General features: G+C 42.1%; 1 protein-coding gene and 1 non-coding gene across 3 annotated transcripts; one reads left to right on the plus strand and one right to left on the minus strand.

Annotated features, from left to right (window-relative positions):
- Positions 1 to 3,261: 3,261 nt before the first annotated feature.
- Positions 3,262 to 60,199, plus strand: SLC17A5 (solute carrier family 17 member 5). 2 transcript variants are annotated; one of them, XM_065888751.1, is made up of 11 exons: positions 3,262 to 3,459; positions 15,627 to 15,823; positions 18,010 to 18,243; positions 21,101 to 21,188; positions 22,611 to 22,697; positions 24,125 to 24,243; positions 34,595 to 34,753; positions 39,182 to 39,314; positions 41,172 to 41,319; positions 55,379 to 55,469; positions 58,825 to 60,199. In XM_065888751.1, the coding sequence occupies exons 1-11, from the start codon at positions 3,366 to 3,368 to the stop codon at positions 58,969 to 58,971; spliced, it is 1,497 nt and encodes a 498-aa protein (XP_065744823.1). In that variant the 5' UTR covers positions 3,262 to 3,365; the 3' UTR covers positions 58,972 to 60,199. The 2 variants fall into 2 exon arrangements, with proteins under 2 accessions (XP_065744823.1, XP_065744824.1); XM_065888752.1 differs by lacking the exon at positions 55,379 to 55,469 and having other exon boundaries at positions 3,366 to 3,459; positions 58,825 to 58,942.
- LOC136132374 (U6 spliceosomal RNA) lies at positions 26,933 to 27,039 on the minus strand. The gene has a single exon (XR_010656454.1). It is a non-coding gene; the product is annotated as a U6 spliceosomal RNA (small nuclear RNA).
- Positions 60,200 to 72,089: the final 11,890 nt, after the last annotated feature.

Genomic DNA, 72,089 nt, shown 5'->3' on the forward strand with positions numbered 1-72,089 from the left:
GATGAAGCTTAACAGCACCAGTGATAACAATCGGTGATAAGTTATGTTGACAGCATATTCCCTTGAAATTATGTGATGAGGATGGCACTTTACCTCTGTGGTCTTTAACCCCATAACCCCAGTCTAATTATAATAAAAACATCGAACAAAGTCAAATTGGGAGCCTTTCTACAAAACCTACCAGTACTCTACAAAACTTTCAAGATCAGTAAAAACAAGGAAGGTCTGAGAAACTGTCAGTCTACAGGAGCCCAATGAGACACAATGCCTAAATACAATATAATATGGCATCCTGGATGGAATCCTGGGACAGAAAAAGAACATTAGGTAAAAACTAAATAAATCGGAATATAAAGTATGAACTTCCATTAACAATCTACCAGGGCTTCCCTGGCCGCGCAGTGGTTAAGAATCCGCCTGCTAATGCAGGGGTCACAGGTTTGAGCCCTGGTCCAGGAAGATCCCGCATGCCGTGGAGCAACTAAGCCCGTGCACCACAACTACTGGGCCCACGAGCCACAACTACTGAAGCCTGCGCGCCTAGAGCCCGTGCTCCGCAACAAGAGAAGCCACCACAACGAGGAGGCTGCGCACCGCAACGAAGAGTAGCCCCCGCTCAGGGCAACTAGAGAAAGCCCACGTGCAGCAACAAAGACCCAATGCAGCCAAAAATAAATAAATTTATAAAGAAAAAAAAACAATAATCTATCAAGGACTTCCCTGGTGGCACAGTGGTTAGCAATCCGCCTGCCAGTGCAAGGGACATGGGTTCGAGCCCTGGACTGGGAAGATCCCACACGCCACAGAGCAACTGGGCCCATGCACCGCAACTACTGAGCCCGCATGCCACAACTACTGAAGCCCACGCCTAGAGCTCGTGCTCTGCAACAAGAGAAGCCACCACAATGAGAAGCCCACGCACCACAAAAAAGAGTAGCCCCAGCTCGCAGCAATTAGAGAAAGCCCGCGTGCAGCAATGAAGACCCAATGCAGTCAAAAATAAATGAATGTATTTTTAAAAAATCTATCAATATTGGCTAATTAGTTGTGATCAATGTATCATACTAATGTAAGACCTCAGCAACAGGTCAAACAAGGCAAAGGGTATGAAAAACTCTCTGGACGATCTCTACAACTTTTCTGTAAACTTAAAACTTCTAAAATTAAAAGTGTGGGTTGTTTGTTTTTTTTAAAGGACCTCCTGTGGTTTGAAATATTTCAAGTCTGTTGGAATCTTTATTCCCTGGTTCAAGTCTTTTATAACCTTGCTATTCAAACTGTGGTCACCTGTGAGCTTCCTAACAATACAGAATCTCAGGCCCATCCCAGATATACTAGCCAGGGTCCACCAGAGAAACACAACCAATAGTGTGTGTGTGTGCGTGCAGGACATAATAAGAATTATAAGGAAATGGCTAGAAAGAATTATAAGGAAATGGCTTGTGCAATTATGAAGGCTGGCCAGCCTAAATCTGCGTGTAGCCTGGCAGCCTAGAGACCCATGGTGCAAATGAAGTCTGAAAGCAGTCTGCTAGAGAATCCCGCCCCCCACCCCCCCCACCCCCGTGCTCAGAGGGTAGGTCTTCTATTCAGGCCTTAGATTAATGGAATAAGGACTACTCACATTACAGAGGGCAATCTGCTTTACCCAGAGTTCACCAATTTAAAGGTTAACCTCATCCAAAAGCACCCTCCAAGTAGATACATAAAATTAACTGTCACCAAATACTGTTATCACTTATATGTGGAATCTAAAGAATAAAACAAATGAATATAACAAAACAGAAGTAGACTCACAGATATAGAGAACAAACTAGTGGTTCCCAGTGGGAAGAGGGAAGGGCAGAGGGACAAGATAGAGGTAGGGGGTTAAGAGATACAAACTACTCTGTATAATAAAAATAAGCTACAAGGATACATTGTACAGCACAGGGAATATAAGCAATATTTTATAATAACTTTAAATGGAGTATAATCTATAAAAATTTTGAATCACTATGTTGTATACGTGAAACTAATATATTGTAAATCAATTAAACCTCAATTTTTTAGAAATCAATGTAATTTATAATATATTAACAAATTAAAAACCAAACGATTTTTAAAAAATTTTTAATTAATTGTCATACCACACCTGATAAACCTGAACGTGAATTTTAAAAGGAACTTCCTGGTGATTTCCTACATTCAAGTTTAAGGGGCATTGCTCTACAAGATTCCTGAAGGGCCAGAATCCTCCTCGGACAGTTTAAATCTCATACAGGATAATTTCAGTAACTCAGAAACAAGGCTTGATTTGTCCTCCTTGTAACGTGATGACCTTACTAGCATTTACCGATCTGGAGGTTAGGGATGCCTCCAGCAGTCGCTGCCACCCTCCCCTCCGGATAAGGCTGACCCTCTCATTTGTTCCCACCTGGACCTCACCAAGCCTCTGACCTGGCTGATTTAACTGTTGACTTGTGGGTTTCTTCCCTGCTGCAATGAACTCCCCAAGGGCACCTGCCGTATCTCATTTTCCCTTTCATCTCCAGTTCTTTATGACCCACAGAGAACTGCCTGTGGTCAGAAGAGGTATGTCCCACTCCCACCCCCTCCCCGCAAGGCAAGCTAGTGCATTTTCCTAGCGCTTCTACCTTAGAGTCAGCAAATGCCAGGAGAACCTGTTCGATTTAGACCTGTGGAGACATACGTCACATGATTCTACAGGGTGAACCATATGAAACTGCTGATACTGGGTCATTTTGACCTACGAAATAGGCAATTACATAGGACTCAACAATATGTTTCTATTGCCTCGTTTCCGCCTCAAAGGGTATCCTAGAGACAATATGCTGTCACGGGCAGATAGTACCAGGGTTGCTAATATTCACGGCAATTTACTACTATAACTGAACGTCAAATACAAAACATCCACTCCAAGTTCGGTCCAAGCCCTCCCCTCAATTATGCACGATTTAAGCCCCTGCCGCCCGCCTCAAGGTTCCCAGTCACCCCTGCTCCCTGAGCTCCTTGTAAAAGGAGCGCCAGGGAGGGGAACGCTGTTCCTTAGAACACCAGCGACCCGGCGGGCCAGCTACCTAGGCGCCAACCGCGCCGCAGCAAGCCCAGACGCCCGAAAACCGCCGTTCCCCCACTACCAGTTGCCGAGCTGCCGGAACCCAAGATGGCGACAGAGGCGGAGTCTGCGTAACTGTCCCTGGGCGGGGCCCGAGGCAAGACGTGGCCGAGGGGCGGTGCCAGGCCGGGGGCGGTGCCAGCGGCCCAGCTCGGCCTGGCCACCGCGGCCCGGGGGGGTCTTCGGCTGTTCAGTCTGAGTTTTCTTTTCCGCTGGGTGGTCGGCGCCGCCGCTCCTTGGAGACGTCATGAAGTCCCCGGTTCCGGATCTTGCCCCGAGCGACGGCGAGGAGGGCGAGGACCGCACGCCGCTCTTGCAGCGCGCCCCGCGGGCGGAAACCGGTGAGCAGCTGAGAGAACCAGGGTCTTCGGGCGGGAGGCGGTCCCAAGGTAAAGGGTGTCCAGAGCTGCTTAAGCGCGGGGGGACTAAGAACGCGGAGCCCATTCAGGACCCCACTCAGCCCCTGCCTTCTCGGGTGCCCAGAAGCAGCTCTGGGGCCCAGGAGGCGGGCTGGACCGTGAGGCCGGGCCGGGTCGGGCGGAGGCTCGGGCGGGACTTCTGCAGGCGCAGCCCCGGGGACCTCGGCAGGTGCAGCCCCGGGGGCCTCGGCAGATGCAGCAGGCGGGCCCGGGCGGGGAGCTGCTGGGCGCTGGCGGCGCTGGGCTCCCGGCGATTTTCGGTAGTTTTGAGCCGGGGTCCCTGTGGAAGAACGAACTTGGGGAGAATCTTGAAATCAATGGGCAGAGGGCGGAGGGGAGGACCCCGTAGAAGAGCGAACTGGGGAGAAATCTGCAATTGAAGGATAGAGGACGGGACGGAGCCGCGGGCTCTTCCTCCGTGTCACTGCCGGGTTACCACAGCTCTTCGCCCTCCAGCACGTGATCTGGTAGCTAGCTCCCTGGGCATGAAGAGGAGACACAAAAAAGGACTGAGGTTAACATTTTTGAGTATGCGGAGGAAAATTATTGGATAACCCAGCGAATATCTTGAAATTGTGCGGTAAGAGGTTAAAAGTACTGCATACATTTTTCCCCCCGTATAGCTGTCTACGATTAAGTCTCAGCAGTCTACGACTTAAGTTAGGAAACAGGTTATCCTCAAGATAGGTTATTGGTAGAGCACTAAGGTAATGTGCACAAAGTCTTGTAACAAATGGGAAAGGAGTTACTTCACAATGCATCTTCCCTGAATTTGGGGAAATTAAAATATTTTGCTATACTTCTTTAAAAGAAATTAAAACTAAAGAATAAATCAGTTTGCATTCATTCTATAGTTTCAAAGATGTGTGCATGCGAAACAGAGTTGAATTCGAAATTTGACTTTTCCTGACCAAGAACAGTACAATCCTGTGGTATCTTCTAAATTTGTTTTTATCATTACCAGATGGTGGCAGTGGAGGTGGTAACATTATAGCTCTATCTGGCAACTGGGAGCTTATTTTTGTGGGCGCTCAATGTAAACACTGTACCATAATGCCGTTTTACCTGGAAGTCAGACTTAGTTCCATAAACTGATCTTTTTCTATAGCATACGAGTTAGATTTCTATAATCCTCTTCTGCAAAATAATCTAGTTTGGAAATACAGAAATAATAAAGATATTCCCTAGAGACTACTATATTCTGTTGCAATTGGGAGACATATATATAAATATAATCAAATTTTAGCTCAAATGTTAAATGTCAGTAGTTGTCAGGAAAATGCAGAGTAAAACCACAGTGAGCTGTTACACACTTACTAGAATGGCTAAAGTTAAAATGGCTGAAGATACCAAATATTGGCCAACATACAGAATAACTAGAACTCTCATATTTTGCTTGTAAGAGTGTAAAATGGTACAACTACTTTGGAAAACTGGCAATCTATTGTAAAGTTAAACATACATTACCATAATACCAAACAATGTTTATAACAGCTTTAATTCATAAAAGTAAAAAACTGGAAACAACGTATCCATCAGTTCATCAGCAGGTGAATGGATAAACAAATTGTGGTATATTCATGCATACTTGGTGGTATTATAAAAAGAAATTCCTGATACACATAACAACGTGGGTAAATCTCAGACACAAAAGAAACCACCATATTAATGTATGACTCCATCAGTATGATGTTCTAAACAAGCAGAACTAATCTGTAATAACAGGAAGCAGATCAGTGGTTGCCTGGAAGCTACAGGCAGGAAGGAATTGCCTGCAGAGGCACTAGGGTACTTTTTAGGGTACAAGATGCAGATGGGAAAGTTCTGCAGCTTGACTGGGATTCACAGATGTATACATTTGTCAAAATTCACCAAACTGTACACTTGAAATGGGAGCATTTTATTGTATGTAAAATACACCTCAATAAAGTAGATTGAAAAAGAAAAAAATTAATTCATTCCTTTTAAGAACAATCCCTGCTTGATTCATGGGTTGAGTGTATAGATCTTAGCCCTGTTCCTCATGCCTTGAGGCGGCTGTCTTCATTATAACCATTTTCCTTCTTATTTTTACTCTTTACATACCGCTGGAGAGCAAAAGTGAAGTAAGAATAGCAGCAACACATTTTGTTTTGCTATTTAAAATATGATAAGGGTTTTAGAGAAGAGGCGCCTACTGTTATAGGGTATTGCATTAATCAACAATATTTTAATTTCTTTTTTTTTTTTTTTTTTTTTTTTTTTTTTTTGCGATACGCGGGCCTCTCACTGTTGTGGCCTCTCCCATCGCAGAGCACAGGCTCCGGACACGCAGGCTCAGGGGCCATGGTTCTCGGGCCCCGCCACTCCGCGGCATGTGGGATCTTCCTGGACCGGGGCCCGGACCCGCGTCCCCTGCATCGGCAGGCGGACTCTCAATCACTGCGCCACCAGGGAAGCCCGTCAACAATATTTTAAATTAAGCTCTGTGTCTGGGGTGCTGCGAGCAGGACAGGAGAGGGGCACCAGGAGAAGGGATGGAAAAGACAAAGATGGATGTAACCGCTTTATAAGAGGCACCAGGTATTACCTCATTTTCTCGCAGTAGTGCCCTTTGTCCTAGCTTTAGTCATACTATCTACCATGTACAGCTAATAGGAGAAACACGATGCCCGTTAGTTATATTTTTTAAGTTATGTTCTGTATGTTTACTTTGCACATTCCAGAAAGTGTAGGTGTTTAAAAAAAAACAAAAAAAAACTTTCCATCCAGAATTGGTTTTTTTTCACTTTTGGTGCCTGAAGACCTTCAGCAGACCTTAAAACCTCTCTTTTTGTATGTTTGCATATGTTTTACTTATCTTTTATGTTTGTTTCTGGAACAAACCTCTATGAAATTAGCTGTACCTTATCTATGCCTATGTGTATAGTTTTATTTTTCAGAAGAGAAAAGCTGATAAAATGTTCGTCGTAAAATTTTACAGCGGTTAAAAGACCTTAGAGACTAACTCCTATCAAGTGGGCATCATTTTATATGTAAACAGCTGAGGGCCAGAGAGGTTAAGTTCCCACTATTGCTGTAGCCATATTAAGGACTAACCACAGTTCTTCCAGTTTTTAGTCCCATCCTTCTTCCTCGTCACAACACTGCCACATTTGTGTTACGTTGGAGAAATTCCTGTTTGCAAAATGCTTAATCGTTTTTGTTGAATCCTTCACAAATTTGAAAGTTCCCTGCTCCGTCATGAATAAGAGGACATGGTTTTGTGTTATGCGTAGTGCTGCTTTATTGAGAGAGCTAAAATTAAAGTATGTTTCTGTAGTGTTAAGACCAATGCAGGGGACAGGGGTTCAAGCCCTGGTCCGGGAAGATCTTACATGCCGTGGAGCAGCTAAGGCCGTGTGCCACAACTACTGAGCCTGCGCTCTAGAGCCTGCGAGCCACAGCTGCTGAGCCCGTGTGCTACAACTACTGCAGCCCACGTGCCTAGAGCCCATGCTCCACAACAAAGACAAGCCACCACAATGAGAAGCCTGTGCACTGCAATGAAGAGTAGCCCCCGGTTGCCGCAACTCGAGAAAGCCTGTGCACAGCAACAAAGACCCAATGCAGCCAAAAATAAATAAATAAATTTATTTAAAAAAAAAAAAAGAATATGTCTCAGGTTGACAGAACACAACAGAATTCTCAGTAACCTGTCAGTAACCTGACTGGTTTGCTTTTCAAGCATTTGCTTTTACGTAGTCAGGTAGATTTCAGAGATGCACACCAAAGTGATGGGGGACATCCATGTTGCTGCAAATGACATTATTTCATTCTTTTTTATGGCTGAGTAATATTCCATTGTATATATGTACCACATCTTCTTTATCAATTCATCTATCGATGGACATTTAGGTTGCTTCCATGTCCTGCCTATTGTAATTAGTGCTACAATGAACACTGAGTGCATATGTCTTTTCTAATTATGGTTTTCCCCAAATATATGCCCAGGAGTGGGATTGCTGGATCATATGATAGCTCTATTTTTAGTTTTTTAAGGAACCTCCATACGGTTCTCCATAGTGGCTGTACCAGTTTACATTCCTACCTACCAACAGTGTAGGAGGGTTCCCTTTTCTCCACACCCTCTCCAGCATTCATTGTTTGTAGACTTTTTGATGATGGCTATTCTGACTGGTGTGAGGTGATACCTCATTGTAGTTTTGATTTGCACTTCTCTAATAATTAGTGATGTTGAGCATGTTTTCATGTGCTTCTTGGCCATCTGTATGTCTTCTTTGGAGAAATATCTATTTAGATCTTCTGCCCATTTTTTGATTGGGTTGTTTATTTTTTTGATATTGAGCTGCATAAGCTATTTGTATATTTTGGAGATTAATCCCTTGTTGGTTGCTTCGTTTGCAAACATTTTCTCCCATTTTGAGGGTTGTCTTTTCATTTTGTTTATGGTTTCCTTTGCTGTGCAAAATCTTTTAAGTTTAATTAGGTCCCCTTTGTTTTCTTTGTTTTTATTTTCATTACTCTAGGAGGTGGATCAAAAAAGATATTGCTGTGATTTATGTCAAAGAGTGTTCTGCCTATGTTTTCCTCTAAGAGTTTTATTGTGTCCAGCCTTACATCTAGGTCTTTAATCCTTTTTTTTTTCTTTTTCGGTATGCGGGCCTCTCACTGTTGTGGCCTCTCCCGTTGCGGAGCACAGGCTCTGGACGCACAGGCTCAGCAGCCATGGCTCACGGGCCCAGCTGCTCCGCGTCATGTGGGATCTTCCCGGACCGGGGCACAAACCCGTGTCCCCTGCATCGGCAGGCGGACCCTCAACCACTGTACCACCAGGGAAGCCCTTTAATCCATTTTGAGTTTATTTTTGTGTATGGTGTGAAGGAGTGTTCTAATTTCATTCTTTTACCTGTAGCTGTTCAGTTTTCCCAGCACCATTTATTGAAGAGACTGTCTTTTCTCCATTATATATTCTTGCTTCCTTTGTCATAGATTAGGTGACCATAGGTGTGTGGGTTTATCTCTGGACTTTCTATCCTATTCCATTGATCTATATTTCTGTTTTTGTGCCAGTACCATACTGTCTTGATTACTGTAGCTTTGTAGTATAGTCTGAAGTCAGGGAGCCTGATTCCTTCAGCCTACAGATTGTCATACTGAGTGAAGTAAATCAGAGAAAGACAAATATGATATGATATTGCTCATATGTGGAATCTTAAAAAAAGGGGGGTACAAATGCACTTATCTACAAAACAGTAATAGAGTCACAGATGTAGAAAACAAATTTATGGTTACAAGGGGTAAGGGGGAGAGGGATAAATTGGAAGATTGAGATTGACATATACACACTACTATATATAAAATAGATAACTAATAAGGACCTACTGTATAGCACAGGGAACTCTGCTTAGTGCTCTGTAATGGCCTATATGAGAAAAGAATCATAAAAAGAATGGATATATGTATATAACAGATTCACATTGCTGTACACCTGAAAATAACACAACATTATTAATCAACTATACTCCAATAAAAATTAAAAACAAAACAACAAAGTGATGGGGGAAGGGCGGCTCAATACTGGCAAACCACAGGAAGTGTATAGATTCTTCTGCCTAATTTAGGTAGGAGGGAGGAGGGAATTAGGCACACACATAAAAATTCCATTCCTCACACTTTCCACCAGTTGAAGGTTTACTTTTGTATGAATGAGATGTGTCTTGTATTTGATTAAATGGATTTTCAACATACTGTTGCACCAAAATGTGCTCATTCACGTTATGAAAAATCAGTTTTAGGTCTCCTAAGACATTTCTTTGTGTTTAAAGGCAGAACATGGGTCTGGAGGCAGGGTGCCTAATGGCCGATCGTAGTTCTGCGGCCTAACCTAACCTCTCTGTGCCTGTAAATCAGGGAAAATGATACACCTAATTTATAGGGTTATTGTGAGGATTAAATAAGCTAATAGAAAGTGCTTGGAATAGAGTTTGGCATATTGTCAGTGTTAATTATTATCATTATTATCACCATCAGTGAAGACTGGATTTTGCATTCCTCAGAGAACAGCACAGAATAAGGGCCCCATTCTTCATGTCACACTGTGTTGGAACTTGTGATTTTCTAGCTATAATGGCACATCCTCTGCTTTATTTCATTTTTTGTTTTGTTTTTTACCTCTACTATTTTGGTGTGGGAGGCAGATGGTTACATTCAAGGTTCAGTTACATAAGCGTTGTGTTTCACAAACGTAATTTGTGTGTAAATATAGCCTTAAATATAAGGTATGGAGCGCTGGTAGACAGCAACCATGTTACAGAAGGAAGGGAAATGGCCTTGGGTCATGTGATAATCAATGTTAATATTAAAGTAACTGAGTCCATTTTAATGGAATTTGGTGTTTTCTTGTAAATGGGTATTAATTTGGGAGCTAAGAATACATAAGGATTTATCAGGAATGAACTACCCATAAGGCAGGCTAAGACCAGTTAAATGTTACCCTGTTTAAAAGCCAAACTTGTTTTATCCATTTAGATAGGAAATCTTTTTTTTTTTTTTTTTTTTTGCGGAACGCGGGCCTCTCACTGCCGTGGCCTCCTCCGTTGCGGAGCACCGGCTCCAGACGCGCAGGCTCAGTGGCCATGGCTCACGGGCCCAGCCGCCCTGCGGCACGTGGGATCCTCCCGGACCGGGGCACAAACCCGCGTCCCCTGCACCGGCAGGCGGACCCCCAACCACTGCGCCACCAGGGAAGCCCCAGGAAATCTTTTTTAATGCAGTCCCCTGGTCAGGGGGCTCACCAGTCCAGGCCCCCTCCTCTAGAGAAAGTCATCGTCTTTGCATAGGTCAGTGCCCCTGACCGTGGATTTCTGCCTCAGTCTCAGCCCCTCACTGCTCAATACTTCCTTGCCCCTCAGCCAGGCCTGCTTCTCCCCACTGCCAGACCCTCCCACAATGAAGAAAGGCTGGACATCCTCAGCTTTTCAGCAGCCTTCCCTCACCTCAGGCACCTCCTTGCTGCAGCAGAAACCTGGCCTTCTGGACACACCACTCCTGCTGTCTCACGGGGTGATTTTCTGTTATCCTGTAGTAGTTGGTGGGATCAACTCTCCCTTACTCCACATTGATGCTTCCAGACAATCACCCCTCCACTCGCAACGCCATTAGGCTAGGCTCCTTTCCCCTACGTGGTTTTCTCCTCTGCCCACTTCCCAGCACTTTGCTTCAGTCGTCATAGGCTTTACCACCTCACACACCTCCATCTTCTACACTCTAATTCCCACCGTGATCTTGAGTGGCACCTCATCCAGCACCACGTCCCCTCAACTTCTCAGACTCCTATGTGTCTGATGACTTCCTTCCCTCCTCAGTCACCCCTTGGGCCTTGTCATCTCCCATGACTGCTTTAACGACAACCAGAATTCCTTCCTACCTGCCTGTGTAACTGCTCCACTTTGAGCACTCTCATTTCATCTGGACCTTCCACTCACTGACCACTCATCTTTTTATGGAACAGTTCACACATATACAAAAGTAGAGAGAAGATCTGTCTGTTTCATCTATCGTCAAGAGAACTTCATAGGTAGAATTGTGAAGTTCCATCAGGAAATTTCCATCAGGAAACACCTCTCTGCTTTTAAGCCCCCTAAATATTCGTATGCCAACTCTCCCAGGCACTGCTCTAGGCGTTGAAGGTGTACAGCAGTGAACAAAACAGAACAGAAGCTCCTGCCCTCCCTGAGATTTTATATTCCAGTGTGCTTTTTCCTAAACCATTATCCCTCTCCATTTCACTTGCTTCTTGGGTCAGAATCACAGTCCAACCCTTTATTTTCTTGTCAGCACTCTAAATTCCCTGCTTTGTCACCACACCATCTCAGTGCCAGCTGTCTGCTTACCTGGCGCTTGCCTCTGCGTACAGGCAAGTCGTGCTTCAAGGTCACACGCGAGGGCAGGTTGCGCCCACCAGTTCTGGGTGGGTGTCCACTCACTCAGCAATTCTGCGTGTTTCCCTGGGAACTTAACACCCGCTTCAACAGCTTCTTAACTTCTTTTTTCAACTTCTGATTTCTCACAAATGAGAAATAACCTTGATCCGTAACAAATTACCTCAATTCCTAATGTCCAGGAAGAGCAATAATAATAACAATTCACAGTTATTTGAAGGCATATTATGTGCTAAGCGGTGTTCTAAGTATTTTACATGTACCCCACCTCAACTAATCTTTATGACCCTAATATAGGCAAAGCACTTAGGCTGATATCGAGCCCATCGGGCTCAATAACTACTACCTATTGGGGGTTTTTTTAACATCTTTATTGGAGTATAACTGCTTTACAATGGTGTGTTAGTTTCTGCTTTATAACACAGTGAATCAGTTATACATATACATGTGTCCCCATATCTCTTCCCTCTTGTGTCTCCCTCCCTCCCACCCTCCCGATCCCACCCCTCTAGGGGGTCACAAAGCACCGAGCTGATCTCCCTGTGCTATGTGGCTGCTTCCCACCAGCTATCTATTTTACATGTGGTAGTGACTATATGTCCATGCCACTCTCTCACTTCGTCCCAGCTTCCCCTTCCCCCTCCCCGTGTCCTCAAGTCCATTCCCTACGTCTTTATTCCTGTCCCGCCCCCATTACCTGTTGTTCTTGTTATTAAATTCAGTGCCCAGTGTCCCACTCTGAGTTATGCAGCACCATAGTTCAGCCCCATAAGATCGTCTGCTGTTTCCTGCTCCTTTTGGCTTGCTTTCCATACTTCTGTACCTGCCACTGCCTCTGCTTGCATCGCTCTCCTTCCTCGAACCTGGTTATTGATGAAGGTCCAGTGCAAGTGTTCTTTCTCCCAGAGGCCTTCCTTGACCATCCCCTACCCCACACACAGCACATTTATGTCAGTCTTCTGTCCCGTGTTACACACAAATGTGTATCGTAGCCGTTTATCTCGTTGGTATAACTTTTTCCAGGATAAACGGGAAAGGAGCTCACTTTTACTGACTGCCCTTCAGTATTCCATCTAATGCACACACAGCCCAGTGAGGTGGGTGGCGGTCACCTCATTTGGGAGCTGAGAAACCTGATAATGAAAACTATTAACTAACTTCTCCAAAGACATACAGCCAGTGAAAATCGGAGCTGAGCTCCGTCACCAGGTCGGCTTCAATCTAAATCAGCCTCTGTTCCTTCAGCTCCGTCCACTCCACATTCCTAAGTTTAAACCATGTTTTAGAAGCTGATGTTTGTTTTGATGGGTGCTCCGTTGGTTACGCAAGCATGGTTTTGTTCTGAACTTGATTTCAGTGTGGCGGGCGCCGGATGAATGTTCTCTCCCCTCGTCACGCAAGCACGCTTTTCTTGGACCAATTTCAAACACTGGCCAAGTTCACAGGCACATTTTGTGCTGTCACCATACTTTCTTGAAACAAAATCTTTCTGACTGATTTGTAATCGACAATCATTTTTGAAAACTAGTAACCCCTTATTTGTAATGTTCTTAAAATCTCATAGTCATATACTTCGTGACTCCTGTGTTGGCTTTTTCTTTTCTGATTATTGATTCGGTGCCCCCAAAAGTTAACGTTGCCGGGTCCATAACTTCTAGGTCAGATTTCCAAGTAGTATCACTAGGGATTTGAAATCATTTTGCTCACCTTTCCTCCACTTCCCAAGCTTCTACCCCTACATGATATTCACACGGTAAGGTATATCATACTTCTAATCAGTTATCGTGTGGGGAGAAACTGATAACATACGGTTAAAATAAGGCAACTCAAGGATAGAATGGAGTGATAACATTACAAGTCAGAGTAGCAAAAAGTAAAGCTGTTCAGAGTAAGAGCATCGCTGGTAACTGTGTCCCTCCCTTTCACTAACCCCCGTGTCCAGTGTGTTGACAAGGCCTGTCAGTTCTGCCTTTAAAGTTATCTCAAATCCACGCATTTCTCTCCATTGCCTGGGCTTTTACTCTACTTTAAGCCGCCATCACCTCTTTCCTGGAAACTTCCAATAATCCCTTGAGTGATCTCCCTGTGTCTACATCCCTCACCACTTCTGCCCCTTTGTCATCTCCACACAGCAACCAGAGAAGCTCTTTAAACCGTAAGTCACATCTTCTCACTCCTCTGCTGAAGCGGATAATGAACTCTGTATATGGTACCTTGGCAAAGCAGACAGTACATTAATCTGGGTATTTCCTGCTCCAAATTACCCAGAGTAACACATTTTAATTGCCCAAATTTGGAAAGATTATGAGCCCCGCCCCCATCCAGACTTCTCTGTATATTCTCGTCCAACACAGAGCAATGATAAAGAAAATGTGCTCTCCTATAAAACATGCCTTGCATTCTGCAACTGTCCTTAACTAGACAGCTGCCTTTTTGCTTGGGGCAGAGAGCCAGTGTGTCTAGATTCAGGTAACAGAGGCAGCATGAATGAAGCTTTAGAAATATAGTTTTCACAGGTCTGGATCGAACTGTGGCAGTGGTGCCATCGTTCTAATGCCAGCTGTACTCCTGAAAAGGGAGGCAAGAATGCCAAATGAAAAGTTGTCTGTTAAAAGATGTCAGTCTTGCACAGAGGAAAAAGTGATAGCAGTTGTTAAGTGTATGAGTGCTTGTAGAAAAGTGAGTTGGATCACAGTATATTAACATACACGTAAATACAGTTATGCTGTATTCATTCAAGCTTCGATCTGAATCTGTACCAAGACCGTTGTACTCTGAAAAATGTATCCTTGTGTGAGGTGAGGTCAATGAAAACACCAGGATTCCTGAGTAGGGAAAAACAGACACGTGTGTGTGTGTGTGTGTGTGTGTGTGTGTAATGCTAATAAGTCATTGCCAAATAAAAGCACACATATATTCATATATACGTACTTAACTTTAACTTGTCATTAGCAGATGAAACAGATGTTCGTATCTTTCAACACATATTTATCAAACACTCAGTGTTGCCCAAACTTAAGTTGTAAAAACCTGGATTAGCCACTTCCTCGTTGTCGCTCGGGGTCAGTCACCCTTAAGTCAGCTTCCTGCATTCTCATCCCCCCTCCAGTTCTGCAACTCAGTAAAAGAAGAAAAAAGAGAAAATATGTGCATACGCCTATAGAGTGAAAAACTAGGTCAGACTCCTCCTGTCACATGATCGTCCTTTCATTGGTTCCTTCAACCCACTCTGCCTTCCTTTTTTTTTAAAAAAATCATTGTGGTACATTCACTAACTGTGCTTTTTACTGTGGGCCCTTTAAGCAAGACCAACTGAGCAACCGTCACAGGGGCTGCAACTGTCATAGATTCTGCAAGTTTGCTTCTGGGCTCTTAAATGCATTTAGTTTAGGAGAACCTTAAGTATTAATCATGGCTTCTGATTCAAACCCAGCCTCTGAGGATACTTTTCAAGGTAAGAAATTATCTGGAGGGGTTTCCTGCCCTGGCCTTGGCAGTAAATTTTTTTGTTCTGAGATAACGTTTATGATGAGAGGGCTACTGACCCGTGGTCAGTAATGTACGTGCCACGCTGAACGCTCGAGGACTTATTGGCCCTGTTTGAGACATGTTTTTCAGAAATAGTGATGCCGTTAAACCCGCTTACCTGCTTTTCTCTTCTCTTGCCAGCTGACAGGGATTGGGGGTTTGGTTTTGACTCTGGAATGCAGATTTTTCTGAGCAAAGTTGTTGCCTCCATGTTTTAAGAAACTGTCTTACAGTTCAGGCTCTCATGTGTTAAATCTTTATCAAAACTACAGGTACTGGGAACAAATTCTCTTTGGTACATGTTTTTTTTTTTTTTTTTTCGCGGTACGCGGGCCTCTCACTGTTGCGGAGCACAGGCTCCGGACGCGCAGGCTCAGCCGCTCCGCGGTATGTGGGATCTTCCCAGACCGGGGCACGAACCCGTGTCCCCAGCATCGGCAGGCAGACTCTCAACCACTGTGCCACCAGGGAAGCCCCTTGGTACATGTTTTTAGATATGCTTCATCTGAGAATATTCTCAGAAAAACATTCATGATTTATTCATTTGTGTACATCTAAGAAGTGACCTCTTTAGTGATTTAGACAGTATCATCTAAGTTATTCTTTAAATGAAAGTTTTTCCACCAATCTTTATTTCAGCTCCAGTGTGCCGCTCTGCTCGTTACAACCTTGCATTTTTGGCCTTTTTTGGTTTCTTCGTTCTCTATTCATTACGGGTGAATCTGAGTGTGGCGTTAGTGGATATGGTGGATTCCAACACGACTGCAGCAGATAATAGAACTGCCAACGAATGTGCAGAGCATTCCACTCCCATAAAAGTTCTTCACAACCAAACGGTCAGTGCTGGTTTTCAAGCAAATGATCTTAATCCTAAAATACTTCCGAGTAAAAATATTAAATTTATTCGTCCTACAGAAACACAGACACTTTCTTCATGTAAACTCTGAATCATTTTCTTTTGCGTTTTCCCAGTAACTGGTTAGACAGTTAACTTATAACTGTAGCTGCTGCTGCTGTACCCTGATCTGTTTGAAAAGCAGTTTTTCAGTTTCCTCCGTAAACATACTGTCCTTGAAGAGAATTTGGAAAAACCCGTCTGGCGTATTAGAAAATTAGGTTGTTTTAGATGTTGCTAAATAGTTTTTGTGGGACCATTATTTAATAGCTGTACTACTTAAAGGGTCCTGTTGCAGGAGGATTAAGCTAATCTCAACTACAGGATGAAAAATAAGAATGGGTCCGTTTCAAAAAAAAAAATCTATACATGCCTCACCTAAGCTGCTGATGTCATCTCGCCTCCCTCATATTATACTGGAATTGATAAGTGCATGTTCATCATTTGTTCAGAATTGAGTTTTACACACTTTCAACATTTTCTTTGGTCTCACATGGGGAGACAATACAGGCGGGAAAGGCTGGTGTCCTTTTTTGTGTGGGTAGCCACACTGTGCGACATGTGGGATTTTAGTCCCCCGACCAGGGATTGAACCTGCACCACCGGCAGTGGAAGCTCACAGTCTTAACCACTGGACCGCCAGGGAAGTCCCAGGTGTCCTTTTTCTTTTGCGGCACGCGGGCCTCTCACTCTTGTGGCCTCTCCCGTTGCGGAGCACAGGCTCCGGACACGCAGGCTCAGCGGCCATGGCTCACGGGCCCAGCCGCTCCGCGGCACGTGGGATCCTCCCAGACCGGGGCACGAACCCGCGTCCCCCGCATCGGCAGGCGGACTCCCAACTACTGCGCCACCAGGGAAGCCCCTGTCCTTTTTTATAAGTGTATTTTCATGCATCTTCAGTGCTCACAAAGGAGCCAAATCCCATGTAGGTGAGTCTCTCCTGCCATTTACAGACAAGATCACTCCAACAGGGAAGAGGGTTTCTGCCCAAACAAGCACATGTACAAAATAATGACTTATCAAAAATCTTTACATTGGACTTCAATAATGTTGCCGAATATGTATTTGGGTACACATCACCCACTTTCCCCACCTCAACCTGTAATTGCTGGACGCTTCATGAAGCCCTGGAATTCTACAGAGAAGCTGTAGATTGGTACTCGAAACAAGGATAATTAGGGCTTTGCTTTGTGTCTTTACTTTTGATAAGCACTTTTCATGATCCACCTACTTATTTGCCCTACATCGACAGTAAAAAGAAATCCTGAATGGTTCTTAGCACGTGGGTAAGTGCTATGTGTGCTGAAGATGTCAGATACTCAGTAACCAGATCTTCATTTTCACCCTACTGTGTACTGCTACTGATTAAAAGACATTTCCTCCTCACGTGAAGTTTCTGGCTTGGTTTAAATTCCTGCTCTTTTGTATCGCTCTATGTTCTTGTTGAAGTGCTTGGTCTGAAATGGTCTATTAATTAATGGCCTCTTAATTATCTATATTTTTGCATACTAGTAGCCAACATTAAGTGAATATTTAGTGTGTGTCAGGCCTTATTTTATGGGCCTTTTTCATTTACTCTTCCCAGATCACAAATCCAGTAAGTAACAGAGCTGGGCTTGAACCCAGGACGGGCTCCAAAGCCTAGCCTGGCCACTGCAGTATCCTGTTCGTAGCTTTCTGGATTAAACCTGTACCTTTTTTGAGCCTTCTTTGTCATGGTCATTACAAAATACCTACAGTTCATCCCATAGTCTAGTTTCATAAGACAGCAAGCCTTCCTGAACATTATGACTTTCAATGATTTTCGATTCACTTCTAGAATCTGCATGTCTGTATCACGGTGACTCACCTACCCAGTAGAAAGTCTGCATGTTCTTCAGTCTAAAACAATGGTTCTGGGGAGTTTCCTGGCAGTCCAGTGGGTAGGACTCGGCGCTTTCACTGCTGTGGCCAAGGTTCAACCCCTGGTCGGGGAACTAAGATCCCACAAGCCTCACGGCCAAAAAAACAAACAAACAAAAACAGTGGTTCAAAATTACATTTATACGTACTCACATGCCAGTAAGAGAAAGGAGCCGTTTCATCAAGGTCTTAAAAGGCTGTTTTTTTTCCTCCTACTCTTTACAGGGTAAAAAGTACCGATGGGATGCAGAAACTCAAGGATGGATTCTCGGGTCTTTTTTTTATGGCTACATCATCACGCAGATTCCTGCAGGATATGTTGCCAGCAGAAGTGGGGGGAAACTGCTGCTGGGATTTGGGGTCCTTGGCACCTCTGTCTTCACCCTGTTCACACCCCTCGCTGCAGATTTCGGAGTTGGAGCCATCATTGCACTCAGGGCCCTAGAAGGACTAGGAGAGGTAATTTTTTTTCTCTTTTGTTATTCTTCTTACCCTATATCACTTTCTTGTCTCCTTAAAGATATCATTCTTGGGCTTCCCTGGTGGCGCAGTGGTTGAGAGTCCGCCTGCCGATCCAGGGGACACGGGTTCTTGCCCCAGTCCGGGAAGATCCCACATGCTGTGGAGCGGCTGGGCCCGTGAGCCATGGCCACTGAGCCTGCGCGTCCAGAGCCTGTGCTCTGCAATGGGAGAGGCCACAACAGTGAGAGGCCCGCGTACCGCAAAAAAAAATAAAAATAAAAGATATCATTCTTTGATATGAATATGAACCAGAAAAAATGACACTGGAAGATAATAGGGGTTTATTTTTTAGTTAGAAACTGATTGACTATGAAATAACATGAGTAGATTTCACTTGTGGTCAGTGAGGTCTTGAGTGGTGGCACTCCAAAATTAGAAGCTTTACTCAAAGACTAGAGAAAACATTTTCTAGGGGAATACTTCATAGCTTCCCCTACTCCCTCCTACTGAGGAGATAAGAAACCACTATTAAAACCATGAGGACAGACCACCCTACTTCTTGAACTTTTGCCACTGTTTACCTCTGCTCCATCATTGATTGCCCAGGTCTAAAACATATTTTACCCAATAGACTATCAAATTGCCTTGTTTTCCTTTAAATTTGTTGTTTTTCATAGAACTTCTTCTCTATCATTTGTTCTTTCTTCTGGTCCTCTAACTTAGAGACAAATAATTATCGTTTTATGTAGCTACCTTTTTTTTAGTCCTGTGATTCTTCTGGCCTCTCTGCTGCTTTTAAAATTGTTATTATTAATTTTTATCTTTCTTTTCCTCTCCTCCTAAGATTTCGATCATTTTTAATTATTTTAAAATTTTAATTTCTTATTTTTTTTCCTTTCCACTTCTCTTTTGCATTTCGTCATGTGTACCTCCACCTTTAAATAATGATCTTGTTTCATTTCTAACTTTGAACTTCTCAAGGCATAGGTTTATTTCGCTCTCTCTTAACATTTCTTTAACCAAGCAAGATAGTGGCCTCTGGGTTTAGCATACAGCTTAAAGGTTATTTTGTATCATGCTGTGTAGGAAAAACACTGACTGGAGTAGTAAAATCAGAGTTTGAATAATAACTCCACTGTATCTAACGGTGGAACCATAGGTTTTAATATAAATATCATACAAATACAATATATAATATAAATCAAATATATTAAATACCTGCCCCATCCTCAGTCACAGCTCAGATGTGATAATAACTGCTAGAAAACTTTGGAAATTGCCAAGTGCTTTCTAAATTTAAGCTTTGGTCACTCATCTGGACATTCTTATTTTGTCCTTATCGAATAGGGGTGTACCAAATAAACCCTTCTTGACTACAAAATAAAATTACCCCCCCCCCACTAACAGGTTCCTTTTCTCCTTATCTAAGTAAAAAACTAAACCCTCCTTGACTACAAAATAAAATTACCCCCCTACTAACAGGTTCCTTTTCTCCTCATCTAAGTAAAATATATGTTTTACAGATAAACTGAAGTTCTAAGAGGTTAACTGATCTTTCTGAGGCTACAGAGCTAGTGAATGGCCAAGGAGAGCTGTGAATTGACTGCTGCAAATCTACCAGAATCTATTCCTTCCTGTTCCCTTGTAGCATCTCCTCCTCTCCCAAGCCTCTGTGAGCCTCCCTGCCTTCACTGTCTTGTTGCTTCTCCATTACCAGTAATTAGTATTTTTTAAAATTGAGGTATAGTAGATGTCCAATATTATATAAATTTCAGGTGTATAACAATTCAAAATTTTTATGTATTATACTCCATTTATAGTTATTATAAAACATTGGTTATATTCCCTGTGCTGTATAATATATCATTATAGCTTATTTATTTTATACATAGTAGTTTGCAGCTCTTAATCCCCCACTCCTATCTTGCCCCTCCCCTAATTGGCATTTACTAGGCTAATTATCACCAGAAAAGAAAAAAATACCGGTAAACACTCTAATTGAGTGTTTTTTGGTAGGACCATTTTTTGGTAGGACCATTTTTCCTGTTGAGTAAGGTGAATCTGAATTTTCTTCTAGTATCCCACAGTATTAGCTCAGTATTTTTAAAAGTTACATATTGATAACATTCCCATTGCATTCAGGCCATAAATAAAGTAAATGAGGGTTTCCCTGGTGGCACAGTGGTTAAGAATCCACCTGTCAATGCAGGGGACACGGGTTCAAGCCCCCATCTGGGAAGATCCCACATGCTGCGGAGCAGCTAAGCCCGTGTGCCACAACTAATGAGCCTGCGCTCTACAGCCTGTGCTCTAGAGCCCACAAGCCACAACTACTGGGCCTGCATGCCACAACTACTGAAGCCCGCGCGCCTAGAGTCCGAGCTCCGCAACAAGAGAAGCCACGCAATAAGAAGCCTGTGCACCACAACGAAAGAGTAGCCCCGGCTGGTCACAACTAGAGAAAGCCCTCGCACAGCAATGAAGATCCAACACAGCCAAAAATAAATAAATAAATAAATTTATAAAAAATAATAATAATAAAGTAAATGAGTGAAATTCACCGTGGGAGGGTACCTTTATATCCTCATTCAGTACATTCTTTTACAGTTTTTGTAACCCTTGCCTTGCAGTCCTCAAATCAGTTGACAGAGTCCACAAGTCTTTGTTCAGATTTTGAAAGTACTTCATTATGAGGTATTTGCACTCAGCACTGTAAAGACATCTCACTCCATGAAACCTGATTCTAGCGTGAGTCTTATCCAGAAACTTCTCTTGCAACAAAATACTCAACTGAATTTAAAACATGAACAAAACTACCTTGTATTTCGTCAGAAATATCTTTTTCCCTTCCCAGGGTGTCACATTTCCCGCCATGCATGCCATGTGGTCTTCGTGGGCTCCTCCTCTTGAAAGAAGCAAGCTTCTCAGCATTTCATATGCAGGTGAGATAACTGTTCTTGTGAAGGTTTTCGCTACAATGTGTTATCTGTATATCAACCTGGGGGGAAGGGCGCAAAGCAGAATCATGCAATGTCAGGTGCTTTCTTTGGGGAAAACTTAAATTGCAGGGGTATAACTTTATTCTTAATGTTCTTCTTTGGCTCACCAGCATATAGCAAAGTGGCTTCATTGACTACTGTCATTTTCTCCGTCTGCCATCATTTATTTCAAAACATGTTGCCTTTTCAGATGTTGATATAGAGAACGCTTCAACAAAACAAAGCCAAAAAAAAAAAAAGCTGGAAAATTGAACACTTTTGTCCTTAAATTGTGATTTGATTTGATCATCTGATAAGCTGGTCATGACTTTCAACCCCTCCTTTCAGACACCTTGTTTTCTATGCATTTATTTGCTATCGTTTGGTCTGTAGGTAAGATAGCATGAGCTTTATATGTGAATTATAATTTTTCCAGCTCACACACTGAATGAAAACTTTTCATTTATTTTTTTGACACATAGTGCCTGGCATGGAGCAGATATTCAGTAACTATTCAACCCGGTTTTCTAGCCTTCCTATTCCTTGCCTTCACCCAATTGAAGTTCCCAAACCCACTTTCTGCTTTCCTACTTCCATTCATTTGCTCACCCTGTTACACCTGCCTCTATATCTTCTTTCTTATGGGACCAGATCTTGCCCATCTTTTCAAAGTCCCACTGCTGCTTCTTACATCTTTTCCTGATCTCTAGAGGTCAGAGGTAATCTGTCCTACATTTGAACTTCCATATTGCTCTGTGACACTCAACACTGTCTAACATGTAATAATTACTTGTTTATATTTACTTCCTATATAAGACTAAAATTTGAGACCAGAAACAATGTCTGATTATTTTAGCTCCCACTGTACCTTCTAAGATGTCTTCTGTTTGGTGGTTAAAATGAATTTTATCACTTATTTATCCGAAACAATTGTGTGTAATATATTTGGGGCAAATTAGATTACCAAAAGCTTTGTTCTTTTTTCTCCAGGTGTGCTGCAGTAGGCTATGTTTAGAGACCATCTTTGAGCCTTTCCCCAAACACTTGGCTTTCTAACACATTTACTAGTAATGTGGCATTTACTAGCTCATATTATAATAGGTCTTCTATTGACTGATGCCTTCTAATTCATCAGTAGCTACATAATTGTAACTAATATAACTACATATTAATGTATACATTTTACATATTGTGGGTTTTCTAGTAAATGATCCCTTAAGAGAATGGGTTGTTTATATTTACATGTGACTAACTCAACTCCTATAGGATTTGAATCACTCTTTCTTTTCTCTATTGTCTGTTATCCGTCTTCTTTAGGCTGTAGACTTGTGTCCCCTCTTTGTTCATTTTTCTCCAAAGTTTACAAAGTCTTTGTTGTTATTGTAGGAGCACAGCTTGGGACAGTAGTTTCTCTTCCTCTTTCTGGTATAGTTTGCTTCTATATGAATTGGACTTACGTCTTCTACCTCTTTGGTAAGTTTATTCAAAAATGTAACCTAAATTATAATGTGATAGGTCCAAAACGTAATAGTGATCTAATAATTGGTTAAAATATGTATATTCCAATTCACTGAAGTACCCATCTCCTAGGCCACAAAGCTCTGAAACATTTACTGACAACCTGTTTTTCAAGTTTATGTGGTTAAAATGATCCAGCTGAGTTGTGACCTGATGTTAATTCTGGAATATTTGTTCAATAGAAACTGCTGTTGAATCCAGGACTTAAATGCTATACTTACTATAAAAACTGCTGTGTTGTTTATTATAAAAGATGTATATTTTGAAAATATTTCTTCTCAAACAAAGTAGGATGCTCTCACTTGGCAGTTTTAATCTTTTTTGTTTCTTTGTTTAGTCCCAGGGCCTTTCATTTCTCAATCTCAATAGCAGGACGATACACATATTTAATAAATTAGATTGCCGTGTAAACATTTATGCAGGAAATGTATCTGCAATCAAAACAAAAATCAATAAACAAAAGCAGATACCTGTGGAAATAATAGATTGTAAACTTTTATTTTTTAAAAGGTTTGTCTGGTAGGCCCTGATAGGCAGAGTCATGTGGTTAAAAGTTGTTCTCTTCAGGTGCAAACTTCCCATTACAAAATAAATAAGTCATGGGGATGTAATGTACAGCAGTGATATTGTGGTACATACTTTTTTCTTTTTTTTTTTTTTGGCTGCATTGGGTCTTCGTTGCTGTAGTGGGCTTTCTCTTGTTGCGGCGAATGAGGGCTACTCTTCGTTGCGGTGCACGGGCTTCTCCTTGCGGTGGCTTCTCTTGTTGTGGAGCACGGGTTCTAGGCGCACAGGTTTCAGTAGTTGTGGCATGCGGGCTCAGTAGTTGTGGCTTGTGGGCTCTAGAGTGCAGGCTCAGTAGTTGTGGCACACGGGCTTAGTTGCTCCGCGGCATGTGGGATCTTCCCAGACCAGGGATCAAACCCATGTCCCCTGTATTGGCAGGCGGATTCTTAACCATGGCACCGCCAGGGAAGTCCCTGTGGTACATACTTGAAGTTGCCAAGAGAATAAATCCTAAAAGTTCTCATCACAAGAAAAAAAAATGTTTGTAATTTTGTATGGTGATAGATGGTAGCCAGATATATTGTGGTAATTATTTCGCAGTGTATATAAATATCAAATCATTGTGTTGTATGCTTGAAACTAATGTAATGTTATACGTCAGTTATACTGAAATTTTTTTTTTAAGTTTTTCCTCTTAAAAATTTATAGGAGATAATACAAATAGCAGTTATCCCATTAAAGAATTATGAGAAGAACTTGAAAACAAAGCTGAAACCAATTTTTCATTAAGTTTATAATTACATAATTTTTTCAAGACAGAAAAATTGCTGTTGGTGCATACTAGTTTCATTTACCTCTTATTTTTCTATTTTAAGGTATAGTTGGAATCATTTGGTTTATTTTATGGATCTGGTTAGTTAGTGATACACCGGAAACTCACAAGACAATCTCCCCCTATGAAAAGGAATACATTCTTTCATCATTAAGAAATCAGGTAAGGACTTTGGCACATTTTAAAAATAATTTCAGAACCTTTTTTTTTCTTCAGAATTAAGGTACCAGTTTTTTTAATAGACATTTCTGTTGTGCACACTCTAGGCAAAATAGAGCAGGCAAATTAAATAAAGGTACAAAGTACTGTTTTGTCCAAGAAATGTCAATTCTTTCTAGTTTAAATCTATGAAATTTAAAATCTAGAAATTTATTTAAATCTAGTTTAAATCTATGAAAAATTACTTTTCTAAGTCATTTTAAACCTTCTAGAGTAATGATTGTCAAGTGAGTCTCCTCTGTCTTCTTAATTAGTAGAAAATAAGATGTGTTATTTACAAAAGGAATCTTATAGCTATACCCTAAATGTTAGTTGTTAGAAAACTAGTGTGTTTTTATCTGTATTTTAAACGAGTGTGATTTAACAAGGACAGCACATTTATTGTGATATATAATAATATAATATGATATACACCTGTCTGCTCCTCTAGGGTAGCCCTTCAGGAAAAATTTATACTTAACTAAAGTAAGATTTGTTTCACGTAATTGAGCACAATAGCAAGTCAGATAAAAGTCTGATAGACAAATAAAAGTCTATCATAATTTAATAGTCTGTCATAATTTAATTTATGATAAATTATGTATCATAATTTAATACATAATTTATCATAAATTCTCAAGCCATGGAGACAAAATATTTGCCTTTTGGTGGGAATAAAAGAAGAACATGAAAACGTTAGGAAAATTAAAATATATACAGTCTTTTTTTTTTTTTTTTTTTTTTTTTTTTTTTTTTTATACAGTCTTTTCTTTAGCATTGTTAATGGCTTCATAGTCACTTTATTGGTTTAAGAACATAAAATATTTCGTGTAAGACTTTTCTTGCCCACTAAGTTATTATTACTGATATTTTCAATGTTTATATGTAGTAAACCAGGCAGTAATTAAACATTTACTCACTCACGTTTCTTTTTTTTTTTTTTTTGGCTGCTCTGGGTCTTTGTTGCTGCTCACAGGCTATCTCTAGTTGCGGCGAGCAGGGGCTGCTCTTTGTTGTGGTGCGCAGGCTTCTCATTATGGTGGCTTCTCTTGCTGCGGAGCACGGGCTCTAGGCACACAGGCTCTGTAGTTGTGGCTCACGGGCTTAGTTGCTCCACGGCATGTGGGATCTTCCCGGACCAGGGCTCAAACCCATGTCCCCTGCATTGGCAGGCAGATTCTTAACCACTGTGCCACGAGGGAAGTCCTGCATTTCTTTTTAAGTTTTACAATTTGCTACAAAGGTCTCTATAAACTGCTGAATTTTAAGAAATACGGCATCGCTTGGTCTTTGCCAAAGGTTGACAAAAATCTGGAAGAAATCACCAATGTAATAAAGGAAGTTACTTTGAGATCTCAGTGTTCTCTAAGATGTTAATCAAATGAATCACCCACTTTTTCTCACTAAGGAACAGATTAAAAGACTTAAATGCATTGTAAATGGGTCTTGCCACGTAAAACTTGATATATCTTATATATACAATGGAATATTACTTGGCCATAAAAAAGAATAAAATTTTGCCATTTGCAGCAACATGGATGGACCTGGAGGGTATTATGCTTAGTGAAATAAGTCAGACAGAGAAAGACAAATACTATGTCTTTTCATTTATATGTGGAATCTAAAAAATAAAACAAATGAACAAATATTAAACAGAAACAGGCTCATAGATACAGAGAACAAACTAGTGGTTACCAGAGGGAGAGGGGTCAGGGCAGAGGCAAGATAGGTGAAGGGGATTAAGTGGCACAAACTATCAGGTAAAATAAGTAAGTTGCAAGGATGTGATGTACAGCACAGGAATGTAGTCAACATTTTATAATAACTTTGTATAGAGCATAAGCTATAAAAATACTGAATTACTCTTTTGTACACCTGAAACTAATATAATATTGTAAGTCAACTTTACTTCAATTTTTTTAGAAACTTGATATGTTTTCTCACATTTTCTCAGCATTGATGATTAACAATTTGCTTCTTCTAAAGCTTCATTTTTATTATTCTTTTTATGGACTTATGAAACCTTTTAGTTTATTTAGATTTTTTTTAAAGCTAGTTTAATATGTGCCTAAATCTGTCCATTATCCAAACCTAAGGTTAATCTGTTTTTCCATATGCTTCAGAAATTGGAATATTCAGAAGCAAGAGGAATTAGGGGAATTAGGTTTCATAGAACTCCAAACTGCATTCTTAAACCAGATGACATTGTCGTTGAAAATGTCATAAAATACTGTGTTACATGAAGCTCCACTTTTAAATCTTGGATCCAAGAAATGTTCGGCATCTGCTGTACTTCATTCATTCCTTAAACATTTTTTGAAAGCTTACTGTGTCCTAGGTTCTTTGTCAGGTACTGAGGACTAAAAAATTAATCAAAGAGAGGGAATGAACAAGACATGGTTCCTGTGGGACCTGTGATCTCCAGAGGGAGACAGACATGGATGAACAGAATTTCAATATAATACAGGCTGAACAGTGCTGTGTTACAGGTTACACAGTACATCTTTGATACAGAGAAGGCAGGGGTCTTCAGCCAGCCTAGGAACAGATCGGAAAAGCTCTGGTGTTGATGGTCTCTGGCCAAAGACTGTCGGCAACATACCTGTAGTTGAACAAAGGGGTTTCTTTCTTTCTTCCTTTTTTTTTTTTCTTTTTAAGTGTGGAATGCTTCATGAATTTGCGTGTCATCCCTGTGCAGGGGCCATGCTAATCTTCTCTGTATTGTTCCAGTTTTAGTACATGTGCTGCCAGTGTGAACACGGCGTTTCTTGTTTTGCTTCAGTGAAGAAAGCACACCATGAGGAACCACAGGGCATCCCAGCGAGAGAGTAGAGGGCAGCTTGTTATAGCTTAGACTTGTGTTAGGAAGCAGTAGTCACTCACATTAGCCGGGAGAGGAAGGTTTTGCGCCTTTGTGTGGTTCATACCTTCTTGTTTTGTTGTTGTTGTTGTTTTGTTTTGGGGGGGTGTTTTTTTTTTTTTTGACCACACTGAGCGGCATGCGGGATCTTAGTTACCTGACTAGGGATCGAAACTATGCCACCTGCATTGGGAGCCCAGAGTCTTAACCACTGGAACGCCAGGGAAGTCCCCATAGATTTTGTTTTTGTCTGTGCTCAGAGGTGATTAAGGAGTGGCCTATTTGTCCCATTCCATCATTCTTTTTTTTTTTTTTTTTTGCGGTACGCGGGCCTCTCACTGCTGTGGCCTCTCCCGTGGCGGAGCACAGGCTCCGGACGCGCAGGCTCAGCGGCCATGGCTCACGGGCCCAGCCGCTCCGCGGCACGTGGGATCCTCCCAGACCGGGGCACGAACCCGTGTGCCCTGCATCGGCAGGTGGACTCCCAACCACTGCGCCACCAGGGAAGCCCCATCATTCTTATAGAGTGACTTTGTTCACAGTCAGTGGAGCATACTGTGGCCCAGCTGTTAGAAGCAGGCCAGCTCAGGTAAAGGCTGTATCTGAACAGTCTTGAAAGAGAAGTTGGAGTTAACCAGGCAGATTGGGAGAGTGAGAGATGTGCGGGCATCCCAGGCCAAGGGTGTGGCATAAGCTGAGACAGAGGAGAGAGAGTGACACCTGCCAGGACAGTGCCAGAGTCAGGTATTGCCGCAGGTAAAAGGCAAAGGCAGATAGTGGCAGGAGATTGTAGGGCGTGGACAGAAGCCTGATCGTGGAGCGTCCAGTACACCCCGCTGAAGAGCTTAGACTTTATCCTTTAGGCATGCCATGAACTGTTTGTAAGCTTGAGGTGACAGAGTGAAGCTTGAGTTTTATAAAGCTTACGCTAACAGCTGTGTGGAGAGAAGGTCTGAGCCAGACAAGCAGGGCCTCCAGTTATAATGCTCTCTCAGTTATCCAGCTAAGAAAAGCCTGTACTTATAGGCAGAAATGTGATTTCATTCTTGCAATAAGTAGATTCTACATTTATGACAGCATGTATAGTTCTAATTTTGATTCAGAAATGTTACAAGAGGAATAAAATCTTCAGGGCACTCTGCAGGTAAACTCAGAAGGCCAGCTCATGACTAGCTCATGGATAGACTGCCTATAGTAAGTAACTAGTGAGTGCTTTAAGATCATCAACTACTGCTCTGTGTTGAAGATGTCCCTTTTTTTTTTTTTCAGATGTAGAAGGAAGGATTTATTATTACTTGCAATGAGTAAGGAGAACACCGGGGATTTTCCCCAAAGCAATGCCTCTCTCTCTTTTTTTTTTTAAATTGAAGTATAGTTGATGTATAGTATTATGTAAGTTACAGGTATACAATATAATGATTCACAATTTTTAAAGGTTATGCCCCATTTATAGTTATTATAAAACATTGGCTATATTCCCCATGTTGTACAATATATCCTTGTAACTTATTTTATACCTAATAGTTTGTACCTCTTTATCCCCTACCCTTATGATGCCCCTCCCCCCTTCCCTCTCCCCACTGATAACCATTAGTTTTTTCTCTATATCTGTGAGTCTGCTTCTTTTTTGTTATCTTCACTAGTTTGTTGGGGTTTTTTTAGATTCCACAAGTAAATGATATCATACAGTATTTGTCTTCCTCTGTCTGACTTATTTCACTTAGCATAATGCCCTCCAAGTCCATCCATGGTGCTACAAATGGCAAAATCTCATTCTTTTTTACAGCTGAGTAGTATTCCATTGTGTATGTATACCATATCTTCTTTATCCATTCCTCTGTCGATGGACATTTAGGTTGCTTCCATGTCTTGGCTATTGTAAACAGTGCTGCAATGAGCATTGGGGTGCATGTATCCTTTCGGACCATGTTTTTCTCCAGATATATGCCCAGGAGTGGGATTGCAGAGTCACATGGTAGCTCTATTTTTAGTTTTTTAAGGAACCTCCATAGTGGCTGCACCAATTTACATTCCCAACAATAGTGCAAGAGGGTTCTCATCTCTCCACACCTTCTCCAGCATTTATTGCTTGTGGATTTTTTGATGATAGCCATTTTGACTGGTGTGAGGTGTATCTCATTGTAGTTTTTTTTAATATTTATTATTTATTTGGCTGCACTGGATCTTAGTTGCAGCACGTGAGGTCTTCGTTGCTGCATGCGGGATCTTCATGCAGGATCTTCATTGCAGTGTGCAGCATCTTTAGTTGTGGCATGAAGGATCTTTAGTTGCAGCATGCAGGATCTTTCTTTTTTTTTTTTAGTTGCAGCATGCAGAATATTTAGCTGCGACATATAGGATCTTTTAGTTGTGGCATGCAGACTCTTAGTTGCGGTATGTGAGATCTAGTTCCCTGACCAGGGATCAAACCCAGGCCCCCTGCATTGGGAGCATGGAGTCTTACCTGTTGGACCACCGGGGAAGTCCTCTCATTGTAGTTTTGATTTGCATTTCTCTAATATTTAGCAATGTCAAACATCTTTTCATGTGCCTCTTGGCCATCTGTATGTCTTCTTTGAAGAAGTGTCTATTTAGGTCTTCTTTCCATTTTTTATTGGATTGTTTGTTTTTTTGATGTTGAGTTGTATGAGCTGTGTATATATGTTGGATATTAACCCCTTATCAGTCATATCATTTGCAAATATATTCTCTCATTCAGTAGGTTGTCTTTTCGTTTTGTTGATGGTTTCCTTTGCTGTGCAAAAGCGTTTAAGTTTCATTAGGTCCCATTTGTTTATTTTTGCTTTTATTTACTTGGCTTTAGAAAACAGATCTAAGAAAATATTGCTACAATTTATGTCAGAGGGTGTTCTGCCTATGTTTTCCTCTAGGAATTTTATGGTATCCAGTCTTATGTTTAGGTCTTTAATCCATTTTTAGTTATTATTTTTGTGTTTGGTGTTATAGAATGTTATAGTTTTTTCTTTTACATGTAGCTGTCTGGTTTTCCCAGCACCACTTATTGAAGAGACTGTCTTTTCTCCATTGTATATTCTTGCCCCCATTGTTATAGATTAATTGACCATAAGTGCCTGGATTTATTTCTGGGCTTTCTGTCAGTTCCATTAATCTATGTGTCTGTTTTTGTGCCAGTACCATACTGTTTTGATTACTATAGCTTTATAATATAGTCTGAAGTCAGGAGCACATTCCTCCAGCTCTGTTCTTCTTTCTCAAGATTGTTTTGGATATTTGAGGTCTTTTACGTTTCCATACAAATTTTAAAATTATTTGTTCTGGTTCTGTGCAAAAAAGCCATTGGTATTCTGATAGGGAGTGCATTGAATCTGTAGATTGCCTTGGGTAGTATGGTCATTTTAACAATATTAATTCTTCTAATCCCAGAACACATTATATGAAGGTCTCTTTTTAAAAAAATTTTTAAGACATTACCACTTTACCCATTGAAGTTTTCTTTTCTCAAGAGATCTCGTATTGTTTTTTTTCTTTTCTTAAGTCTTTTTTTAAAAACATTTATTTATTTGGCTGAGCCGGGTCTTAGTTGCAGCATGCAGGATCTTCGATCTTCATTGCAGCATGCAGGTTCTTTAGTTGCAGCATGTGGACTCTTAGTTGTGGCATGTGGGAGTAGATCTGCTTTTGGTTTTTTTCTTTTCTTAAGTCTTTTTTTAAAAATATTTATTTATTTGTTTGGCCATGCCGGGTCTTAGTTGCAGCACGCAGGATCTTCAGTCTTCACTGCAGCATGCAGGTTCTTTAATTGCAGCATGTGGACTCTTAGTTGCGGCATGTGGGACCTAGTTCCCTGACCAGGGATCAAATGCAGGCCCCCTGCATTGGGAGCATGGAGTCTTAGACACTGGACCACCAGGGAAGTCCCTTTACTTAAGTCTTGAGAACAGCATGTTTTATAACTGTTTTGCTTCTCTTTTATACCTTTTAGAAAGAGTGTACAATTTTGCAGCCTTAAGCAAATGAGGGCTCTGGCTTGAATATTTAGTTGACCTAACTTAAGAACATGTATTGCATGCAGCTTTTTCTAAACCAATTTGCTTTTATTTGCATTTGACAGGAAGACATTTTTTTTGTGAAGTTGCATATAGAAGATACTCAAATGTTGTTGAATATCCTTACCCTTCCTTTATAGTCTAGAAGAATTTGCTCATCTGACAACAAATACATTTTTGTTTTGTCCTTTCTTGCTTCAACTTGTATGAAAAAAAAGCTGTATGGGCTATTATTGCTAATTTAATGATACATTCTCTATACCAGATCCAAGACCTCATTGATTGTTCCTTCAGAAATTCCCTTACTCTAATATCTAAAGAAAATTTGCTCCCAGCCAAGAGGGGCTAGAGCTGGTTCACAGGCTACTTCAGGGTTCACAGCTGGGAGCAAGATCTGTATGTCTTTTACATAACACACAGGCATGCGTGACTCCTGCCAGGTCCCTTGACATGTTTCTAGATCCCTCTGCCCCCAGAAAGGCACTTTTGCCCGTGGATGGATACCAAATTGTTGCTGAGGGTAGAGGACAATGGATACCAGTAGGGGACATATTATTTGGCCATCTTGCTGATGTCACTCTCCACATATAGCTGGTTATGGTTGAGTGATTCTCCAGAAACATCAGATTATCAAAAATTCAATTGATATACTGCAAAAATATTCCAGTATGGCTCAGTTTGCTTCAGTTTTGCTTCATTTGTACAAGCAAGATTACGCCTAAATACTGGTGAAGAGCTACAAAAACTATTATCAGAGCTTCTAAAACATCACCATCAGTAAGTGTAAATACATGCAGCATGAGTCTTAAAATTATTACATATTTCACATTAAAGTTTATATTTCCAGGAGGGGGGAATACATTATTCAGAATATATTTAGTTTTCAGAGATCAGATACATTTAAGCTCGTATCTTTCAACACAGAAGTGTGATTTCGTTTCCTTTGTGAGTTTCACAGCCATGTAAAAAGAGCTATATTCCAAATTCCTTTAAACTCTAAAATCTCTAGACTGGTTTTTTCCTCCCTCTTTGTCCTAAGATTTTCAAGCAAGGGGCGGCAGAGGGCAGGGGGGAGGTTGCAGAATTCTTTAATTACTACAGCAGAGGATCCCAAAGTTTGCTACACTTCGGAATCACCTGGGGATCTTTAAAAAATACAGCCACCTACCTCCTACACACCTCCCAACCTGATTTAATTGGTCTCGGTGTAATTTTGGCCCTGGAGTGTTTTAAGCTCCCCCGGTGATTCTAATGTGCTGCATTAGAATCTGCTGTGTAGAATCACCAGGGAAGCTTTTTAAAATACATGCCTTGCTCTAGAGCCCACGAGCCACAACTACTGAAGCCTCCACGCCTAGAGCCCGTGCTCCGCAAGACAAGCCACCGCAATGAGAAGCCCGCACGCAGCAACGAAAGCCCAGTGCAGCCAAAACTAAATAAGCAACAAATAAACAAATAAAAGAAAAATGAATCCCTTATTCATAGATAAATAAATAATAAATAAATAAATAAAATATATGCCTTGGCCCTCCGCTCAGAAGTTTGGCTTTGGCTTTGATTCAGCAGGTGTGGGGTAGAACACAGCCATCTGTAATTTTGAAGTGTCAAAGGTGATTCTGAAGCGTAGCTGGAATCGAGAACCACTGCTATGTAAGAATAAATGTCCCCTCTCCTTGTCTGCTCCCGCATCCCCTACATCTTTGACATAGTGGAGAACACAAGAGCATATCTACCAAGTCACAACAAAAGTCCCTAGAAAAAGGCCACAAGAAGGTTAATACTGGTTCTTCCTCTTTTTGAAATAATAGTGAACCCTGGAGGTAGAAACATGGATTGCTCTAGCTTTTGAGGAAGACACAGCAGAGCCTCAGGATATAGGAAATGTAAGGAACTGATTTCCCAGGCCAGTGGTCTTCAGGCTTTACTTAATCATGCATCAATAAAGCAATGGGGACAGGGGCTTAACAACCTGAATATATGCATGTTTTTACAGTTATCTACATGCACTGCTGTACGTATGGATGTTATAAAAATTAAATAAAGATAAGCTCTTTAAAGGGTGAGTAAGGTGAAATAAACAGTATGTACATCAGTTTTGAATTTTAATAGGAGAAACCTTTTTATCACTTAAAATTAGTAATGATATGTTGTTTAATGGGAGCAGTGTGTTTGAATACGGTGTATTTTTTAAAATAAATTTATTTATTGGCTGCAGTGGGTCTTTGTTGCTGTGCACAGGCTTTCTCTAGTTGCGGCGAGCGGGGGCTACTCTTTGTTGTGGTGCGCAGGCTTCTCATTGCGGTGGCTTCTCTTGTTGCGGAGCGCAGGCTCCAGACGCACAGGCTCAGTAGTTGTAGCACACGGGCTTAGTTGCTCCGTGGCATGTGGGATCTTCCCAGGCCAGGGCTTGAACCCATGTCCCCTGCACTGGCAGGCAGATTCTTAATCACTGCGCCACCAGGGAAGTCCCAATACGGTGTATTTGATGAGCCTGCCATTATTTCGCTTGGTGAGGTAGCTGACAAAGGACTCAAGAGGAAAAGTGTCAATTTTACTGTTTTCTTGGTGTTCACTCGTGCTTACATTATTAGACTTCTATTTACTTTCTCCTTAAGAATCTTTTGAAGACATTGTTGATTTTGTAGATTTGTTTTAATTAAAACTGGCTAATAAAATTCATAAATCCATTTTAAAAGGCAGGTGTAAACTGTAACATGCTGTAATATGACACCGAGGGCAGACCGACAAGTAAGGATGCCATTAACCCCTTTAAATTGGGGAGATCATACAACATGTGATGGTCTGACATATTCCAGGGCCAACCTATTTGTTAAATATTAATAGAGCTTAATTTCTCTTTGTACAATAAGGGTGAGTATAGATAGAAGATCTGTTACGTCTCTCCACACCATGGGGGATTATCTTGCTACCGCTGGGGCGCTTGCATCCTGCTTTGAAGACCGTTACTCCAGATGGCTACATAAAAAACCTTCTGTTGCACAGTTCTTATAGATCATTGTAAATGAATAAAGATTGGAGAATGAAATATGAATTCTAGTAGGACTTCCAGTCTCTTTCCTTTGCCCTTATGTCAGCCTCTGAATTTGATTATTAAACTGTCCTCTGTTTTTTAGGTGGAGAAAGTAATATTGCAGGTGACTTCTGACATTCATAAGGAGTATTTAGTTTGACATTTTAGCTCTAAGATGACATTTCTGTTTTTTCTCCAGATCTGAATCATGGAGTTTCTATTGCTGTTTAATATTTTAAAAGAGTTGTTTAAAAATCTGGGATTTAGTAATCAAGGTTGATAACGTATTCTAGACGGAATTTTAGCTGATCCGATACAGATCTAAACATAGCATGAACATAGCAGTAGCTTAACCTAATTATGCCTGTTTTTTGTTTTTTGTTTTTTCTTTTTCAGCTCTCCTCACAGAAGTCAGTGCCATGGGTACCTATGCTGAAATCACTAGCACTTTGGGCTATTGTAGTTGCACATTTTTCTTACAACTGGACTTTTTATACTTTATTGACCTTATTGCCTACTTATATGAAGGAGGTCCTAAGGTTCAATATTCAAGAGGTAAGAAAACATAAGTATCTTCTTCTTATAGAGAGTATACAGAATTTGTTTTTATCTATGTGAGACTCAGTTATTTTGCATCTTCCATTTTACTCTGATATACTAAATTCTAGGGACTGCTCTTTTTAGCCTTGCTTGTTCCTTTCCTCTGTGTGTGTTAACTCTTGATTCAGAGTATCTTGGCTGGTATCCCCTTTAACTGTGAAGGTCTTACTAGTCCCCAGGAACATGCCAGGATCTCAGATGATAAATGCAGGTGGTACCATATTCCCTTGGGATGGTAGCCCGACTCTGCTGGGAGCCAAGAGGGGTGTTGGGAGACACAAGGTTCTTGTACAGAAACCGCTCTGCAGTGTTATCCAGGTGTTGGCAGAGCTGTAGTTGCAAAGCTGTGTAAGACAGACCCCTCACTAAAACCGCCAGTTCCTTCTGAACTCATCAAACTGAGGCAATTCCTATTATCTCTATGTTGACGGATTTTGTCTTTAAAGAGATTGAAGAAAAACATAAAGAGAAAGAGGCACAGTTTGTAAGTAACTTTGGTCGTGTTTTTGCCTTCAAAATGAAGGATAAATCAAAGATGTGAATGTTAGCAGCTAAAATGATAAAACTCTTAGAAGTGTCCATCTTTGTGACTTTGGGCTGGGCAACAGTTTCTTACATATGACACCAAAAGCACACAATGACCAAAGGAAAATATAGATAAATTGGGCTTCATCAAATTGAAAACTTCAGTGCCTCAAAGGACACTATCAAGAATAAAAACCCACTGAATGGGAGAAAATATTTGCAAATCATATATCTGATAAATATATAAAGAATTTATATAACTCAATAATAGAAGAATAACCCAATTTTTTAAATGGGCAAAGGATTTGAATAGACATTTCTCCAAAGATATGCAAGTGACCAATAAGCCCAGGTAATGATGCTCAACATCATTACTCAGTGGTTTGCACAGCAAAGGAAACCATAAACAGGATGAAAAGACAACCCTCAGAATGGGAGAAAATATTTGCAAACGAAGCAACTGACAAAGGATTAATCTCCAAAATATACAGGCAGCTCATGCAGCTCAATATCAAAAAAACAAGCAAGGGTCTTCCCTGGTGGCGTAGTGGTTAAGAATCTTCCTGCTAATGCAGGGGACACAGGTTTGAGCCCTGGTCCGGAAAGATCCCACGTGCCACGGAACAACTAAGCCTGTGCACCACAACTACTGAGTCTGCATGCTAGAGCCCGCAAGCCAAAACTACTGAGCCCGCATGCCACAACTACTGAAGCCCGTGTGCCTAGAGCCCGTGCTCCACAGCAAAGAGTAGCCCCCGCTTGCCACAGCTAGAGAAAGCCTGCGCACAGCAACAAAGACCCAACACAGCCAAAGCTAATAAATTAATTAATTAATTTTTTTAAAAAGATAAGCAACCCCATCCAAAAATGGGCAGAAGACCTAAATAGACAGTTCTCCAAAGAAAATATACGGATTGCCAACAAACACATGAAAGCATGCTCAACGTCACTAATTATTAGAGAAATGCAAATCAAAACTACAGTGAGGTACCACCTCACACCGGTCAGAATGGCCATCATCAAAAAATCTACAAACAATAAATGCTGGAGAGGGTGTGGAGAAAAGGGAACCCTCTTGCACTGTTGGTGGGAATGTAAATTGATACAGCTACTATGGAGAACAGTATGGAGGTTCCTTAAAAACTAAAAATGGAATTACCATATGACCCAGCAATCCCACTACTGGGCATATACCAGAGAAAACCATAATTCCAAAAGAGTCATGTACCAGTTCATTGCAGCACTGTTTACAACAGCCAGGACATGGAAGCAACCTAAGTGTCCATCGACAGATGCATGGATAAAGAAGATGTGGCACATATATACAATGGAATATTACTCAGCCATAAAAAGAAACAAAACTGAGTTATTTGTAGTGAGGTGGATGGACCTAGTGTCTGTCATACAGAGTGAAGTACGTCAGAAAGAGAGAAACAAATACCGTGTGCTAACACATATATATGGAATCTAAAAAAAAAAAAGGTTCTGATGAACCTAGGGGAAGTACAGGAATAAAGACGCAGACGTAGAGAATGGTGTTGAGGACACAGGGAGGAGGAAAGGTAAGCTGGGAGGACGAAGTGAGAGAGTAGCATTGACTATGCTGGTATATACACTAGCAAATGTAAAATAGATAGCTAGTGGGAAGCAGCTGCATAGCACAGGGAGATCAGCTCGGTGCTTTGTGACCACCTAGATGGGTGGGATCGGGAGGGTGGGAGGGAGACGCAAGAGGGAGGGGATATGGGGATATATGTATCTACATAGCTGATTCACTTTGTTATACAGTAGAAACTAACACACCATTGTAAAGCAATTATACTCCAATAAAGATGCTAAAAAATAAATAAAATAAAATTGGTTTGCCAAAATAAATATATATATACAGAAATGGAACACAAAACCATAATGAAATACCACTTCACACCTATTAGAATCAGAAAACCAAAAAATAACAAGTGTTGGTGAGGATGTAGAGGAAACGGAACCCTCATACATTGCTGGTGGGGATGTGAAGTGGTGTCGCCATTATGGAAAACAGTTTGACAATTCCTCAAAAAGTTAAACATAAAGTTATTGTTATGACCCAGAAATTCCATTCCTGGGTCTATACCCAAGAGAACTGAAAACATCTGTGCACACGAAAACATGTACAGGTACATGTACACAAAAGTTCATAACATTATTCGTAATGATGAAAATGTGGAAACAACCCAAATATGTATCAGCTAGTGAATAGATAAACAAAATATGGTATATTCCACAGTGGACTGTTACTCAGCCACAGAGTGGAAGCCCTGGAAGTAAAGCAGAAGCCTGGGTGGTGAATGTGATGATTGCAAGGCTGACTGCACAACTGCATTGGTCACAAGGACTTAGAGCTGTCAACAGTGTTAAAGTGAACTGTTCCGTCACCTCACTTCCAAGGCATGCTGAAAACATTGGCCACATGGACCGAACCTTAAACGTCACCCAAACAGCTAAGCTGTGAAGAACTCCTCTAGTTACTTTTGAAAGAAGAGATCCATTATACTTGAAATATATCCACCAATTGCATTGACAGAAGTTAAACTGAAATAAGGCTTTACCAATAGCATGGGACGGATTTGTTGCAAGCAACCTTGCTTTTCCTAAGCTCTCTGTTAACAGAGCCTGCCTCCTACTGTAGTGACAAATTGCATGCAAATTTAAAGATCATTCCACTAATGCTTCTATTTGCAATTTTCCCAGGAGAACTATAGAAAGAATGAAATATCAATAGCTTACTGGTAATTAGTATATGTACTTAATTGCCTTCATTTATTTTTTTAAATTTTTTTATTTTCTTTTGTGGTACGCGGGCCTCTCACCTTTGTGGCCTCTCCCGTTGAGGAGCACAGGTTCCGGACGCGCAGGCTCAGCGGCCATGGCTTATGGGCCCAGCCGCTCCGCGGCATGTGGGATCTTCCCGGACCGGGGCACGAACCCGTGTCCCCTGCATCGGCAGGCAGACTCTCAACCACTGCGCCACCAGGGAAGCCCACGTTTGTTTGTTTTTTAGCTGCATCTTGATTTTGCATACTTTAATTTCGGAACAAAAAAAACCACAATACACAACCTTCAAACCCCATGTCAAATGTGGAAAGGGATAGGACTTGAGGCCCTTGTATCCTGCCTTAGACAGAAGGACAAAAATAAAACCACTAGACGTCAGCAGAGGGAGCCAGGTGGGCCAGGGCCACTGGGGCTGCCGCTGGGGGAGCCATGGGGACACTCTACGGAGGGAACAAAGTCTGCAGGTAGCGCTGTCACTTCATCCTCATCAGTGCCCCTGCCCAGCTCGATCATGCAGTAGAGGCGGTTGGAGCAGGTCTGGGGATCCTCAAGCGAGAAGCCGGAAGAGAGCAGTACAGTTTCGAGCAGCACCTAGACGGTGCTCACTTTACAATAATTCATTAAGCTACACATTTGACTTATGTGCTTTTCTCTATCTGAATTTTATTTTATAATAAAAAATATTTTTAAAGTAAATAAATAAATGAAAACTGTCCCGTGGGGGAAAGTCCATAGGCTAATAGGAGGACGTCTTCTCTCACTGAAGCTACAGCCCAAGTCCCAAAATAACATTCAAGATTACCCTGAGCATACTGCACTATGGGAGCTCTGGTTCCCTCTGAGACAGGCTCTCTGGGACTGCATTGAACTGAATCCCATAATCCTTAGAAAAATCAGACTTATTTGCTGTATTATATAAAAATTAACAGAATACTGCTATGTATCTCCTTTGCTTTCATATGGTGGTGGATGTGTGTGGGTGTATATGTTGTTTTGGTTCTTCCTCCCTCCATAATTAATTCCGGATCTTCTTATTCCTTCCAGAATGGGTTTTTATCTGCAGTCCCTTATTTAGGCTGTTGGTTATGTATGATCCTGTCTGGTCAGGCCGCTGACAATTTAAGGGCAAAATGGAATTTTTCAACTCTATGTGTTCGAAGAGTTTTTAGCCTTATAGGTAGGTAAAAATGAATCAGGTTTGGTTTTGGTTTACAATTATTTACTGTGTTTACAAGGCAAGGCAAAATAAAAATGATAATAGTAGTCATTTGTTCACATATTAAAACAAATATATCTTAATGCGTGTAGTGCATGTATCTACAAGATGGTTCTTTTTGAATGATGCATTTTGAAGATTAAGATTTATAATATCCTATTATATCTACCGTACTCTTGTAACTATAAAAAAATGGCATGCTTTGCTGAATATCTTCCCCAGAATTTTTTTTTAATTTATTTATTTTATTTATTTATTATTGGCTGTGTTGGGTCTTTGTTGCTGCGCGCGGGCTTTCTCTAGTTGCAGTAAACGGGGGCCGCTCTTTGTTGTGGTGCGCGGGCTTCTCATTGCGGTGGCTTCTCTTGTTGCGGTGCACGGGTTCTAGGTGCGCGGGCTTCAGTAGTTGTGGCCCACGGGCTCTAGAGCGCAGGCTCAGTAGTTGTAGCGCACGGGCTTAGTTGCTCCGCGGCATGTGGGATCTTCCCGGACCCGTGTCCCTTGCCTTGGCAGGCAGATTCTTATCCACTGCGCCACCAGGGAAGTCCATCTTCCCCAGAATTTTAAAAATCACTTTGTTTTCAACTCTAAGTTTGCAATGAAAATAAGATTTTTAAGTCTCCATCCCTTTTCTATTTTAAATTTCAATCAAAAATGTATACTCACATTATTATATCAAATGAGGAGCTATAAATCAAAGCTGTTACTCAAAGGAAGCTTAAATAATCATGTGTTTCAGAGTCTGATTTCAGAAAAGTGAATTTTAAAACTATGTAGGACAGGGACTTCCCTGGCAGTCCAGTGGCTTCCACTGCAGGGGGCACGGATTTGATCCCTGGTCTGGGAACTAAGATCCCACATGCCATGTGGCGTGGCCAGGAAATAAATTTTTTAAAAAACACAAAAACCCATGTAGGATAATTATTCGAGTAAGTAGAGACCCTCAAAGTCACTGATGACTGTACTTCCATAATTACATTGTAAAGGGACCCTATTCAATGTGATTCTGAAAACACCTTCTGAGCACCTGCAGCTACAATGTGCTGTCCAGTCCCACTGCTTACTGACCTCGACTCTGGAGAAATTTTTCCACATCTACAAGTGAAATAAATCCCTTTAGATTTAATTCGTTTTTTTCTTTTTTGGCTTTCTGTGGACCTGCTCTGTCTAGTACAGTAGCCACTAGCCATATGTGGCTGTTTAAATGTAATTGAAATTTAAAAATAAGTTCATTGGTTGCAGTATATACAAATACAACATTTCCATCATCACAGAAAGTTGTTGAATGGCACTGCTATTGACACAGAGAGAAAACAGCAGCCCACTCGTTAGGTCCCTTCCTGTATTACTTGTATTTTATGCTTAACTGCCTGTAATAAACTCCACGTATCGTTTTCAGTTGTGAAAACCTAGATGGAGTGTTTTTCTGACTTTATCCAGCAAAGTTTATTATTTAGTTTGTCTTCTTTGATTATGTGAACTTTGAATCACATTCTGTATCAACTATTGCTTCTCTCTAGAACCATATTTTTCAGTCATTCTCTTGTCCTTTTCTTAAACATTGTAGAACTTTGAGTCCTGGTCACACGTAGATTTAATAACATTGCATAGTGAGATTTTTTTTTTTTACGTTTTATAATAGTTGCATTAATCCTATATGTTTTCCAGCAAATTTTTTTTTCATGAAACTAATTTAAACTGAGTCTTCTAGGCAGTATACTGTTTCTACAGTAGATGGCAGTAATATCAAATCTCAGATGCAAGCAAATATTAATGCTGGGGCTTCCTTTTTTTCTTTTTATAATTTTTTCACTCCAGGAATGATTGGACCTGCAGTATTCCTGGTAGCCGCTGGATTTATAGGTTGTGATTATTCTTTGGCCGTTGCGTTCCTAACCATATCCACAACACTGGGAGGCTTTTGCTCCTCTGGATTTAGCATCAACCATCTGGACATTGCTCCTTCGTGAGTACTGATATATAAAGATTCGTTCTGACTGACTTGAAACTATTTTCTTTAAGTGTGGTAAAATATATATAACATAAAATTTGCCATTTTTAAGTGTATAGTTCTGTGGCATCAAGTACATCCATTCACATTATTATGCAACCATCACCATGATCCATTCCAGAACGTTTTTATCTTCCCACACTGAAACCCTGGACCCATTAAACACTGACTCCCATTCCCCCCGCTCACGCCCCAGCCCCTGGCAACTGCCATTCTACTACTTTCTCTCTCTATGCATTTGACTACTCTAGGAATGACACCACACAGCTAGTAAATGATAGAGCCACAACTTCCCCCTAAAATCTTACTTTTAATCCCAGAATTCTTTCTACAGCTATTTCTCTGGAAATATTCTTTGGGCCTGTGCTAGTTGACAAGGTAGAGGAGGGGATTATGTAAATATTTTAACCCAGGGGATTTGATGCACTTAATTTTTTTTTAAATAATGAATATGAATTTATTTTTGGAGAAAAGACCAGTGGTCTCCTGCCACCTTTCCCCTACCCCCAGTTCTTCCCACCTAGACTACCACAGAATCTTCTGATTTCTGTTAATCCTTGTCTCCCATCCCTTCAATAAATACTTCTAAATAAGCTCCAACAAACTGATGCTCACAGAGCTTGAGTGGACCTTTGAAATCATTCTAATCCAGTCTCTCGTTTTATATAAGAAGTCCAGGAAGGCTCCATAGCATCGGAGATGCTTAACTCTGGGCAGAGTCCTATCTGCCACTCCATAATGCTACAGGGGCTCATTCTCGGCCTGTGGTCCACTGCCATTTCCTCTCCATCCATCTGAATCCTTTCCAGTTCATATCCCAGTTCTTCATTAAGCCTTTCCAGGCCATTGTGCTTTTTTCTCTTCCTTTTCTCAATTTACAATTTTATGCTGGATACCGTACCTTAATTTGTAATTATTCCTAAATGTGACTCTTCTCTTTCTTACCTCCCCAATTTGCATGTAAGCTTCCTCAGACTGAGACATCCTGTATATCCATATCACAGCTTCTGCAGAAGGAGAGGCACCCCCAGTCCATACTTGCTGAGTGGTTGATTTATCTGATCATACTAAGCAAATAGGAGCTTCAGTGCTACATACCCTTAACAGTGGGGAACCAAAGAAAGAAAACCATTTGAAACAAAATGTAGCCTAAGCAAAAGCTCTAGGGCTATAATCTCTGAGAGTTCAGGGCCCAAGTCTGTCTTATTAACCCCAGCAGTACCAGCACCTGGCCCTGTGCTGGGCCATGGTCAGTGCTCAATCAATTACATGAATGGAAGAATGAAAATAGACTTTCATATTCAGTACCATGTCAAAATTCTTTCTAAAACGCTATTTGTGTGTTGACCTTACCGTGTGTCAGTCAACACTTTTCTTTAAAGCTCTTTCTTATGAGAAATAAGGGAAGAATTTTGTGAACTTTACAAGGTGGAAAATGTTTGTTAAGTATACATATTGGTGAGTTAAGAACAGAAGGAGTTTCGGACTTCCCCGACGGTCCAGTGGTTAAGACTCTGCGCCTGCAATGCAGGGGCATGGGTTCAATCCCTGTTCAAGGAACTAAGATCCCATATGCCATGCAGCACAGCCAAAAAAAAAGAAGAACTGAAGGAGTTTAACATAAGGAAAGAGAAGAAGAATAGTAAATTAACTTGGAAAGTAAATTAATTAATTTTTTTTTAAAAAGTAAATTAATTTAATTTACTTGGAAAGTAAATTAATCTCAAGAGAACTTTGTTAAACGTAGTGAAAGTTTGAAAGATTGAATACAAACCTAACTGAAATAATAAAGAGCCCATTGAAGCGGAAGGAGTAAAGGTGTAAGATGCCATTTCCGTGGGGACCAGGGCGAGCCCACTGCCCTAAACAAATCTCTGCTCGGGCTTGAGACTTGGACTTGAGATTTACAAAGTAGAGAAAAGTATCCAAGGAATAGGAAATAATTAAAGGACTGTTCCTTTACGCTACTGATTAGAAAAGGAATCTGGAAAGGATTTCCCTTGAAATAAGTTAAGCAAATGGCATTGTTCTTATAAACTATGAGTGTGTGGTTTATAGAATCATAGAAAGTTCGAAGTGGGAAGGATTTAGAGTATTCTTGTCTCTTACTATGCCGACTGTGGTCCACGGAGCAGCGGCATGATTGTGCAAAATGCAGATCCTCAGGCATCTCCCCAGACTTACTGAACTAGAATCTGCATCTTTAGATCCTCAGGGATCTAAGGGATCCTTTAGATCCCTTGTACCTTTGAGCGTGAGACCCTGGTCTGGTCCAGTTCTCTGACGCATACAACAAACGTTTAGAGAGTACCTGCGATACCTTCAGTCCTCCACGTGGTGCTACAGAAAATAAAACCCAGCTCCTGCTCGCAAGGAGATTAGTCTAGTTAGGAAAGAAACAATAAAAAATAAACAATTGTAATATATTATGATGCTAATTAATTCTTTCAAAAAGTAATTATCAGATGCCTACCAGCTACCAGCCAAAGCAGCACAACTGTGGCCTGTGGAGCTCTTAGTCTAGGGTGGTGGACACGAAAGAAATAAAAACCAACTTTTTGAAGAGAAAGTTGAGAGAATATAGTAGGGGGATATAATGCAGATCAGGGAGCAAGGGAAGGTCTCTGTGAGGAAGTGATATTTAAGCTAAAGCCTGAAGAATGAGTAAGAAGTTAGGCAAAAAGGAAGTAGTATTCCCGACAGAGGAATTTACATGACAGGAAGAAGAAACTGGTGTGTGTCTTAGTCTGCTTGGACTGACAGAACAAAATACCATAGACTGGGTACCTTAATCAACAGAAATTTTCTCACAGTTCTAGAGGCTAGAATTCCAAGATCAAGGTGCCAACACAATTGTTTTCTGGTGAGGAGTCTTCCTGGTTTGCAGAAGAGCTGACCCCTTGCTGTGTGCTTACTCGGCCTTTCTTCAGGTATGCGTGCATGGGTGTGTGCAGAGAGGGCAAGAGCTCTGGTGTCTCTTACTCTTCTTAAAAGGGCACCAGCCCTGTCAGATTAGGGTCCCACCCTTGTGATCTCATTTAACCTTTACCACCTCGTAAAGACCCTGTCTCCAAATGCAATCACACTGAGGGTTAGGGCTTCAACATATGAATTTTGAAAGCACGCACTCAGTCCAGAACAGTGTATTTCACGTAACTGAGAGAAGATCATTTGTGGCTGAGATGCAGGGAAGAAAGCCACTGGGGAGTAAGCAGGAGCCTATAGTAAGCGTTTTATATTGTATCCAAAGCAAGTAAGAAGTGACATTCTCTGTATTTTAAGGTCACTCTGTGAGGACGAATACAAGTGGGGAAAGCCAATTAGGAGGCTATTGTAGTAATCCATATAGGAGGTGATGATGGCCTGGAATGGGGATAGGAGATGTAAAGAAGTAGATAGATTTGAGGTCTTTGTGATTACAGTAGGTGGGACTTGACAGTAGATTAGACCTGAAGAGCGAGGAAGATACCAAGGATGATGTATTTTGTATTTTCCACGTATTTTGCGTGGGCAGATAGTTGTGCCGCTGACTGAAACTGGGATGTCTGGAGGAAGAAGAGTCTTGGGGTAAGATAAAAAATTTCACAGGTTGGGGCTTCCCTGGTGGCGCAGTGGTTGAGAGTCCGCCTGCCGATACGGGGGGCGCGGGTTTGTGCCCCGGTCCAGGAGGATCCCACATGCCGCGGAGCGGCTGGGCCTGTGAGCCGTGGCCGCTGGGCCTGTGCGTCCAGAGTCTGTGCTCCGCGGCGGGAGAGGCCACGGCAGTGAGAGGCCCGCGTACTGCAAAAAAAAAAAAAAAAAAAAATTCACAGGTTAAAAATTTTTTTTTAATATTTATTTATTTATGTGCGCTGGGTCTTAGTTGCAGCACATGGGATCTTCGCTGCAGCGTGCGGGATCTTTAGTTGAGGCATGCAGGATCTAGTTCCCCGACCAGGGATCAAACCCGGGCCCCCTGCATTGCAAGCGCAGAGTCTTAACCCCTGGACCGCCAGGGAAGTCCCTTAAATTTTAGATATTTGTGAAAAACGTTTAGAAAATAGTAGTTGTAGGCAGTTTGACATTTGGATCCGGTACTCAGAAAATCAGTCTGACCAGAAATGAAAATTAGGGAATAGTAATCCACATTTCAGAGTTTTGAAAGACAAGGATTGCCTGGTGAGAGACAGTAGAATGACAAGATGAGTGATCCCCAGGACTGGGTCTTGACCAATATGTAGAGACCAGAAAGAGGGGAAATAACCAGACAAGGAGACCAAAAAGGAGCAACCAGGGAGATAGAAGGAAAATCAAGAATGTGGTGTCAAGGAAGCCAAGACTATCCAGTCTTCAGTTCAAGAGTGAGAGCTGAGCAAGAGATAAAGGCGTAGGAGCGGTCAACATATGAGTAGCAGATGAAACCGTGGGCTTGGGTAAAATTACTCAGCAAACTGTGACAAGAACCCTGGGAATCCATTAAGAGAAAGAAGAGCCTGATGCAGAGATAACTGAGAAGGGGGCTTCCCTGATGGCGCAGTGGTTAAGAATCTGCCTGCCAATGCAGGGGACACGGGTTCGAGCCCTGGTCCGGTAAGACCCCACATTGTGTGGAGCAACTAAGCCCGTGCGCCACAACTACTGAGCCTGCGCTCTAGAGCCTGCGAGCCACAACTACTGAAGCCCATGCGCCTAGAGCCCGTGCTCCTCAACAAGAGAAGCCACCGCGATGAGAAGCCTGCGTACCGCAATGAGGAGTAGTGGCTCGCCGCAACTAGAGAAAGCCCGCACGCCGCAAGGAGGACCCAATGCAGCCAAAAGTAAAATAAACTTATTTAAAAAAAAAAAGACTTACATTTTCATTATTAAAAAAAAAAGATAACTGAGAAGAAGCAACAGGAGAAGGATAAGGAAAAATAAGTAGAGATTAGGATCCCCAAAGGGAAAGTTTGATCAACAATGTCAGATGCGCCAGAGAAGCCAAGTAAAATAAGAACGAACGTGTTCCTTGGATTGGACAACCAGACGGAGAAGTTCATTAAAGATCTTGGTGACAGTGCTTCCATGGAGGAAGGAGAAGGAAGCTAGGCTGAAGGCAGCGTACTGCAGTGGTTTCAGAGTGTGATCCTTAACCCATCCACATCAACATCAGCAGGAGTGCTTGCTGAAAACAAAGCAGAATTGTTGATCACAGAACTAGGAATCTGCATTTTGGTGCCCCTCCGTGTTGTCCTCATGGACATTAAAATTTGAGAACCATTGCCAATAAACAGCTGTTTCAAAACTATTAACCATGAAGGGAAGGAAAAGAAGCTAAAGACGGACACATGCCGCTGGAGGATTTTGAGACCTAAGTATGTTAATATGCTGAGAAAAGAAGGCCAGTAAAGGATGAGAGATTAAAAGTTAAAAGAAAGAAGTAAAAATGACAGGCTGGTAGAACGCAGGAAGGAATGACATCCAGTGCCCAGTGGAAGGGATGAGCTTTCAACTGAGAAAAGAAGGAAAGCAATAAGATGGGTTCAGTTGAAGAAAAGTTTTCAGGTGAGTTGAGAAGCCAAGGATTGTGGTTTTAAAATACCTCCATGGGGGCTTCCCCGGTGGCGCAGTGGTTGGGAGTCCGCCTGCCGATGCAGAGGACACGGGTTCGTGCCCCGGTCTGGGAAGATCCCACATGCCGCGGAGCGGCTGGGCCCGTGAGCCATGGCCGCTGAGCCTGTGCGTCCGGAGCCTGTGCTCCGCAACGGGAGAGGCCACGACAGTGAGAGGCCCGCGTACCGCAAATAAATAAATAAATAAATAAATAAATAAATAATACATAAATAAAATAAAATACCTCCGTGGGACTTCCCTGGTGGTGCAGTGGTTAAGAATCCGCCTGCCAATGCAGGGGATACGGGTTCGAGCCCTACTGTAGGACTGAAAATGTGTTGTTGAATTGATCTAGGCTTGAGATTTCAACAAGCTGAGTCAAAGGGATCTGGGAATTGGGAGTTTGTTATCTCTCAGACACTTTTAGTTGAAGGAATGGAAATCCTAATTCAAGCTGGCTAAACATCATAATGTATTAGTGTAAAGTCCAGAGACGGGAGGCTTCAAGCAGGAGCTGATATCCAGCTGTCACTAATCTCACCCAAGACTCGTTTCTTTTCCACTCTCTACTCTGCCTTTCATACCAGTTTTATCCTAAAGCTGGATCTGCGAATAAAATCATACAGTGAAATGATTACCAGTAACAACGAGGGTTACATGCTTCTTTTTTTTTTTTGCGGTACGCGGGCCTCTCACTGTTGCGGCCCCTCCCGCTGCGGAGCACAGGCTCCGGACGCCCAGGCTCAGCGGCCATGGCTCACGGGCCCAGCCGCTCCGCGGCATGTGGGATCTTCCCAGACCGGGGCACGAACCCGTGTCCCCTGCATCGGCAGGCAGACTCTCAACCACTGCGCCACCAGGGAAGCCCTACATGCTTCTTCATTCACATGAAGCAAGAAAGAAAATGATCTTTTCCTCTTTCCATCATGGAAATACAGGCTTCATTTGGAACCAGACTGAGTCACATATCCACGCCTGAACCAACCCCCATGGCCAAGGGAATGCCATTAGACTTCAGCACAAGCAGCACCCGCCCCTAAAGTTAGAGGTGAAGGAGTCAGTGCCCCTAAGCCTCATGGGAATGGACGCCGAGGGAGCCATTGGTGACGTCCACACAACACGTCAAGATATGAGCACAAAGAAAAGAACTCATTTGGAAGATGAAGAAACTCGGGCACAGAGGAGCTGTGTGACTTGCAAAGTCACAATTAGCAAACGGCAGACCGAAGGCTTGAATCCAGGTCTTCTAGCTGTGTGGTCCCGGGATCTTTCTGCTACATCAAGGTGCCTCTCAATGACTTATTTAAAAGATCTTACAAATTGGTCATTGAAGAGGCACTAGCAGTTATTTTGAAAACTCAGGAAAAAGAATTCATTGCAGAGAACAGATAACGTACTTTGGTTGCCTCAGTTAATGCGATTTTATTACAAAACTAAGTAAAAACTGGACCATTAAATAGAAATTGGAGCTATTGTCAAAAGAAGATGAAAATGCATGCCAGGGCTTCCCTGGTGGCGCAGTGGTTGGGAGTCCGCCTGCCAATGCAGGGGACACGGGTTCGTGCCCCAGTCCGGGAAGATCCCACATGCCGCGGAGCAGCTAAGCCCATGCGCCGCAACTACTGAGTCTGCACTCTAGAGCCTGCGAGCCACAACTACTGAAGCCTGTACACCTAGAGCCTGTGCTCCGCAACAAGAGAAGCCACTGCAATGGGAAGCCCACGCACTGCAACGAAGAGTAGCCCCTGCTCGCCGCAACTAGAGAAAGCCCGCGTGCAGCAACGAAGACCCAACACAGCCAAAAATAAAAATAAAATAAAATAAATAAATTTTTTAAAAAAAGAAAACGCATGCTAGAGAAGGAAAAAACAAATATCCATGGTACCTACCTTATAAAATTGTTTTGAGGATTAGATAGAGCACAGAGAGAGAGAACACTTCGCTTATAATGTAATAAATGCATTTGCACATAATGCAGTAAACTTCATTATTATTTTCTGGCAAACTTTGAGTCAGGTACCATGATCAGGGTCACAAATCAATCCAAGCAGAATACTAAAGGGATGATTGGTGAGCTCTTGGAAAAGAAAACACTGATCACTAAGGAGCCACCACTGGGTCACTAAGCCCCAAAATAGCAAATTTCTCAACCTCATTTTCGACCGTGTATACACAGTATATTTGGTATATCAGGATTTCAGCAAGGTCTCCCATGATGTCCTTTTAGACAGGATGGAGAGAGATGAACTGGATGTGCGATTAGGTGGATTTGTCATCACTAAACTTCAGTGTCATAGCATGCTGATTAATGGACCTAGTCATTAAGCAAGCACTGTGCCAAGCGCTGTAGCAGATGTTGAAGACATAAACGTGAAACCCTGCTTGCACCTGGGTAAGCTTCTGCTGGCTTGGAGGGTGATGTGGTGTTGTCCTGAAGCATTTACTGGGCAGCCTGCAGGCAGTATCCTGGAACTGGGCTTCAAGCATCAGCTGGGTTGGTTGAACTCTCGGTCTGAAAGACCCTGGTCCAGCCCTGACATTTTATGAGTCCTTTATTTTATTTATTTATTTATTTATTTATTTTGCTGTTAAAATGACAGTAATTTTATTAAAGTTCCATATAGTACAAATCAGTAAAACAGACTAGAAATAAAATAATACTTGGAATTCAAAATAATACAAGAATAACATAGTTATTCCATGTAAACCACAAAACAAACCTCGTATGGCTGAAATGAGGGATCTAATTTTTATTTGACTTGAGAGATTACACTAGCTGTGACACACGACTTCACACCAGTCTCACTGCAAATCATCTGGCTTTTATAACCTCGACTTTTCTCACACACATTAAATCATACAGAAGAAAACCTTTATGAAACAAAGACCTTCCACCGATATCACATCTTAATATAGTACTCATTATAAATGTTCCAAGGGCACAGTTTGTTTTAGAAAAATAAGCTCAAAACCAATGAACGATCACAGAAAACAGTAGAGCTTCTGAACATCAAAGGCATATTTCAGGAATGCAGTGGGCACGTGATTGCCTTTAAACTTAGAACAGAAAGTAATACAGTGGGGGCTTCCCTGGTGGCGCAGCGGTTGAGAATCTGCCTGCTAATGCAGGGGACACGGTTTCGAGCCCTGGTCTGGGAAGATCCCACATGCCGCGGAGCAACTAGGCCCATGAGCCACAACTACTGAGCCTGTGCGTCTGGAGCCTGTGCTCTGCAACAAGAGAGGCCGCGATAGTGAGAGGCCCGCGCACCGCGATGAAGAGCGGCCCCCACTTGCCACAACTAGAGAAAGCCCTCGCAAAGAAACGAAGACCCAACACAGCAAAAATAAATAAATAAATAAATAAACTCCTACCCCCAACATCTTCTTTAAAAAAAAAAAAAAAAAAAAGAAAGTAATAGAGTGAAAGAAAGTTTGGGAAGATACTAACAGGCTACAGTTCCTAGGCCTCATTAGAGTTCAAATCTCAAGCTAAACGGCTGAAAATGAGGGGAAATTGGGCAAGCCCAGCAATTCCCATGTCTGGACGTGCCGCGTGGGCCCTTGTCCTGTTACTTTGACAGCTGCCGAGACTTCACACGTTTTCATCCCCTCCCTGTACTTTCTCTGCGCCCACTCGTCTCTTAACAGCCAAACTCAAGCACTACTTCCTCTAAGAAGCTTTTCCTGAGGCATCCCCTCCCTGGTCCCCTCAAATGGCCCCCGCCCACACAGAGGGTTGATTAAGGCCCCGCCTCTGTGCTTCTATAAACCCTGGTATGAATCGCTAACATAGTTTGATTTTTCAGGCTACTAGGTTTTATTCCATTATTGGCCCATAATCTTTCTCATTAAGTAAACTGTGAGCTCCTTGAGAACAAGAACTATGTTTAATTCATTGTTGGACACCAGAGTCTTCCATAGTGGTTGACACAAGTGACATACTTAAGAATTGTTTGTTAAATGAACAAATGGATGGGTGGATGAGAGCAATAACTGGTATTTACTATTAAAATGGTTTGAACCATTGGCTCTCCTTCGTACATTATAATTATAATTGGTTGGAAACTGTGTTGAGAATTGGCTGTATCCAAGCGAGGCGGTGGGGTGAGGGGTGTATTTCTTGCACATTTGAGGAGTATCTTCATAATCAACAATTTGGTTTGGTTCATCCTTTTCGTCCCTTACTCTGAGAATAGTAGATAAATTGCAGGAAAATAAAACATTATTTTAAAAAATCTATTCAACAGATATTAACTGAGCATCTACTGTCCAAAGTGGTATGTGTCCTATCCTCAAGGAGACTATAGTTTATTTTTTTTTATTTTTATTGGAATAGAGTTGATTTACAATGTTGTGTTAGTTTCATGTGAGTCGGTTATACATATACATATATCCACTCTTTTTTATTTTTTTTAATATTTATTTATTTATTTGGTTGCACCGGGTCTTAGTTGCAGCAGGCAGGCTCCTTAGTTGTGGCATGTGAACTCTTAGTCGCGGCATGCATGTGGGCTCTAGTTCCCTGACCAGGCATCGAACCCGGGCCCCCCTGCATTGGGAGCGTGGAGTCTTAGCCACTGCGCCACCAGGGAACTCCTATCCACTCTTTTTTAGATTCTTTTCCCATATAGGTCATTACAGAGTATTGAGTAGAGTTCCCTGTGCTATACAGTAGGTCCTTATTGGTTACCTATTTATATATAGTAGTGCGTGTATGTCAGTCCCAATCTCCCAATTTATCCCTCCTCCCCCCTTACCCCCTGGTAACCACAAGTTTGTTTTCTACATCTGTGACTCTATTTCTGTTTTGTAAATAGTTTATTTGTACCATTTTTTTTAGATTCCACATATAAGCGATATATGATATTTGTCTTTTCTGTGTCTGACTTACTTCACTCAGTGTGACAATCTCTGGGTCCATCCATGTTGCTGCAAATGGCATTATTTCATTCTATTTTATGGCTGATTAACATTTCATTGTATATATGTGTACCACATCTTCTTTATCCATTCATCTGTTGATGGACATTTTATATATCTATAATGCTGCCTTATTGAAAACAGTCATCACTGGATTCAATCTGTAGGAAAGATCAGTTTTCTCTTGCCCCAGCATTATAGATATAACATCCCAATATTAAGTATGGATTTGGAATCAGGCAAATTGGGTAACGTTTTATAGTCTCTCTTTCTTACCTATAGAATGAAGATAGATAATAATCCCTACCTCCTGGGGTTCATTTTACTATTAAAGTGGGATAAATTATAGAAAATACTTAGAACCCTGCCTGACATAAGGTTTTTCAGTAGGCAGTCAGTATTCCTCTTAGCATATAAATATATGTCTACATGGTATTTTTCTAAGCCTTTTCTTCTGTAGACTAAAATAGATATTTTCTATGGATAATTTTGTTGCCCAGATTCAAGGGATTTGGATAGATTTTTAACCATTAATCCCACAGAATTCTAGGACTCCAATAGCACAGAATCCAGACGGAGTCCATACAACATGTTCTTTTTTCCAGGCTCTCATCAATCTTTCATGGCCTTTCCTGGCCAAGTGTAATATAAATACTTGAATGAGCTTCTTGGTGCTGACATTTAGAATTTCACAGCATTCATCTGCACTTAATATCTGTCACTGAAAAGGCCTGGCAACATTGCGGTCGGTTCCTCCTGCTGCCAAGGTGTTAATGGTTTTAAAAAAAAAAAAAAAGGACAGGTTCTGCCAAGCTTGGTTAATTTAAGATCAGCTCCCTAAAGGGCATAAGCCAAAAAGACCTGTGCCACGTGGTTTTGTTATTGTACCCTGTATACACGTGTTTTCAGCGTAAAAATTTGTGACGTTTATAGGTAACTGCATTCGGTTCAGCAGGATATCTTATTTAGGTGTGTGTCAATCAGCTCAGGAAGCCATACAAAATACCACGTGGCTGAGTAGCTTAAAAAAACAGAAATTGATTTTCTCACAGTTCTGGAGGCTAGAAGTCCGCGGTCAGGGTGCCAGCAGGGTTAGGTTCTGGTGAAGGCTCTCCTCCTCGTTTGCAGACAGTCACCTTTTCCCTGTGTCCTCACGTGTGGCCCTTCCTCCATAGATGCTCACACAGACAGAGAGCCCGATCTCTCTTTCTTCCTCCTCTTGGCAGGCCACCAATCCTATTAGGTTGAGACCCTACCTTTATGACCTCATTTAACCTTAACTAATTCCTAAAAGCCCTGTCTCCAAATACAGTCACATTGGAGGTATGGATTGGGGGAGGACACAGTTCAGTCCATGGCAGGCACTTTTCCATGTCTGAAATGGGGAGAGGAGTTTCAGATAACTAGTCTGCAAGCAAGGTACTGAGGATCCTAAACCCTAATAGAAATAGTATTATCCCACAATGAGACTACATGGTCTAACAAACATCAAGTTTCTTTCATTTTGACCACAATTTTATAATACTGATTATCTCATTAAACAATTAAAAGCTCTAATTGGACTTTGAATATACCTAGGTGATAAGTTAATAAATGCCATTTACTTGCTTAACTAATTTTTTTTAAATAAATTTATTTATTTTTGGCTGCCTTGGGTCCCTGTCGCTGCACGCGGGCTTTCTCTAGTTGTGGCAAGCGGGGGCTACTCGTTGTGGTGGCTTCTCTTGTTGCGGAGCACAGGCTCTAGGCGCACGGGCTTCAGTAGTTGTGGCTCACGGGCTCAGTAGTTGTGGCTCGCGGGCTCTAGAGCGCAGGCTCAGTAGTTGTGGTGCACGGGCTTAGTTGCTCTGCGGCATGTGGGATCTTCCCGGACCAGGGCCCGAACCCGTGTCCCCTGCATTGGCAGGCGGATTCCCAACCACTGTGCCACCAGGGAAGTCCGTGCTTAACTAGTTTTTAACTCCACCACCACCGTTAAGTTTTCTTGCTAAAAATATCAAATGTAAATCTAATGAACCCTTTAGGATCTCGAGTCTAGATACTACCAGTGTGCAGAAAATACAGGGGACATAACTGTATGTTAAATGATGCCTCAGTCTACAAACTCCAGAATGTAGGTCCATCTACAGGACAAAATCCCAGGTTCTTCAGTTGACACACACAACTATCGATACACACAACAACTTAAAATAATGTTCAGCGACCCTAGCATGTAATCCGAACTGTTGCATACTGTACGACCCTTTGGCGCCAAAGCGCAGAAGGGGTGCTGGTCTCCATGGGACAAGCTTCAGCAGTCATTGCAGTGCAGCCTCACAGGACCACGCGTGGGCCTGAACACCTGTGGGTCACACGCACTTCTGTGGTCAGCACATATTGAATGAGCATAGGTGTTGCACTGGCTACTGGAAATAATAAAGGGGAATAAAACATGAGTTTTCAGGGAGACTATGGAGTCAGAATTAGCAAACTTGAATTAGAGAACGAGTACCTCTTAAAACACAAAGTACTAGCTTTGAGGACAGTAAAATTCTGAAAAGACAGAGTTCAAAATGCATTTTTGTCATACACTACAATATATGTAAACCCAACTTGTCTATTTCTGGGACAGTGTGCAAGGATTTAGTGACAAGAAGATACATAATAAGTTGAACAGGTAAGTTGTGAAATTGTGTGTTCAGTATGATCTCATTTCTATAACATATTAAAAATATATACAGAAAAAAATAATTAGGATATTTACCAAAATATTAATGTTATCTCTATATAGAAGAATTATAAGTAATTTTACTTTCTTTGTAATATTTTTTAAAAATTTTTAACAATGACATAAATTTTGTAATCAGGAAATAAATTCTCTTTTTTTTTTTTTGCGGTACGCGGGCCTCTCACCGCTGCGGCCTCTCCCGTTGCGGAGCACAGGCTCCGGACGCGCAGGCCCAGTGGCCATGGCTCACGGGCCCAGCCGCTCCGCGGCACGCGGGATCCTCCCAGACCGGGGCACGAACCCGCGTTCCCTGCATCGGCAGGCGGACTCTCAACCACTGCGCCACCAGGGAAGCCCTAAATTCTCTTTTTAACTTAAAAAAATTTTAAGGCACATGAAGCTTCCTATCTAGATACAGCCTTGTATGAAAATCATATATCAGCACTTTTCTATTTCACTGTAAAAGGGATCATTTCAATGGCTGTGTTTCTCTATATGATGTTAGAACTATTGAAATGTAGGTTTTTCACTCCCCAAATATTTAGTCCTATTTCAGTAAGACGTTTCATTTAGACATAAAATTTCACAAGAATACAGCCTGGGAATGGTCTAGCTATCTATGGACAGAAGCTATTTAAATGTGTGATGCAGGGAATTCCCTGGCGGTCCAGTGGTTAGGATTCCACGCTTCCATTGCAGGGGGCACGGGTTCGATCCCTGGTTGGCAAACTAAGATCCCACAAGCTGCGCGGTGCCCCCCGCCCCCCCAAAAAATGTGTAACACAATTATAAACCCCTATGAAAATGTTTCTGCAGGTATGCTGGTATCCTCCTGGGCATCACAAATACCTTTGCCACTATACCTGGAATGATTGGGCCCATCATTGCTAGAAGTCTGACCCCTGAGGTAAGTAGATAATTTGCCTATAAACTGAAAAGCTCTAAACAGTTCATTTGAAGCTGCACGCCTGTGTCAAAGTTGAGTATATTTTAATTAAGGATAAAATTCTGAATGTCTATTCTTATGCAATTATTTACAGCAACAAAAAGATAAATACCGTAATAGGTAGGAAAGTATATTTTCAAAGAACACTTCCAATTTTAGACAGAACAACGGAACTAAGTTCAATGAAGATCTTGTAACTGAAACCACACAAGTACTTAAAAGTTGTGATATTATACTAGATAAATAACTTGTATCTTTGGTTTGAACAAATAAAAATTGGCAATGTAGAATTATTCCAGAAATGGAACCACGAAAGTGTCAGGAAATCAGGTGAGAATGAATAGGAACAGTTGAAATAATCAAGAACGTTTAGAAGAGCAGAATACTTAGGAAGACGTATAGGTGTCTTCACATATTTGAAAGATGGTGACTTATTCTCGGTAGTTCCACAAAGCCAGATGGAGAGAAGGTACGAGGAGACATAGGCAAGTTTTCTGTTTAGAGCTGTTACTGTGTGGAACGGGCTGCCCTTTGAGTTAGTGAGCCCTGAAACAGTCAAACGTGTATTCAACTGGCATTTCTTGAGTACTTATTACTGTGACAGATACTAAGGATTCAAAGGCAAAATTATAAGATTCTACATTTGAGAAATTCATTATTTAGATATTATACGTAAAAGGGCTTCCCTGGTGGCGCAGTGGTTGAGAGTCCGCCTGCCGATGCAGGGGACGCGGGTTCATGCCCCGGTCCGGGAGGATCCCACATGCCGCGGAGCGGCTGGGCCCGTGAGCCGTGGCCGCTGAGCCTGCGCGTCCAGAGCCTGTGCTTCGCAACGGGAGAGGCCACAGCAGTGAGAGGCCCGCGTACCGCAAAAAAAAAAAAAAAAAAAAAAAAAAAAAATAGAGATTATATGTAATGAAAGTACAGTGTGACAAAGCTGCAGAAAAAATGTATGCTCTTGCTGTGGACACAGAGGAGGGAACAACCAGTTTGCGGGAAAGGAGGCTGGAGGAGTGAGCCAGGGTGTGGGAAGGGCTGGTATCCGGTGTCAGGGCACTGAGGCCCCAGAAACACGGCGGGCCCGGGGTTGCGCGGCCTGAAGCAGAGACACCGAGTTATATTGTGTAAGAAATCGAATTCAGCGACCTCAAAGGCCCTTTCCAACTCCAGTTTTCTACTGCTTAAGAAAATCTAAAGGACTAGTGAAATGTGTTCTTCAAGCGGCTGACTTAAACCTCCAAAAGAGACTTAATTTTCTCTGTTTTGTGTCTGTGATGAAATTAACACTATCTAATCCTTAGAATTTCAGTATATGCCTACAAATTGTCTTATTACCAAATACTCTGACTTCAGACACAGGGTGTTCACTGCATGTGGTGCTCTACCATTTCTAATTCCTTACTCAAGTGAATCAGTGCCTCCTTGTTACCATTTTCTCTCACTTAACAGAAAGGGATGTTGGGACCACTCGGTATGTCCCGTCACAGATGTTTACCCTTATCTTCATGGAGCATTGTGGCAACACAGGAACCTAAGTCAGCACACTACCACGAGTAACTTCACTCATTATCACTAGTCCTGGCACTTCTGCTGGGAAGATCTGGACTCCTGAATTCAAGTCTTGAATGTTTGTAAAGTGGGAACTGAACTGGATTTCAGATCTATTGTTACAGCATTTGTTTAATGTTATTAAAAAAGGCCATTATTTTTAAAAAGGAGAAACACATTTACCTGTACAATTGTAATTGCTAACAATTAAAGTTTACCGCACTTTATAATTTATAATTTATTTGTTATAAATAAATAATGAAATAGGGAGTCCCTGGCAGTCCAGTGGTTAGGATTTGTCGCTTTCACTGCCATGGCTCAGATTCAGTCCCTGGTCGGGGAGCTGAGATCCCACAAGCTTCGCAGTGTGGCCAAATAATAATAATAATAATGAAATAACGGTCAGAGTGTGTCTGAGGTTCAATTCCGTTACAGACACAACAGCATTCTCTAAAAACTGGTGGAGTTTTTGTTAAAAAACAAACCAGGAGCTTTGTGCGACTTCTGGTACAGTTGATCGATTTTAAGTCACCCGTTGCCTCCAGGTAACACTGGGGTATTATTTCATCCTGCAGGTCACACAGAGCAGCTTTTTCTTAGAATCCTAAGAAGCTGTCTTAAACCTGTCTCTCAGGTATATCGTGTAATTAGTAATTACTGACCGACTTCTGCTCTAGGATGGTAACACGTTGTTAGCAAGCATATCTAAATAGTCCCTAAAATTTAAGATGGTTTCTAAGATTTATTTTTCCACCAGAATACATTCATCTCAGATAAGTATAATTGACCACAGAGTACTCCTTTCTTTCTCCGTGTTTTTCCTTTTTTCCTAAATAAATGACTTCATGCCAACTTGCTGGTGCCTTTCCTTTTTCTTCCTCATTGCCAAATCAGCTGCTTGGTTTCTTCTTTTCTAACTGCTGCAAATGAAGCACTCTGGTTACATTGAAATTGTGAAAATCCAAAAAAAAAACGTTGTTAAAGATAGTCACACGACCCAGAGGTTTAGATAACTACTGGATATTTTTACACCACTGGATTACACACTGTGTCTCGTTGATCTCTTACCGACAGATCCCATCTATGTTCTGTGTTGTGTGCCATTCAAGAGCCCTGCAGGATCTTTCAGGCCAGGCTGAACCTGTGTCCATCTTAACTCATCCTTACTTGATCTGCCCCTGACACCCCATACCTGAGAACTTGGGAGATGACGTGCAGGCATAATACTAACACTTTCCTAGTAACACATGAGTTGAGGACATGCCAATGTTTTACTTTTAGTAAACTTTTTTATTGAAGTGTAACATGCATTTTTTAAATGCACAAATCCTAAGTACACAAGCTGGACAGATTTTCAGAAAGTACATCTGTGTGACCAGTGCCCACCCAATCAAGAAACATCACGTTATCTCCCTCGCAAAGCCTCCAGGTAGCCCTTCCTTTCTCTTTCACCCCCACCAAGAGGAACCACTCTCCTTTTTGACACCGTAGATCATTTTTGTCTGATTATGGGCTTTATATCAGCGGAGTCGTTCAGTGTGCACTCTGTGAGGTGTATCGATGTTGTTGTGGGTCACTCGTCGTTGCTGTAAGTAGTCCACGGAACACATATGCCACTGTCTCGCTGTTGATGGACATTTGGGTTGTTTCCAGTTTTCATGAATAATGCTACTGCCATATAAAAATAATCTTGTGACACCACCTTTTTTTAAAGCGGACTACAAACAAAATCCTCTTTCATTTGCGTTTTTTCTTTCCTTCTCTGCAGAACACTGTTGGAGAATGGCAAACTGTTTTCTGCCTTGCTGCTGCTGTCAACGTATTTGGTGCCATTTTCTTCACACTGTTCTCCAAAGGTGAAGTACAAAACTGGGCTGTTAGGGTGAACCCAGAAACTGAAGGAACCAATAAATAATCCTGTCTCGATGTATTTTTGTTTATCATGTAACCTAGCAGTGCCTTTGATATTTTAATGTGTGAGCAACCTATATATAAGAAAAAATTGTACTGTATTAAATTTTTAAGGCCTGTAATCATGAAATGTCACTAGTTGCCAGATTAGTAAAATTAGCTGTTTTTAATGATTAATAACACAGTTGCTGGAACTTACAATTCAGGGTCACATACCTGGCTGCAAGTCAGGCAGTCTGAAAGAGGGGATTTCTGTTTATTTTTAAGACCATACTTAAAGGGACGAGCAGAAACGGACCCCTCTATACCTTTGCTTAAGCTGGATAATAATTCTCAGGTCTTGGTAAACACCTTTTTTTGTACACTTTCCTCAAAAACCTATCTGTCATCAACATTCCCTGACACTTAGATCTCAAACTTCAGCATCTCCACGGAGCTGCCAGCCACTGTATCATTCAGCCTGGCAACTTCACTGAGGGAAGCGTGCCCAGGCCGCTGCCAGGCGTTCCCTCTCTGGCTTCAGGGACAGCGCCCAGCACTTACCAGAGGCAGCATCCAACACCAGGGTCAGCGCCAAGGCTTTGGATGGTGTCATTCCCCTGGGGCTGTCAACGAGTGGCTGAAGCCCTGAGCCGGCAGGGACAGCGCAGTCCACAGCCATGGCTTCCATGCCCCTCACCCTTCCCTTCCCAGCACGCTGGAAGACTGACTGGCGTGTAACCTGCAAAAGAAAGTATGATGCCCAATTAGCCACAAGTAACATCATCCCACCTTCGTGTGGGATCAGAGTATAAATTTTCAAGTCCTGTGTTCTATGAGCTCCACCAGGATAATTAAATTTAAAAAAAGCACTCTCACATGTTTCCTCTCTGTCTTATGTGTCAGTGTCTGGTCGCAGCTCAAGGTTAGGGTGACTCTTACTTCTGCAGCACCTGCAACCAGTGGGGTGACCGTCTTTACTGCTGGTCTCTGAAAGCTCATTCTGCCAGTTTTTCCTGGGCCATCGTCCAGTGGTTTTTGAGCGTGCTTCGAGGGCATTTATGTGGTTTGGAACTTGATTTACGTTTTGTTGTGTATGTTCAACACTACCTGTAACATCTTAACTAAAGCTATTTAATGTAATATGACGTGTACACATTTCTGTAAATTTATTTTTAAATCTGTAAATAACTTTAAGTCGCTATGGTGATTTTTCTTTTATAAATTATCAAAATAAACCTTTTTGGATTGATTACTTTTGGATCTGACAGCCCTGTGACACCTTCTAGTAGTCACAGTGGCTATTTTATATCTTCTCTTTCATCCTCCTCAACCACTGATCTGCCTCTACCCACATCTCTGCCACCATTCAGCCAGGATACATAGGTCCTCTAAGTGATGCAGCATCAGAAACCTCTACTGCCATCAGCCTGCCCTTCCTGACTCTGAAATGGGTCCCCTCCTCCCGCTAAAGCATATGCCTGCATCCCTGATTATGTCCTCTCACCTCCTCCAGACCTTGCTTCAGTAACTCCTCTTGCACAGTCTCCACCTCTCTTCTTGTTCTTTCCCTTTTGTCTCAAAGACACACAAGCCTTCTAGCCTTTAAAAAAACAAAAATACCTAACCCTCCTGGGGGCATGAAAACACACACATCCCCTGGTGGCCCAGGGGTTAGGACTCGGGGCTTTCACTTCCATGGCCCGGGTTCAGTCCCCGGCTGGGGAGCTAAGATCCCACTAAGACGCACAGCGCGGCACGCACACACAAAACATATGTATGTAATGTTTCTAGAATGATCCTCAAGAAACTGGAAAAAGTGGTTCCTTCTAGAGAGAAAAAATAGGCAACCAGGGCTGGGACGGGGAATTCATTTTCACCTTGCCAAATGTGACAGTATAAACTATTCAAATAAAAACATCATTTAAAAGAACAAGACACCTGCTGCTCAAGCTACTACTGTGTGATCACCCCCAGGCTTTCCACTGCACGACGGACATGCCCAGCGAGCTGTCTTCACTGCACCTGAGAAGTTTAAATCCAGCCTCACACTCTCACCCTCACCCCTCACCCCCAATAAAACCAGCTGTTCCTGCCACTCTCCTTACTCCTGTCACTGAGGCTCGGGCTTGGAGTCTTTTTTTTTTTTTTTTTTTTTGCGGTACGCGGGCCTCTCACTGCTGTGGCCTCTCCCGTTGCGGAGCACAGGCTCCGGAAGCGCAGGCCCAGAGGCCATGGCCCACGGGCCCAGCCGCTACGCGGTACGTGGGATCTTCCCGGACCGGGGCACGAACCCGCGTCCCCTGCATCGGCAGGCGGACTCTAAACCACTGCGCCACCAGGGAAGCCCTGGAGTCATTTTTTATCCCTCATCTCCCACCTCCCCCTCGACCCTGTGTATAGTTAACCACCTGTCTTTTCCATTCCAGTTCCAGTTCGTTAAAGTCTCTGGATTTCTTTTAAAACAAAAAAGCCCTCTGGCCATCTCCTAAATAAGATCTTGCGGCTCTTGTTTCCACCTGGAATAGAAAAGTGAAGTGGTCTCACTGCCTTTAGTCTGAACCTCTCCTGTCCAGCTTCCCACCTGTGCTGGGTCATTGGTCCAAGTACAATGCATCCCCTCTCCCGATCAGGGTGCTCCCCGGAGGTGAACCCGCTCCCCGTACCTCCCTTTGCCCACCCGGGAATCAATCCCTTAGCCCAGCAGCCTGCCCTGCTCACTCCTAGGCTCGATCCGCTCCATCCTCATCTCCCACACCTGTTTCAGCTACATCCGGGGACTTCCCGCACTCTCCATTTTCCCCTCCCCCTCCATAGCTTTACGAACTTCCTTCCCTGAGCCTGGAAGGTTGCACTTCATCCCCACCTGCTTCAGGACCCTCGATTTCTTCTACCCTCTGGGATGTAGATGTGGTCTCTTCCTTTGATCCACTAAAACACCATATTATTTATTAATTTTGAGTTTTTTGCTTTGTTTTAAACTTGAGGACTCAGGCTCAGTGATGAAGAAAGGATCATTCATTCATTCAACAAACATGAATATCTACTCTTTACTGGGCTGTAAGGATACACAGATATGTGTTTGACACAGTCGTCTTCCTCCTGGCAGTCTCCCTGGAACTGTCAGCCTCCCTGATCCCCTAGGTCCTCCCCAGCATTCTCTGTGCAATACACAGGAACACATGTCTGTGTCTGTCTCCCTGTTAGATTCACTACAAGCATCTTTTTTTTTAAAGAATCCATTTTATTTATTTATTTATTTATTTTTGGCTGTGTTGGGTCTTCGTTGCTGCACGCAGGCTTTCTCTTAGTTGCAGCGAGCGGGGTCTTTTCTCATTGCGGAGCACGGGCTCTAGGTGCGCGGGCTTCAGTAGCTGTGGCTCACGGACTCAGCAGTTGTGGCGCACTGGCTTAGTTGCTCTGCGGCGTGTGGGATCTTCCCGGGCCAGGGATCGAACCCGTGTCCCCTGCATCGGCAGCTGGATTCTTAGCCACTGCGCCACCAGGGAAGTCCCACACCACGAGCATCTTGAGGGTGATGTCCATTTGATTAACCTCAGCGTGATCTTCCTCATAACAATATGTGTTGTCTTAACATTTTAGTCGCTTAACAAATATTTAGTAAATAACCCTTTGTTAAATGAATGGAATTTTTAAAATCTCATATATTGTTTTTTTCAATAGGTTGTTTTCTTCTCCAAAAAGTAGTTTAAATGTGCAACACCTTTTAACGTATTAATGATATGCTCACCTCAAAGTAAGTTATAAGTGGCGGTTACTGGTAAATGGTTTTGAAAGTATTTGAGAATAGCTCAGTTCAATATAGGCAAAGTACTTCTCCTCTCAGTTATGCAACAAATATCTACCGCACATTCATCAGGGGCCAGGCTTGGTTCTTGTACCTGGGATACAGCGTGAAAAAAGCAAACCCCTTTTCCCATGGAGCTCACACTCTGATTTATTGAACACTTTCCTTCACAGGGTCCAGCCTTTGAAACCTGCCTTGTAGAATGTCACTATCCACCTAACAATCAAATCCAGGGGGAATAAGCATGCCAACTGACCCTGGGAACCAGAGTTATGAAAGAAACAGAGGCAAACGCTGGAGTCTGCAGTTTGGATTAACTATTTTAATGTCCTTCTTACTTCAGCCTTTGTTTCATTTTCAAGGAATCAGAAATAGAGATGTTTGAATTTAGACCCTATTGCAAAGTAAATAATTTCCCTGAGGGTAGTTTATCACTGCTCAAAATAAAACTCACCCAGTAGAAAAATATTGATAGAGTATTTAGATTTGAAGGCAGGAAGAACACTGCAGGAAATGGCCTGGTTCCTCTTCCTCTCAGGAAAAGCATGTCACTGCCTCAGATGACTAGATATGGGGTAAATGTCTAATTTCAGTTTAAAGAATAAATTATCTTTCTCATAGAAATGCAAACTGAGGTGGCTCACATAGCCTTTTCAGATACCTCTGCCTCTTAGAGCGACCATAAGCAGAAAAGCCAGTTATAAAAGTTTGTGCTTTAAGAGAGCCATATAGAAACTACTTTCGGGACTTCCCTGGTGGCGCCGTGGTCAAGAATCTGCCTGCCTTTGCAGGGGACACAGGTTCGAGCCCTGGTCCGGGAAGATCCCACATGCCGCCGAGCAACAAAGCCCGTGTGCCACAGCTACTGAGCCTGCGCTCTAGAGCCCACGAGCCACAACTACTGAGCCTACATGCTGCAACTACTGAGCCCACGTGCCACAACTACTGAAGCCCATGTGCCTAGAGCCCGTGCTCTGCAGCAAGAGAAGCCACCGCAATAAGAAGCCCGTGCACTGTGATGAAGGGTAGTCCCTGGGCTTCCCTGGTGGTGCAGTGGTTGAGAGTCTGCCTGCCGATGCAGGGGACACGGGTTCGTGCCCCGGTCCAGGAAGATCCCACATGCCGCAGAGCGGCTAGGCCCGTGAGCCATGGCCGCTGAGCCTGCGCGTCCGGAGCCTGTGCTCTGCAACGGGAGAGGCCACAACAGTGAGAGGCCTGCGTACAGCAAAAAAAAAAAAAAAAAAAAAAAAGAGTAGTCCCCACTTGCTACAACTAGCAAAAGCCCACGTGCAGCAACGAAGACCCAATGCAGCCAAAAAAATTAATTAAAAAAAAATTTTTTTTAAGAAGAAACTACTTTCTAGGGGCTCTGCTATGGATAGCTTTGAGTACAGGAAATACTGAACCCAAATGAAATGTGACCAATTTTCTGCCGTGTGCCTTGATGAGGAAGAACACCAGTAATTTTCCGAGTGCCTGCTTGCTTTCACTTTATCTTGATGTTGGGAAGGAGGAAACTTTGACGGCCCGGCACTGCCGGTCCTGTGCTTCTAAGTGAGAAGCCCTGATTGTACAACTGAGCTGGAAAAGTATTTAAGCAACCTGTTTCCCTCACACAGCCTTCCTGCTATGATAGGCTGCACCTGGGACAGAGCGATCCCCCTTCCAGCCTAGCCGTATTAAGTTTTTTTCCTGGCGTGCTCTCCTCAGCAGAAACCACTGAAATATGCTAGCCCTTCCGACAGACACCGCGTCTCGGGGATCAAGTGTGCATGCTGGCCTCATCTTGCATTACAGCCACAAATAGCCCCTCGTTTTGAGCATTTCACAACTTCACACTCACTCCACAGCCTGAAACTTGAGCTTCCCACAGAAGTTTGGTTGGGATTGAAAGTGATCGGGCTCGGATATATAGTCTGTTTCTTTTAACGCTCAAGAACTGTTTTACATGAAGTATTGGGATGCTGTCAGAGGAAATTCCAATGGGTATATTGTATAAATTACCTACACAATATGTATGATAATGCACCTTTTTTCTTTCGCACCAAGAAGCTACTTCAGGTGTCTGCTGTGCTTTGTTCTGTCATCAGTGGCAGGAAGTTTATCCTGGGGCATTCACAGGGGTCTCTTTTGGATCATCAGCAGCTACAGAGAAGCATATGATAGGTGACAGCATGTCTATACCACTGTCACATAGATTACCTCACTAAATACTCATAAATACCCCTGAATGTGCAGGCAACAAGACCTAGTTAAAGCTGGGATGAGAGATACGCGCTCTGTTAAAGGAGTGGTCTTCGGCCCTTACAGGGACCCCGCCAGCAATCTTGGTTCCCGGTGCCAACTTCAACCAAATAAGCCCACTGACTCAAACTAGTACATTGGTTGGGAATTTGTTGTGTCACTGTCTTAGCTCCATGTACGATATTAGGGAATATTTTTTCTATGTTTATTCTATAGCACTGTGAATCTTTTTAACGTTTTCTGTAAACCTAAGCATGCCAGTATGATTCGGTTGCTTCTATGGAAAAAACTTTAACTCATTATTTCTATTACTGTACCGGTTTGAAATTTTCAACAATTTAGGACACTATGGGGTGGGGCAAAAGACCAACCCTCCCACTCTGTGCTGTTCCTGAAAAATAAACTCCCTCTAGGAGAGCTGTAGACATTCCATTCTCGGTGCATGGACTTTGTTATTTCAAATCATGGGATGGGAAGCAAGGATTTGGGGGGCAAGGATCTCAGTTCCCACTGGGAAGTGAAAGTTCAGAATGTAGGAGAAAAACAAGTCCAGAAGCCTCCGCCTGTGTTTTCCGTACTTCCCCTTCCACATCTTCCTCACTGCTGGCCTCTGACAGGGTCCCCTCACAGATGGCAGGCTCTAACCATCACCCGTCTTTGCTGATAGCAGGAACGATAGTGCAGAGTCACTGTCGGTGTGCCTGGCTCTTCTGTCCTTTCCAGGAGGCTTCCTCAGCCACCAGTCCCTCTTTCGGCCCTTTCTTTTTAACTTACAAGTAAAATGGAGCCCAATAGGCTGATCTCCTTCACCAGGTTTAGACTGGCAGAGGTGCAGGCAGGCATGGGGTGCACAGTGCTGTTAAGTCTTCTGAGTCCCCATCCTTCCGCTATGACCCTGAGGACGCTGGAAAGAACAGGAAGAGGGTGGAAGGGATGGAATGGAACCAGGACTATCTGAGGCTGTCAACGGAACAAAAACTAAAGCAGACGAGGAAATAGCAAAGACATGTTCAGAATTGGATGTAGTGGTACCTAGAATTATTATGTGCTAAATAACAACATTTATAGGGATTCCCTGGCCATCCATTGGTTAGGACTTGGCGTCTTCACTGCGGTGGCCAGGGTTCGATCCCTGGTCAGGGAACTAAGATCCTGCAAGCCATGTGGCACAGCCAAAAAAAAAAAATTAAAATTAAAAACAATATTTATAAATTTCTCAGAGTAGAGAGTTAGTGCCAGGTAGTGTACAAGGGCTCTACATTTAATGTTTATTTAATTCTCTCCACACCCCTACCCCACGTTTTACAGATAAGGAAACTGAGAAAGTCACACAACTAAGAGGCAGAGGCAAGATTCAAACCAGGTCTCTCTGATGTTACAGCAGAATCTCCTTAGTCCTAACTATACTGTCTCCATTAAAAATCATGTTTGAAAAAAATAATAATAATAAAAATCATGTTTGGTTTGCACCTATTTATGATAAAAAACCCTCCAGAAAGTGGGCATAGAAGAAACATACCTCAACATAACAAAAGCCATATATGACAAACCCACAGCTAACATCATACTCAATGGTGAAAAGCTGAAAGCATTTCCTCTAAGATCAGGAACAAGACAAGGATGTCCACTCTCACCACTATTATTCAACATAGTTTTGGAAGTCCTAGCCATGGCAATCAGAGAAGAAAAAGAAATAAAAGGGATCCAAATTGGAAAAGAAGAAGTAAAACTGTCACTGTTTGCAGATGACATGATTCTATATGTAGAAAATCCTAAAGACTGCAGCAGAAAACTACTAGAGCTTATCAATGAATTCAGTAAAGTTTCAGGATACAAAATTAATGCACAGAAATCTCTTGCATTCCTATACACTAACAAGGAAAGACTAGAAAGAGAAATTAAGGAAACAATCCCATTTACTATCTCATCAAAAAGAATACCTAGGAATAAACCTATCTAAGGAGGCAAAAGACCTGTACTCAGAAAATTATAAGATGCTGATGAAAGAAATTGAAGATGACCAAAAAAAAGATGGAAAGATATACCATGCTCTTGGATTGGAAGAATCAATATTGTCAAAATGCCTGTACTACTCAAGGCAATCTACAGAGTCATTGCAATCCCTATTAATTTACCAATGGCATTTTTCAAGAACCATAACAAAAAAATATTAAAATCTGTATAGAGACAAAAAAGACCTCAAAGAGCAAAGCAATCTTGAGAAAGCAAAACAGAGCTGGAGGAATCAGGCTCCCTGACTTCAGACTATACTACAAAGCTACAGTCATTAAAACAGTATGGTACTGGCACAAAGACAGACTTATAGATCAATGGAATAGGCTAGAAAGTCCAGAAATAAATCCACACACCTCAGCTAATCTATGACAAAGGAGGCAAGAATACACAATAGAGAAAAGACAGTCTCTTCAATAAGTGGTGCTGGGAAAACTGAACAGCTACAGGTAAAAGAATGAAATTAAAACATTCTCTAACACCATACAAAAAAATAAACTCAAAATGAATTAAAGGCCTAAATGTAAGACTGGAGACTATAAAACTCTTAGAGGAAAACATAGGCAGAACACTCTCTGACATAAATTACAGCAATGTCTTTTTGGATCCACCTCCTAGAGTAATGAAAATAAAAACAAAAATAAACAAATGGGACCTAATTAAACTTAAAAGATTTTGCACAGCAAAGGAAACCATAAACAAAATGAAAAGACAACCCTCATAATAGGAGAAAATATTTGCAAATGAAGCAACTGACAAAGGATTAATCTCCAAAATATACAAAAAGCTCATGCAGCTCAATATCAAAAAAAACAAACAACCCAACCAAAAAATGGGCAGAAAACCTAAATAGACATTCCTCCAAAGGAGACATACAGATGGCCAAGAATCACATGAAAACATCCTCAACATCACTAATTATTAGAGAAATGCAAATCAAAACCACAATGAGGTATCACCTCACACCAGTCAGAATGGCCATCATTGAAAAGTCTACAAACAATAAATGCTGGAGAGGGTGTGGAGAAAAGGGAACCCATCTACACTGTTGGTGGGAATGTAAGTTGGTACAGCCACTATGGAGAATAGTACAGAGGTTCCTTAAGAAAACTAAAAATAGAGCCACCATATGATCCAGCAATCCCACTCCTGGGCATATATGTGGGGAAAACCATAATTCGAAAATATATATACACCTCAATGTTCATTGCAGCACTATTTACAGTAGCAAAGACACAGAAGCAACTTAAATGTCCATCAACAGAGGAATGGTTAAAGAAGATGTGGTACTATATATACAATGTAACTTTACTCAGTCATTAAAAAGAAGGAACTAATGCCATTTGCAGCAACATGCAGGAATCTAGAGAGTAGCACACTAAGTGAAGTAAGTCAGACAGAGAAAGACAAATCTCATATGTTATCGCTTATATTTGGAATCTAAAATAAACGATACAAATGAACTTATTTACAAAATAGAAAGAGACTCAGACTTTGAAAACAAATTTATGGTTACCAAAGGGGAAAGGTGATGGGGGAGGGATAAATTAGGAGTTTGTGATTAATACATACACACTACTATATGTAAGATAGATAATCAACAAGGACCTCCTGGGGACTTCCCTGGTGGCACAGTGGTTAAGAATCCGCCTGCCAATGCAGGGGGCACGGGTTCAAGCCCTGGTCCGGGAAGATCCCACATGCCGCAGGGCAACTAAGCCCAGGTGCTGCAAGTAGAGAGCCAATGCTCTCTGGAGCCCGTGTGCCGCAACTAAGACTCAACGCAGCCATAAATAAATAAATAAATACTTTAAAAAAAATAGTAGTAACGTAAAATTAGAGTGTGAATAGCAAAAAACACTGGAAAATATCTTTAGCACCTCGGAGTAGGGGGAAAATTAAATGGATTTCACTACATTAGATTAAATACTTCCGTTCAGCAAAACATACCAAAGTTAACAGATGTCAGACTAGAGCAGACTGCAACATCTTGTCAGTAGAAGAGGTTCAGTATCTAGATTTTTCAGAGCTCCTGCAGATCAACAAGAAAAAGTGAGAAAACCCAACAGAAAAAATGAGCAATGAATAGACAGTTCACTTAACAGAACACCAGATGTCGAACAAGCATATGAAGAAGTGATTAAATTCCCTAGTAATTACAGAAACAAAAAGAAACGCAAACTAAAGCTCAAACGAGATATTACTTTCAACCCATCAAATTAATAAAAATTAGAAAGTTTGATGCTACCAAGTGTTGGCAAAGGATGTGGTGTGGGGAGATGAAAATTACTGTCCACAGGGGGAAGAAGAGAATATAAACTGGCGTATCCATTCCAGAAAGCGAATGATTGTATTTAAATTAAATAAGAATATGTCCTTTGCCCCGGTATACTGCCCCATACCTGGGTATTTGTCGCAGAGTGATAGATCCGAAGATCCCACTCAAGTCCTTAAGGGAGCATATACACCACACTGTTCACTGTAACAGAGCTGGAGGCGAGCCAGGTGTCCCTCATTAGGGAAATAGATAAGCTAAATATGGTGAATTTTACTATGAAATAATATCACCCAAGAACATGCAGAGGCCTCAGAATGTGCTGTGTAAAAAGAATTAATAGCACAATAACCACTTCCAAAAATTAAAAACCCATACAAAAACATGATATTTTCCAGGGATACTTGCATAATTTAGAACATGTAACAAACACATTAGAGTGACTGGCAACAAAGGGGAGAATGAAAGCAGAGTTGGGGGGAAGAGGAAAATTAAAAATAAAACAAGGCAGTGGGCTTGCACTGAAACTGAAGGCTCTATGAACAGAAGAGTATGAGATAAAAATAATTTTTAAGCAGGTACGCGGAAGGTGTTGAAGTTGGGCAGGGGGAGAAATACTTCACTTTCTTCTGTTCGCTCTTCTGCATTATTTAATTTTTTTTTTAGAATGAATGTGCATTACTTTGATAATTGAAAACAGAAATATTACAGAAGAGTAGTTATTAGGAATATTAGGGAAATGTTCATAATATATTACTGGGTATAGTGAGATTATCTGCTTCTGTTTTAATAACAGCTTTTTTGAGATATAATTCACGTACCGTAAAATTCATCTTTTTTAAAGTGTACAATCCAGTAGTTTTTAGTACATTCACAGAGTTGTGCAACTATCACATATGTAATTCCAGAACATTTCATCACCCCAAAAAGAAACCTCATTTCCCCCAGCCCCTGCCAGCCGCTAATCTAGTTTCTGTCTCTCTATATATGCCTATTCTGTACGTTTCATAAAAATGGAATCACATAACATGCTGTCTGTGTGTCTGGCTTCTTTTTAGCATAATGTTCACCCACGTTGCCGCATGTATCGGCATTTCATTCTTTTTAGTCCCAAATAATATTCCATTAAATGGATAGACCACTTTTTGTTGATCCACTCATCAGCTGATGGACATATCTGAGTTGTTTCCACTTTTTGGCAGTTAGGAATAATGCTGCTGAGAACATTCATGCACAGGTGTATTTTGTGTGGGCATGTTTTCAATTCTCTTGAATACAGCGATTCCATTTTTGTTTGAATAAAATATGCATTAAAAAGAAAAAACAGGGCTTCCCTGGTGGCGCAGTGGTTGAGAGTCCGCCTGCCAATGCAGGGGCCACGGGTTTGTGCCCTGGTCCGGGAAGATCCCACGTGCTGCGGAGCGGCTGGGCCCGTGAGCCATGGCCGCTGAGCCTGCGTGTCCGGAGCCTGTGCTCCGCAACGGGAGAGGCCACAACAGTGAGAGGCCCGCGTACAGCAAAAAAAAAACAACAACAACAAACAAAAAAAAAAACCACACGCACACACACCAAAATGTTAATTTCTGGACAGTGGAATAATAGGTAATTCTTTTTTTTTTTCTCCTTTGAGCTTTTTTATTTAATTTCAATTTTCGAAAATAAAAATTGATTATTTTAATCAGGAAAAAGCACATCGTTTAAAAAACAAACCCAGAAACTCAGGGTCAGCCCCAGAACTGGTCCCCTTATCTTTCCAAAACCAAACCCAGAGTCTCTGGCCCTGGAGCTCTTACTGGAAAGAGCCGCCCCCCGGCGTCATCACCTTCAAAAATTATACCTCACCCTGGGCGTAAAGTGGCTTCTGTGGCCTACAAAGGTGGCCCCTGTCGATATCCCTGTCTGCCCACAGGCCATGCCAAACGACCCGTATTTACTTGCCCCCCCAAAACCCCCACAAGATACCGTGGAGGATGCCATTCAGTTCTATCTTCGTCGTTCCTATATCCCAGTATAATGTCCACCGTTTCCACCGTAACAATTTCATAAAGAACTGATGATTAAGGGGCGTGTGCGCGCACGCGCCCCCTCCTCGCACACACACCCCTCCCGCTGCAGCAGCTCGGCCTACACTGCAGCTTCACTGCCCTAAAAACCACTCACGGCGCGCAGATCGGTTTTGCCCTGGACACCAAAGAAATCCTCCAGATTTGAGCCACTTGGTGGCGAAACACGAACTGTTGGCACTTCCCATCAGGGTGGGGCGGAGCAGATATTTCTAGCTCTCAGGAAACTGGAGTTTAACTCATATAGTTTAGCTGACTCGTGCATCGGAACTCTCAAAGACTAGATTTCTTTAGTCTGAGGAAAGAAGATGCCTCTTAGAGCAACCATCTGTGCGCGCTCGCGGAGGGAAAACACAAAGAGAAGCATTTAGAACGAGTCAGCCCGGGCCGCGCGAACAATGGAGAGTCACAGCGGGGCCTCCTAGCTGGGCCTCCCAGCCAGCCGCGGCGGCGTCTACACCCGCTCCGGGCACCAGGGACGCTTCCAAAAAGTAAAAGTGACTGTTACTTAACCTTCTTTTCTTGCTTTTTTGCCTAAGATGCAGAACTAGCTTTTACGATTACAATATAATGATGCTATTTTGTAAAACTCACAGGAGTCGTGGGATCTCATTCCCAGAGGCCAGGGTCGCTGCGGCGCCGGAAAAAAAAACGCCCGGAGACCCCAAATCGACTCCCACGCCAACCCCGGGGGTGGACAGGACCCTGTACATGTTCTCCTCACTTACCAAAAACTATCC

The sequence above is a fragment of the Phocoena phocoena genome, chromosome 12 (genome assembly GCF_963924675.1).
Source record: "Phocoena phocoena chromosome 12, mPhoPho1.1, whole genome shotgun sequence".
NCBI classification, from domain to species: Eukaryota; Metazoa; Chordata; class Mammalia; order Artiodactyla; family Phocoenidae; genus Phocoena; species Phocoena phocoena.

Excerpts from the sequence above, each read along its gene's own strand:
- SLC17A5 (XM_065888751.1), top strand. The coding sequence starts at position 3,366 with ATGAAGTCCCCGGTTCCGGATCTTGCCCCGAGCGACGGCGAGGAGGGC. Across the intron at positions 22,698-24,124 it reads TTACGTCTTCTACCTCTTTG|GTATAGTTGGAATCATTTGG; the intron begins GTAAGTTTATTC and ends TTCTATTTTAAG. Across the intron at positions 24,244-34,594 it reads TTTCATCATTAAGAAATCAG|CTCTCCTCACAGAAGTCAGT; the intron begins GTAAGGACTTTG and ends TTTCTTTTTCAG.